Raw genomic sequence first — 53,127 nt, forward strand, 5'->3', positions numbered from 1 at the left:
ATATGTACATTGATATTTTAAATTATAGAATATGTTGTAATGTTTATTACTAATATATGACATTAGATAGCTCTGGTTGTTGCTTATTAAATGATAAATACATAATTCTTCCAATTTAGATCCTAGGGGTGTCACATTGATAACTCTCACCACTCCACCTACATATCCATGTTAAATTCGAAGTTGATACTTTAGTGATGTAACACTAACTCGCATAGTGATGTACGACCAGAATCTGTGTCGTATCCCACTGATGAATTCTTTGAGGAGAAAACAAGATCAAATAAAATTATTCGATGCTGTATACATGAATGGTCATGGTTTGAAGACATTAGTTTTTGGGATAAATTTGATGAAGTAATTAAATCTCGTTATCCCATGTATGCGGATGCAGCAACTCTTACTGATATGAGTTGGAAATTTTTATATCAAAGGTTCAGGGATTTTGATGATCATTTTGCTCCTACGAGTATTCTTAAGACACGAATTAGTGAAATCGGATGGAAACATGATGGTTATGTTGTGGTCAATGTTGAAAATCCAATAATTAATGTGCAACACTGTATTCTTTATACTATATGATATACTTTATTAGATGCATTTTTATCTGAAAAATATATAGAGCTAAATATTATAGATGATCAAAACAATAAGTTTTTGAATATAAAAGATTGACAATACATTCAAAAGAAGTTCATAAAGGACTTCATATGCTGTCCAACTTTAAGCCAACTCCAAGCGCGTATACGCATAGTACTGCCCCACATGCAATAATAATTTTTTCAGCTTTATTTCAACGCTTATCATATGTATTTCATGTTGTTTCTGAACTTATCATGTATTTTCATGAACTTATAACTATTTCTTTTGACACTTTTTCATTCCAAACTATATATAAATTATTTTAAAAAATAATAAAAATACATCCCAAATAATATCATAATACACTGAAGAGTTCATATTCCCTATTATTATTTAGACAAATGAAAAATCGTGGACCTTACAGTCTCTCTCATTTGCATAAAGAATTCAATTTTTAATTATTTTTTAATTAATTTTTTAGTAAAATAAATTTTAATAAATAATTATTTTAAAAAGTAGTACAAAAATCTTTTTAAAACAAAGTTATTAAATATTATGCACTTCATCTTATAAGATCCTCCAAAAAAATTTAAAATATTTATTTCTTAACATAACTTATTTTTCAACTTTTTTGTTCTCCAATAAAATTTATATTTTTAATATACTCAAATATAATTATTTCCTAACATAACTTATAAATATGAAATTTTATTTTAAAAAATATTATTTAAATAATAAAACTAATATCCTCTTTATATCTCCCTCTCCATACTTATATTATATTAATAGAAATTTTTAAAACAAATTAACCATTAACTATTATATAAATATAATAATAATATAAATTTATAATTTGCTAAATGATAAGATAAATACTAAATAAAATAACAAAATTTAAAAACAATTTCGCTTAATCAAAGGTAGTCAATGGAACTAGAAATTTTTTTATTATTTCCTGCAAATTCGCTTAATATTTCTCATCACTGATAATATTCCAATAATCAAATAAATCATATTACTGATATTTTCAACACCACTTGAACCAATGACAGGAAAATGCAAATAAAATGTAATGGGCGTTCGGGTTTGCATTTAAAATGAGGTGAAGTACATTTTATAAAGAAAATGCGATGGAGGTCTCATTTTAATTGAAAATGCAGTGCAGGTTCACGTTTTCAAAGAAAATGCAATGTACGATCGCGTTTTCTATAGAAAATGCATAATTGCTTTGCATTTTCTTTGAAAATGTAATTCATGTACACTGGTATGCTCCTTTAAAATTTATTTAATATCATGCTTCTTCTCTTAAATGTTTTTAAAGCACGATCCTTCACAAAATTTTGCCAGGAAGGAACATATAGGTCATATTTGAATGCATATTCTTCTCGGTTGTACTTCATGGTTCTTTAAATGGTTTTTTTAGCTTCTCTTAGGGTCCATCAAGGTTGTCCTCTTTCTCCTTATTTATTTTGCATTGTGATGGATTCTTAATCTAAGCTTTTAAAAGATAATGTGAATTTTGAGGGAGTTAATATTGGTGAGACTTCTATATCTAATCTTTTAGATATTGATGATGTTTTGATTTTTGAGAAAGCCTTTATTTTGAATGCTGAAAAGCTGAAGGGGATTTTAGATTATTTTTCTAGTTATTCTGGCCTATTTCTTAATCATACCAAGAATGCGGTTAATTTTATTAAAAATTATCGTTAGGCTGATGACATTTGTTAGAGTTTGGGTATTGATATATCTCATAATACTTCAAAATATTTGTGGTTGCTTATATCATGTAAGAGACTTCTTCTGATTTTCAACCTTTACTTGTTCCTATCACTAAGCTTCTTGCTAGTTGAAAATCTAAGATTCTCTCTTTTGTTGGACGGACTTAATTTTTAATAAAAATAACAATATTCTTTTTAATATTTCTCCCAATAGTTCTCTCTCTTTATTGGGATCCTTAGTGTGGGGAAAGAGCTCTTCATGGTCTAATTGGTTCTACTATGAATGGTTCTTTTAGTAGGGGCATAGTCGGCGATTAAATGATTTTTAGTTACTAAAATATAGCAGATCATATTCCTTCTGATGTTATTTCTACTGTTTATGTTATTCCTATATTAATTTAGAAGGTTTCTAATATCTCTTGGGTGGGGTGCCTCTTCGTCCTTCTTTTAACATGTTTCATACTGGTTTTTATGATAGCTTTATCAAGGTGGAGTGGTGCTTTTAAATTTGGCATAAGAGGTCTGCTATGAGAATTACTTGCTTTGCTTGGATGACTATTTTGAAAGGTCTAAAAACTACTAATAATCTTACGAAAAGGATTTTGAATGTTACTCTGACATGTATCCTTTCTTCTAATGCTGAAGAGAGTTATAATAATCTTTTCTTTAAATGTGATATATCGTTTTGCATTATTCCTAAATTAGTGCCTGGTTTGAATTATTTTTTACTTAGACCAGCCTTGATCCAGGTGTTCGAACTTATTATGACCTTTAATTTGGATACAAATTCCAAAAAAAAATTATGATTTCTTACTGCTCTATTTATTTTTAATGGAAAGAAATGAATAACAGGAGATTAACAAATAAGTATTATTGTTCTAATACAATTTGCAGGCTTATTAAGAATGTTATTTTTGTTGAAATTTCTAATTGGGATTCTTTTCATGATATTAAGCATTTGGTTAGATAATGTATTTGATGAGGTGTTTGGGTTTTCTGGTTGGTTTGGTTGGATTTGTTTTTTGTTTTGTTTATAGGACAATTATGTTTGGATCCTCTATTTTCTCCTCTTTGGATTGTTGGTTCAGCAACTAGGTCTCGACTTTAAAAGGCTGTCTCTAACAACCAAGGAATGGTTTTTGTATTTAGCCCTTTTTTGGGTGGCGGATAGTTTTTTTCAGTCTTTTTGACGGGCTGGTTTTATGGAGGTTTATCCAATCTGAGTACTTCGTGAGGGTTTTCTCAATTTTAGAATCAAAATTTTAATGTGCCTCCCCTAAATATATTATAAGCATGTAATCACATATATACAATCAGTAAATTAAAATAAAATAATAAAAGAATATAGTATGACTAATTACTTATTTAACAATATAGTAAATTTGTAAATAAAATAAATTCTTCCCATATAACAGCACTAAAAACTTAATAGGGATATAAAGAATTATGAAAAAGATTTAGGGCTCTATAAATCCCTAAATAATGCTTAGATTTTCTTTGATATAAAAATTATTAAAACCCTACGTAATATACGCAAGTATACATGCCGAATCAAGTAATATAATGATATAGTATAGTATTGATCCCACGAGTAAGAATATTTACTTACAAATACTAGCACTGTCTACTTTAACTATAACAATTATCCTACTCAATTAAAATAATTTTTTTAAAAAAATTCAAACACTAAATTTTTAAAATATATATATTTAAATGAAATACTATTTTGATAAATCATTTTGGATTGATGGAATGTAAATGCAATATGTTTCCTAATTATTCTTACTTAGATTGATGATATTCAAAGCATATACATCACTAACTGCTCAGTCAAGCTTGAAGAGACAAAAGTCGTATTAAACTCTTCTGACCTCAAAACTATTCTAAACTCACATAGTATATTACCCTATAAAAATCTTAGAATAGTAAGTAAAGTATGTACTATTAAAAACCTCTCATGATAATTTATCTCTAAAAATTTTATACATGATAAGCACTATGTATATGCTTGCATCATATCAATCCAACATACTAGTTGTACATACTTTCTTATTCCTAGGCTCCACATTACACTTGATATTAACTAAACATAGACCGCTATTTTCATAAAAGAAATATTTGGTATATTGAAAATATCATAAAATTATTGATAAAAAAAATTCATTAGTACTCCATATTTTATTTACATCATCAATCCAAAATTAGAGAATTTAGTCAGACATGAAGAATAAGCGAAGCATATTCACTTTCATTAATTGCACAAAAGAAATAAAATATAGAAGAAAAAAAATCAATGGATGTTCAATGATCTCCTCTATAATCCTCCTTGAGCTTATAGAATTACTTCCATAAATTAAAGCTAAGCATTCTAATGGAATGTATGTAGTACTTCTCTGGATTTCCTTAGTTGTCACTCATAAGAAAAAATCATAGAAGCATTATAAAGACTGAAATTAAATAAGTGACTAAACTCTTCTACTAACATTACAAACAGATAATTTATAGAAAAATACAGAAATAGATTTTGGTGCTGCGACGCTTGAGACACTTGCGTCGCATCACCCATAAAATGTATTAACGCCACAGTGTTGAAGGGTTTCCTTCGCTATGGCCCTTGATGATATGGACTATTTAATGAATCAATGCGACGCTTTGCTGGTAGATCGTAGCCTAAACAGTAACAAATGTTTAGTCACGATGTTGTTGGCGGTTAAGCGCTGTGACATCCATGTGACACTCTCTTGACTTAGTGGTGCTGGAATTTGGCATCATGGTGCTGTACAGACAAAGATTGGGTTGTACGGCACTGACTCATTCGATGTTGTGGCATTGGGATAGTTTGCTGGGATTTACAGTGCTAACTCATTCGATGCTGCGGTATTAGGATAGTTTGATGGGCTTTACGGCGCTGACTTATTTGATGTTGCGGCATTGGGATACTTTGCTGGACTTTGAGGCGCTAATTACTTCTCTAACGCTGCGACACTTCTAAACAGAGATTGGGTGCTGTCATGTCCTTTTTTGGCTGCTTCGGTAGTGTCAATGATGGTGTCATGGCAGTATTGTGTTTAACACTGTGGCGTTACACCATATTTGAAAGTTTTATCTAATTTGTGTATTTTTCTGCACAAACATAACTAAAATAACACATTTTTATTGAAAAACTAACACATAAAATATAACATTATTTACACTTATTAATTACACAAATGTATGATACAAGCATGTCATAACTACACGTAGTTAGGAATTAGTAGACATATTGCAGGCATCCTCACCCAACATATAAATATATTAAACGCATATATATTGTTGCATGCAAAATACACGTTGCAGTATGCAACGTGCATTATGCAAACACATCATGCAAGATGCAAATATATGTGTTAATATATATGCATACATGCAAATACAAAAACACATATGTTAGTATGTTAACATGTAGAAGAAAGTATAACTTTGTGTGTGAATATATAGATGTGACATATATAATTGTTGTATTGCATATACACCACCATCATATTAGCACATTATGCAAAATATATGCAAAAACATGTGCCCGCATAGGTCTCGATGAGTGTGTTGAAGGCGCACATATGACGTCGGAGGATGTTGCGCGGGTTAAGAAATGAACCTAAGTTTGAGCATGATCCTTCTATATGAATCGATAGGAGTCGAGGCTACTCGAACTATCGAACAAATATATGATTGCAGTATCGAGCAGGATATTTATTTTGTATGTTAATATTTGACCTTTAAGGTATATAACAAGAAAATTCACTAACAAAAGCATAACCAAGACAACGAGCCTGATCCTCTGTTGATAAATAAATAGAATAGACAATGTCCAACCAATAAAATAAAATTAGCTATAAGTACTTCGATGATGGTCATATTGACACAAAATCTCAACTAGAGGGGACCACAAATATTTAAAATACCTCCAAATTTCCATTAAATATGCTCAATGATATCAATATTTAAAATTAAAATAAATCATCAAAATAGTTAAAAAGAAAAATAACCATTCGCCCTCTGCAACAATTTGCCGAGGTAGAAAATTTTAAAAAACACTTTAGCTCACAAAGAGAGAATGTCTGGTTGAGAATATTACTAGGATTCATTCTCAAATCATCTATTGCCATTAAAGATGTGATACATGTCCTCTAACTAGTGGGTTTGAAGCCAAATGACATCATAAGTAATCGGTAATGAACAGGACCCTCTGGCCTGATGATTTTGCTGCTAAAAGACACCACTAAATTATGATAATTGTTTGAGTCTGTATGTTCCTCAACAACGCTAAATTATTGAGTAATGAATCAATAAGGTATAATCGATAAGGCACAAAGCCCTCTATTAGCTAAGACGAATTCAAATTTATCCCTTTAAACAAATATTCACCCCAGGTTTGTAAGGTACCATTGGACAAATCAACTCATAGCTGCTGACAATGATCATTCTGTCAAGTTGGGTCAACTAACTCCTCTGACTAAGTAGATTAAGAATCATAATGACCCGGGATGACAAAACTATGAAATCTTGATCGGGTCTATCATCTCACCACCCCACCATCCACTTTAAGTGCAAGGTGGTAAATTTCTAATTTTAAATGTTAAATTTTAAATACCTAAATATGTTGTTACTGTAAACCACATACTATGTATCTATTTGACGAATAGTCTTAATTGAAAGTTTTCTCTCGCTATCAGGAGGGATAATTAACTATAGCGGCTTGCGGCTACATAAAATATGAACTCATATCATAAAGTTCTCACAAAATAAGACCAAAATCTCTAGATAATGTCTAATTCCAAACCCAATATGCCTTCTAAAAGTTTGTCTCGAAACATTCTCATTAAAACTTTCATCGACAAGCCGAAAAAGATAAAGGGGAACGCAGAGGCCGGGGCACAAATTTTCGGAGCCCACAAAACTTTGTGGTGTCCTTCCTACAAAAATTATCCTTAGTGTTGCCTCAATTTATTTCTCTTCTTTCACAGATCTTCTACATACACCATCGAATAAAATTTTCTGTATATCAAATGCCTGAACTTCAATGACTAAAAAAATCAACCTTTTCATGAGTGATATATCCATGCATTGAGTTTCTCGATATCCACTATCAAAATTTTCATGTTATATTCTACTTTGAATAGTTACATCATTCAAGAGAGATAATCACCTTCTTATCTTCATCATCTCCAAGCATGTTTGCATCCGGCATGAAAGTAGTAGCAGCAATATGACTTAACATAGTAACAAACTACTACTTTGGATTCAATATTTTGCAATGCAATTCGCGTCTCATCTTTATGAATTAGCTTTAGCTGTAAATAAGCTTCCAGCTTGCAGAATTGTTGACAACTGAGTAAAATTAGATTTAAATGATGAATTTATTACTGCTGCTGGACCAATAAGAATGACTGTTCACAAATTAAGAATACAAAAAATAGTTTATTCTTTCAAAAAAATAATTTGTATAAATACGATCACACATGCACGCCACAATTAAACTGCCAAAAATGTCACTCAAAAACAAAGATGAAAAAAAAAAAGAAGAAAAACAAGAACGAACATCAAAACTCTGACAACCAAAGCAAAAGAAATTACATCATTCCTCAAAAGCATCCCAATTGCTTCTTTGGAGAATGACCAGTTGCACGGTATTTTGCAGCCATCTCTTCTACCTTGAGAATATCTTGACTGCGCCTGGCCTCCCCTATGGCTCTCTTCTCTTCTGCTTCCTTGTGAATTGTAGCAATCTTGTTCTTCATCTTTTCAGCATATTCTGCTTTCTTCTTTTCCAGGGCTTCCTGTTCAGTTCTTAAGTTTTTAAGTCGCTTGAGAATAACAGAAGAACATAACAGGTATTCATCATAACATTCTCATTTTGGCTCCAAGCAATATAATCTTAGACAAACTAGTACATATTTGTGTTCAAGCTAAGACACTAAATTCAGTTATACTTATAAGATAAGATCACCACATGAATGCTCGCATCAATCCAACCATGAAGATATCAAAAAGGCATTGAGATAACTCAACCATAATGAGACTTTAATGTCGGGTATTGTCATGTTCAAAGGCTTTTTCAGCTCTAAAATTAACTACAAAAATGGGAGTTTGTAGGAATGGGTTGTAAATCCAAATGATATCAGGTTCATTGTTGCAATTTTAAGATGTCAAAATTGCTTCTCTTTGCCAAACAATTATGTTGAAATGCCTTTATATCAGGTTCTATGCATGTTCTCTTGGGTGTATACCCTTTTTTCCTAGTCTTACAAGCTAATTCTATACTAAGTTTAACATGTAAATCTTTTATTAGTCTATCAACCACTTAATCTTTGATAGATGTTATTCTAAATGTCTCTCTAATATTCTTTCATCAAGTTAAGCTTTCTGATTTTATAAAACATCCGCCTCTATTATCAGTTCTGTTATACCCAATTTTATAATTGATGATTTTTTCTGAAACATAGCTATAACTTTAAAAAATTTAACTTTAAACTCCTTGAAATCCTTTTACTGCATAATGCCACCAAGGCCATAAATAGTTAACTGCCCAACCAAAACTTATGCAGATATACACTCATCTATATACTTCATATTTGGTATTATAGATCAAATATATTAAATTATGGTGTTCATTTTATGGAGTAATAAAATCTTTTCTTAGCGTTGTATGTTATAGAAAACAAAGGTTTCATTTTGAAATTCAATCTCGATAGATCTTGTATCTAAACTACATTGGAAGTAACAGCCTCAAGATGAGATGGGCTAGAAAAAGAAGGGATTCTCGCTTTTGGAAACGGTTACAATCATAGATTTTTGAACAAAAAATATGTTTTATGAACTGACCAATTGATTGAAGCCAGCTGCTTATACAAAAAATTTCTCAGACTACTTAAGATAGCTGCAGATTAAGAATGCTCAATAGTTAGTCAATGGAGGAGTGCGTTGAAAATCTGCTTTCGTAATTATATTGCAAAATAGGGCGCAGATAGTCAATTTTAAAGATGTATTATAAGCTCATCTCCATAAGAACAGTCCAGGTTTGCCTCAGGATCAGAAAGCATGGTGATTGCAGTCTTCTAGTAGTTTTCTTTGTAAACATGCTATACAAGTTTATTAAAGCAAGGAAACTGATCTCTCCTCCGCTAAGCAGTTATGGAGTGGCGGTGCACCGTTAGAACTCAAAGCTTTTGTACTGCTGCGTGCAAAAAGACTAGGGCTTTGTTTGGTTGGGCATAATTACGCCATTTCCGGTTACAATCGGAAAAAATGGTTGCTATTTTATGTTTGTTTAGACAACTTTTGTAAAAATCATTTTCTTAAAACTCTGTATATTTGTCGATCTGAGAAGGAAAAAGTTTCTGCTTACCCGTTCTTAAAACTTCCATTTAAGAAGGAAAAAAAGGCGCCGGGAATCAAACGAGGCCTAGGAAAACCTACTTGAAAGAGCGTGGGTAGTTTTGGTAGTTGTTATAACGGTCTTTGCAGCTGTCATTAGATTCGTGAAACCATAAATTTTATCAATTGAGGGCTAGCTAAAGAAGTTTGGAGGAGAACTGACTCCATGCCTTACTTCCTACAATGCTGATAATGCTTCAAGGAATGGCGATTCAAGATTTTTTAGAGGAAAAATGTCTTATTGGAACTCTTTTTATTGCTTTCTTGTATCATTACTATTGTCTAATTACTGAGAAATGTTGAGTAAAATATTGTTGAGTAAAATATTCTACTGCATACGATTCCCATGCTTCCCTGTTGTTGGATATATAATTTCTTGTCGAATGTTTCCTCAGTTATTCTCATTTATGTTTCACGTCTGTGTTAGACTTCAGGTTGTCTGTGAACATAAGTTGTGGCAATTCCTTTTTCTTATAGTTTTAAGTTTTACTGAGTGGCATTTTGTCAGAATTCAACAAACTGAATTAGTTCAAAATGCTCACAACTTCAGTATAATCACATCATTTTATCGTGAAAAAGACTAAACCAAGCAAGAGATATCTATTACCTCTATCTTTCTTAGTTCAGCTTCTACTGCTGCCTTCTTCGAGTTCTCCCATGCTAAGATATCAGCCATCTTCTTAATTGCTCTGTTTGACAAATAGAATGATTGTTTTTTGAGTTTAATCTAGGTGCTTTGGCATTCACAAAAAGAACAGCACAGATGCGCACATAAATGATGTGAAATATTATCTGAAAAATAAACAAAAACATTAATATATTGTCTGAGTACCGAGAAATTATAATATAAATAAGATAGAAAGGAAAGAAATAAAGGTTTAGTTGATAGCAAACCAATGCTTGGGGTGTTTGGTTAGGAGAAAGATCAGGACTCGCAAATCAATTGCAAACATAAATACTACAATAATTGGTATTCTGAGGGGCAAAAAAATGCAAGGAGAGTTCTTCTAAAAACAAATTTAATAATGGATGATAACAAGAGTTTGATCAAAAATTAAACGAACAAAGGAGAACAAATACAACAAAGAGCACAAATATAAGATAAAGTTTATGTGATTCAATGACACTCACTCACATCCACAGTCACATGGAAATTATATTTTCTATTAAGCTTTAAAAAAGAGATGCATTAAGAATTTCACTTGATAAAAAGTTAGAAATAATGATGCAAATACTACTATATATAACAATGTCTGAGAGCGAACAAAACTACCTAGTTCAAATAAGAGGACTGAAAATGAAGAAGATATAGTTCTTAATATCATTATTCTCTCCCTTATCTGTTGCAAGGTCCAAATGAGTATTTATCCCCACTTTGGCCAAAAACTTATTTAGACGGAACTAAATTAGCAGCATCTCCTTATTGAAAACACAAATATCCTTCCAATTACTCGAAAATCCCCACCCTTTGTTCTCTAAGTTGATCAACACCCCTTTCTCTCTCGCTTCTCTCCATTTTTTTGTAGCCTTGGGATGTCAAACCCTTCATTCTAAGACACCATTTATAGCGATAATAAGGAATGGGTTTGGGAATAGAATTTATTGCCAGAATCCACAGACATTTACAATATTTCTTAAGCTCAATAAATGATATCAAAAGATATCTTAAAGTCAATAAATGGTCATTTTAACATCTTTACATTAATAGAAGATCTACAAAATATATCCCATAACCTTAAAAAAGATGGAATAGTCTAAAGAGGATATTCATCAATATCATATGAAGATTTTATTAAGTGAAAATTTGACTCCAATTCCAACAAAAATGAATAATGATAATAGCTTAACTAGTACAGAATTCTGCTGTGAGATCTAGTTGGCCTTCGTCGAAAGGATGGCATGATACCATTTATGTCTATTATAGCTTGTCCTAAACATTTTCTAAGAGGCATGTCAGAGTTTTCATTTACTAGTTTATGATATATGTTCTAGATTATGTAGCAACCACTCACTTCAAAAACAACAACAGCAGCACCAAAGCATAAAGACAATATTGAAAACATAAAAGAGCCACCTTTTTATTTGACTAATTTTAATGCTAGGCCCAACATGCTTATATATTACAAGAGAAGAGAATAATAAAAGATAAACATAATAAATGTATATATATATATATATATATAATAATAATAAAGAAATATTATAATAATAACTACTACAAATTCCTACTATATATGTTTAGCACATATGACAATGTTGATAAAAAAATACTCCCAAAAACTCTACGTGACATGTGCAAATTATGTTTTTAACAGAGAGCTTGAAATCAAAAGTTGCGGATGATAGATAATCTTCTTGAAGCAATGAGCGGTGAGATTATAATGACATCATCAAAGATGCTATTCTTGTGTACACCAACAAAGTGTTCTCGATTGAAGGCCACAGGGGTGATTGGATTTTATTAATTAGTAATAGAAGAAGGACATGTATATTAACTAATGGTGATTACCAACTCCGTGGATAGAGGATGGTCAAACTACTTGTGAGGATTTGGAAACTAGTCCAAGAGAGAAAGAGAGGGTAAGAGAGGCGATCAGCTCTTGCTTAATGGTTAGAGATAGAGAAAGAGAGTGGGAGAGCAAGCTGAATGCAAACTTGGCTTGAATGAGTTGTGTGATGCTTGGCAAAGAAAACATGTATAGACAGATTGGAGTTTAAGACTATCAGAGAGAGGTGATGTGAGAGGTTAGTGGATTAGGAGATATTCTAGTAGGGTGTTGGTTTTACTCCTGAATAGGAGAAGGATGTTTGCATGTTGGCTGATTTCCAGAGAGAATGAGGGAGAGAATAAGGTTGGCTTTGAGGTTTCAACTATGAGAGAGAAAGGAGGCAGGTGTTGTGAGGTGACCAAGAGTGAGAACAAGCATGGGAAAGGAAGTGGGAGGGGACACTAGATCAAAGCTTAAAAAGGCTACATCTTTGATTATTTAATTCTAGTTCTCCTACAGATATTCTTATATATAAGCAAAAAATAAAGCAATAAAGGAGAATATCACCCAAAATGAAGATATAATGAATCAATAATCAATGCCAATTCCTTATATAAATTTTTACTCATGAGAACGTAGATATACTAATAAGAAAATCTCTATTTACTTTGTGCATGAGTTTCTGTGCGGGTTAGCTATTGGAGTGAGTGTAAAAATGTTTTTGGTTTAAGTTGTAGGAAGCAATAACCTAATTTTCAATTTGCACAAGAAACAGCTTGTAAGTAACTTCAAATCAAGTTAAACTGAACTCTATACAAATGACGTACTTGTTCTCAGCTTTGACCTTCTCACTATCTTCCCAGGCCTTGACAAGCGACATTTTCTTCTCATTCTCAACCCGTGCAAGAACAGCATCTGAAGGCACAAGAAGTAGGATATTTTCCCTTAAACATGACTAAAAGTATATTAAAAGAAATGCATTCTCTCGCTTCATTGCATTTACAACTAAAATTTTCAATGCTTGCCTCTATCAGCTGAACCTGAACCACCAGAGCTTTTCCCAGTTGATGGAAGATCTATAACCTCTGTTGGTGGAGAAAGTAGAGTATGATCATACACTCTCTCAAATAAAAACATTGAAACAAACATAATACTGATAGAATTAAAGAGTCCAAAATTATAATTCCTGGATACTTTATATGCAAACAACATAATTATTATGTATTTACATCTAACACATAAATTTTGATATTAACTAAGATAATCCCTATATCTTTAAATAACATAAAAAATATTACTAATATTAACTTCTGTAAAGTAAAAACACATTTTCTTTAATTTTCCTTTATAACAACTATTCAGTAGCTTCTCCTTAATGTTTCTAGAATTATGTTGTGATATTTGTAGTGCTTATGTTTGGAAGTAGGGTAACTAGCCTTCTACTACAATCTGTCTATGTTTTTTGCAGAATGGATAAGAATGTGATATGTTTAGCAATATTTTGACCTATAATCTATCAACTAATTGGATGATTCTTCTTCTTGTTTTTATTGTATAAGAATTCCAAAAAGACTTTGTGTTTAAATATAAGGGGCAAATTCATGAACAAATTTAATCAACAGTTTTAAATAAAATTCTATTTTAATGTGCTATTCTATATACTTTTGGAAGTGAACTGCTTGATTAAGTTTGTAAACTGAAGCTTTTCAAGAGTTGTCTCCATGATCAAAAACGAGGCCAGCTGTTGATGGATTATTTCCCTCTACTTTTCCTTTGTTCTAAAATTTGTTACTGGCTTGATCACACAATTTAGTTTACTCAAATTTAATAAATTTCAATTCATTATTTCTAGTAAAAGACCACTGAATTCTCATTGGAATTTATTTATTTTCATCAAAAGTAGCAAACAATTGTTAAAATTTTAAAAGTTTGTGGCCAATAAATTCAATATGTTTATTTTATGAAAGTTTGCATCTCATAATAGATTTACATTAAAGATCTTAAACACAAACACGTTCTTCATAAAATTAAAAGAAAAAAAAATCATGTAAAGCAGCACCAATGCTGTTTTTTCTTGGGAAGACACCGCACAACATAAACCACTAGAAATAGCTAGTTTATTATTATCATATCTCATAAATGAGCATTTCAAAATACTATGCCACCATTAAAGAGAGACTCAGAGCTTTCTTCATGCAGTTTAATAACTATTGCTGTACTAAACAAACAAAAACATGTAATTCCCTCAGTCACCCATCACAGACAGGTTGTGGGCTAGGAAACCCAGATTTGTAACTTATTTTCTTTGTTTCTGTTTATTTTGATCAAAAGTAAACAACTACCAGAGTGAAGATAAAAATAAGCAATTAATAATAATAAACATCAGAACAATGAAATTCATGAGCTTATCCTAGGCATGGAAATCGTTTTATAACATACATAAATATCAGTCATCTTATCAATCCAATACATGAGATGAACAAAAATTAATGTTATATTTCATTGTTAGCAAGAGTGAATGTGTGAAGCTCCTGATCGTAAGTTATGGTTAAGAATCCAGAAGCCACTATAAAAATTTTGTTAAAAATGATTCGTAAGGACATTTTGAAAGCAAAAATAATGTATTTACAGCACTAACAATTAGAGTACACAAGTTATTAAATCCGAAACAACTCGAAATCATTGACAGGAATATTACTCATAATCATTAAATGGAACTTTAATATTTCGAACGCTATGGTGTGATGCCTGTGAGAGGGATGAATAAGATTGATGAAATAGTCGTTAAAAAGACATCCAATGTGAAACTTTGCTATACAATTACCCTAGGAGTTGTATGCAATAAATCTGCTTTACACTGACTTGCTAGAGAGAGAAGAAGGGTAAAAGGTACTGTGAAGATAACTGGTTTTAAACGCGAATTCGTGACACCAAAAGCTTGATCATTGAGGAAAGAAATAGAAAAACAAAAATTCATAGAGCTTAATTGTGAAAATATTTTTTTTCAACAGGAAAAATAGTGAACTTGAATTTTCCAAGACTAAAGAAGGGAGCAACACAAAAACGATGTGGCAACGAAATCCTTAACTCTCTTAAACAGGGGCTGAATAAAGAAGTGGAGTTCTTACTCTCAACTATGGCTAGTGCATTCACCTCTTCGGGCTTCTTCTCCGGCGACGACGGAAGCATCGACTTCTCTTCCGCTTCTTCCTTCGGAGACTCCGACGGTGCCGACACTAGCGGGTCAACAGGGAGGGGCGCGGTAGCTTCTTCAGTGGATCCCCGGATCTCAACATTTTTAGCTTCTTCTTCTCCCATTCTCACTCGTTCTCGCTTGCCGTTTCCTCTCCCCCACTTTCAATCAAAAGCTTGCTGGTCATATATAGTACGAACAATTTTTTCATAAGGCATTTAAAAATCATAAAACTTTTGAAAAGTAGCTGTTTGTTAGATAAAGGGCTTTGTTTACCGCCAGCAGGAGTTGGATGCTTTCAGCAAAATAATAATAATAATAATAATAATAACTAGATATAATTTTTTTTTTGCAGATTGGTCTTCATAGGGTTAAAAATGAAATGCCAATATTGATGAGAACAACCTAATAGAATTGTTCAAATAAATTTTTGAAAAAAAATTAAAATTTTGTTAGATACATTATCATTTCTATATTTTTGCGGCAATTGCCAATTAAAATTGAATTATTTCTATAATGAAAGGGAGTAATATAAAGAGAAATTTAGATAAATAGGTCATGTCATCTCTAAAAAAAAATATATAATAAAATAAAATAAAGAGAAATTTAGATGCAAGACAAACAAATTAAAAATGGACTAAAATCTTTTTATTGCTTTGTATACCCATGGTGGTCTAAGTCAAGCTAATCAAATCATATTGATAACAAGAATTCAGTGATGAGTATTTAAAACTATTGGCGAAAAAGCCCTTAAGCTCTAAAAAAAAATATTCCTATAAAGTCTCCAATCTTTTCACTCTTGAAAATATAGATGTTGCCCAAAATTTGAATAAAAAATAAACCTTGTTCATAGAATTTGATAAAAGTCATCATCAAAGTTAGCTTGCGAACTCTAAATGAACTTACTAAGAGGGCTCATTAATGAAGTTTCTTTAAAAAATTCTTATTTTAGGTTAAAAGTTCAATTTATGGTTGTAAATAATTTGAACTAGAGCGACACTCCAAGAGAGGGGTAAATTGATGTTTTCAAAATTTTCTTTTCAAAAATTATGTTTTTGAAAGTTTAAACCAACTTCAAAACTTAAAATCAAAATCACATTTTCATAATGCGGAGGCGAATAATGAAATAAAAATTATTTTTTTCTCTAGATTTTTTTGTAAAAGTTAGGTATATATTTTATTTCTTTTTCTTTTCTGTTTTTTATTTATTTTTAACTAAAAAATAACCTAAATCAATCACAAGTCTTGGATCTCAAAAATCAAAACACAAACCAGACTGCATGTAAATAAAATATGCAAGAAAATATATCATAGAAAATAAAATACGAAAAAAAAAGAAAAACACATCAAAATTTTATAGTGATTAGATGAGCTTGATCTACGTCCACTCCCCGGAATCCCCTCTTGGTATAGCATTAAACTCCTTAAGGTCTCTCATTTTGCTCGCCCTGCAAGATGAAGAAGTCCTTACAAGAATATCTTCCACCAACCCGATGTGGCGAAGTAGTCGAATCCCTATCAACTATACAATAAATTAGTCGGTAGCCCTTTGACTCCAAGATAGAGGTTCTTTCCAAAGTTTTCCTCAATTAAAACTTTGACTCATGGAGGAAGAAGATAGATATTAGCTGGAGCAACCATGTGTAAACTCTCTCTCTCTCTCTCTCTCTCTCTCTCTCTCTCTCAATCTGCCTTGATCTCACAAGGCTATTCTCCCTCTCTGTCAACAACACATTTCTCTCCCTTACCCAAAGCCGTCTTTTCAAACTCTCTCACATAGATTACATAAGCCCCTTGACTGTCAAAAGACTCTCAAATAAAATTACAGTTATTTAAATAGTATGCTTCAATAAAAATCCTAATTTTCAATTTATCCATCACTACTCATATAGTATGATCTATTGATCATACATTATGATTAGTTCAATTCTCCTTTTGTAGTACGGTACGATGAATAGTCTACAGGAGAATCAGTCAAAGTCTATTCACTGATCATACTGTATGAATGAATAGTAGTATAGTACGATTAGAACAACTCAATACCTATATATATATATATAGTATAATCTATAATCAATTTGATTGATTGCATAATTAATTGATCTAATTAGGTATTGAACTGTAACCACCGGCCTCAACCCACAATCCCATGATAATGTAACCCACGCTAACCCCACGACACAAATTGTCATTCCTCGGGATGTCTAAACACCAAAATTGAATCTTTCAGACATTCAGTCGCAAAAGGAACACAGAGAGAAAACCTAAAGACCTTATTTAAGCTCTATTTCATTTCTCCACAGTCGAAGCTTTTCCCACTCTTACCCGCGATCAAACTGTCATCCATTTGTCTCCAGCAACCAAAACTCCCTGATCCTCCTGCTTGTGCCGAACTCGCCAATTATTGAACTTACGTTGTCGATTGACACCTTTGACGCCTAGTATTGTGCCCTATATGGCTGAAATATCTGAACCCACAGTGCCCTAGCCGTACTAACTGTCGACACTGCCTCCAACCAAAGTTTCGTCAACCACTGAACTCCAGCCTCCTGCTCCGCCGACTCAACTCCTGTCTTCTAAGCCTTAGCTGCAGTCTCCCTCGAAGTTCTTGGCCATCGATATGATCCGGCCGAGGGGTTGAAGACTTGAGGTCTCTTTTTGGGATTAATTTTCTCTCTCAATCTCCTTGCCATTGATTTGATTCGGCCAAGTCGAGCCAAAAGTAAAATTGCCCTCCCCAACCTCCCCTCACGGTGAGGAAGAATTATTACGTCCTTTAATCGGACGTAGAGCTACGTTCGGCCACCAATAACATGTCGCCACGTGCTCTTACTCTTTACCGCGTAGCCCGACGACTTAACCCAGACTAGAACCCGGGAATGTTATGTTCGTGTATTGCGAGGTATAACTCGGTATTTGCTCGGCATTGCTCGGTATTGCTAGGTATTGCTTGGCAATAACGAGAAATATTGCTCTATGAAGACCAATATCGAGTTGTACTGAGTTTTTCTAGAAAAAACTCGGTACAACTCGATATTGCTCGGTATTGCTCGGTATTTACTCGGTATTGCTCAGTATTTGCTCGATATTGGTTATTTCCGAGCAAAATCGACCAATACCTAGTAATACAGAGCAATACCTAGCAAAATCGAGAAATACCGAGCCATCCTGGGTCCGTTCTGGGTCAGGTTTTTGGGGGGCGCTGTAAATAGTGAGAACGCGTGGCGCGATTCTAGTCGCGGCCGAACGTAAAGCTACGTCCTGTGACCGGACCAAATAAAAGTTCCACGGGGAGGGGGCACTAGAAGGCTGTCGAATTTTTAGGTGAAATAAAAATATATTTAAATTTAATTAAAATTAAATTAAATTGCTTAAATCAGCAGACCGCACACATTAGAAAACTTGAAGATTCTTATTGGGATCGATTCGCTCTCCCAAACTCCTCGCCTTTGATTTAATCTGGTCGAGTCGAGCCAAATGGGTAAGTGCCCTCCCTAACCACCCCTAGCGAGGAGAGGATACTGAGAAATTACAAAAATTGAATTTAAACAAGATTGAACCCCCACTTTATTTAATAAAAATATATATAAATATAAATTTGAGGAATTTGAAGTCAATGTGCAAAGGCAGTTAAAAATATGATGACCCTAGAACAAATTAAGCCTTATATAATGAATTGTGACATTGAGATCTAGTTCGACATTAAACAGAACTTTACGACTAAATAAATCTCATTGCCTAAAAAAAATTTGATGAATTTAAGCATGTTTCTAGAAATGGTGACTCGTTGCAAATCTTGGAACTATCTAATTTTACTAATAAACAAGTTATTAATTTTAATAAAGAAATTGTTTGTGCTAGAGTCTTAGTTAATAGAACCAACATTTTGGAGGCATCTTTAATGTCAAATGATTCATTCATATTGATGTGTACTACTAATGTTTCTAAAAAGGAAATTCAACGGAAGTGAAGTAAAAAGAGGGTGGCATTTTAATACTTGAATTATTTATTTTGAAAGTTGTCATTTTGCAAAAGTAAAACAACTTGCAAAAACTAAACAAAGATAGGATGAAGATAAATTAGCTATCAAGTTAAATTTATTCATTAGCAACTTCAAATCTATGTAAAGGGCAGAATTACAACCTTAAATAAAATTGAGAAGATGCAATCCCTTAGATCAATGACTTCCTCAATAAAGGACTATTTGGGGTTGATATTTATAATGTAAAAGATATATTTTATGATGCACAAAAAGATATTCCATAATTCAAAAGATGGTGAAAATCAAGAAGATAAATGTTCCTATTCTATGGGTTCTACTTCCCTTAACATTTATGCCACAACCAATTATATTTGTACTCTACCATCTTATAGACCTTGTAAAAAAGGGAAAAATCATAAAAATAAGCATATAAATGGAGGAAATGATCGAGGTGTATGGAAAAATTATTTGTTGTTTAAGGTCTAAGTTAAGAGATCACTTCCTCAAAGATAATAATATGGAGTTTCTCCTATTTTTAGATAAATTTGACTAGAAACTACCTCCTTTTATCTAAGGCAAATTCAAGTTATTACTAGCAACTTTAATTCTTCTAATGAGATTGATGAAGGTATTTTTAGATTTGCGTATAAGGGTTAGTTAGTAAATGATATTGTAATAATCATGGAGCAGATTTCTTCATAGTCAAGTTAAGGTAAGCCACCAGATCCACAAAATACTTATACATGAGGAAAAAAGGTATTTGTAGGCCATTAAATGAAAATTTGGGCATTTCTTAATGAAATCGTTGGCACAATGGATCAAATTTAAATATTTTAAAATTCCCACTTTTTGTATTAAATATGATCCCACAAAACTAAAGTACAACACACCACTCATATGCTATGGTAAATATTTTAAAGCTACAAGCACAAATGTCTGAGAATGTTGCGTAGGGTCAAATGCTCACTAATATAAAGTTCTATTTCCAAACTAAATATAACCTTCATGTGCCATGATCATCACATATGATTCCTAAATCCAACGATATACAAATGCTAAGCTGATCAAATATTCAAGTTTCATCCTCCTCCTTAAAAGGATTGGAGTTAACATGACTTGAATCATCAAATACCTTCCAAATTCCTATAAAAATATAAGTGACTCTAATGTCACCCTGATGATGGTAGTGTTAACAAAAAATTTCAACCAGAGGGGTTAAATCTCAAATCAAATAAAAGCACAAATTCTTGAAATAAAATATATTACCTAAAAATCCAAAACTAAACACATCTACCTCCCGCAATCATTTGTCGGGGGTGATAAATTTGAAATTAATTTCAGCTCATAAAGAGCGAATGCATGTTAGGTGTATCATTAAGGTTCATCCTCAAATAGTCTCTTGTCATTAGGGATGTGACACATGCCCTCTGGTATGATGGTTTTGCTGCAAAATGACACCATTATATTATGATCATTGTCAAAGCCCATATGTTCCCTAATGACTTAAAACCCTTGAGCGATGAATCATAGGGTATATTTGATAGGCATAAAGACCTCTGTTAGCTAAGGTGGATTCTGATATATCCCCTTAGACAAACACCATCCCAGGTTTATAAGGTATTCTTGGATGAAGTAACCCATAGCTACTAATAAGATTCCTTCTATCAGGTTGGGTTGACTACCACCTCAGACTAAGTAGACCAGGGAACATGACAGCTCAGGATGATGGAACCATGAGATCTTTATCAGGCTCATCTTCTTTCCCACCATTACCTATTTTAAGTTTATGGTTATAAATTTTAAATCTCAAACTCCAAAATTCATATCCAAAATTCAAATCCTAAAGTTGTTGCTATTATACGCTAGATTTACAACCTATGCAACCTATTTAATGATTAGCCTTAATAAAAAAATCTCTCTTATTATCAGGAGGGGTAATTATCTATTGAGGCTTGTACCTATAGGAAACCATAACTCATATCAAAAAGTCCTTACAAAATGTATGCAAAATCTCTGTGTAATGTCTTATCTAAAACCCAATTTGCCTTCTTAAAATTCATGAAACTATAAAATACTCCCTTTATCATCCAACTGGGATGAGGTGCTAACATTCAGCTAGCTAATGCCATCATCAACACTGGAGACTCTAAAACCACCATCCGATTTGGTAGCTTAGAGTTTTTGTAGCTACTAGAAAGGCTGCTACCGTACCTATTTATGGCATGACTATTCAAGGTCATTCTGTGAGGCCTGATTCTACTGAAATTCATGCTTTATGTGCTTATTTGTGCAATAGCAATGAGCTGCTAAAACTGCTACTGCTAAAGCAGTTCAATAAAACAGGACCTTAGTCTTCGAAAGACTCTCACATCTTAAAGTTTTGACTACCAACCTTATAAAGAATCATCACACTACCAATGGAGCCCTTCGTACCTAGAAGTCATGATTATGAAGCTTCCTCATCTTGAGGATGATTATCTATAAGGAAGAGGAGAAAGTTGAATGTATAGCTACGAGCTCAATAACCACTACTTGTGCATCCGTCTATGCTGCCAGCATTGGTGCCAGTGGTTAACATTCTCACCCAAAACAAATATCCAAATATAAAATAGGTTAAAAGAAATAGCTTTATTTGCGAGTTAAAGCAGTCTTTCTTGGAACAACAATAACAAGCTCCTATTCCTTAGAATAAGAAACACGAAACTCTATCTGCCAAGATATACAAAGTTCGGAAAGTTATAAAGGAGAATGGCTTAATGAAGAAGAGATATCAAAGGACATTGGAAACTAAGACCTCGAGAATCCCACCAAAAGAGATACCATCTACCATGTCAACTCAAGAAAATTTAAAATTTGCTCCACGTGGTGAATATTGGAGCATGAAATCTAGACCTTGCATCCAGAAATTCACTATCAAAATATCACAGTTGAAGGGTAAGAAAATTTGAAGGATGAGAACTCCTAAAATAAGATTATTAAATAAGAAGGTTAATATGGGTGTGACATCTAGTGCAGCTCCCCAGAGATTTGCCTCTAATAAGAATGGTCAATAATGGGTATCTAAGAAAAAGGTACATAGTATAAATGCTTACAATAATAGACACTTAGGAGAATCTTCTAAGGAATCCTATTACTAGCCAACTTCATCTCCATAGAAGAAGATCAATGTTGACCAAACTCTTCCATTTGAAGAACTTTATGTACTGCATCCAGGGCCAAAAATTTATTGGAAGCATCGCTATGAGATTTGAGTACAAAAAAAAGATGAAGATGAATACACTATAGAGGTTGAGGTATTCTACATGGTTGGGCATGGTGATGAGCCACCTCAAATACGTGTCTACCAATAATGCAACAAATTAGGGCCCACTTCTTCCAAATAACAACATCTCAAGAAGATCAAGCTTAGTATGAGCAGTTAGAAGAAGAAGAAGTTCCCTCAAGAGATAGACAAATGATGATCAAGAAGAAGAAGTGCTTGCTGAGACATTAGCACAACCTCAAAGGCATTTGAAATTTCAGATGAAGGAGAAAGATAGGTAGATATCAGAACTAAAGAGCAAGATGATAGAAATGATGACACAAATGATTGTGATGATGTAGTTAATATAAAAGAACATTATTACTACTCATGTACTTGCTCAGCAGTTGATCATCAAATAACATATTAGCTAGTTAATAATCAGATATTAAGTAGTATTCCTACTAATATGCTAACCAACTTAATACCCTAGGTGTCTGGAATATGAACCACACTTAAAGATGGAAATGAGGCTGATCGATTTGCTCATTTTGAAACTCATCATTATGTCTTAAGTGCATCTGATCCAGTGATGACTCTATAGCTAGAATCAATCATCAATGAAAAGATAAAGTTTACATTGCCTCAGAGTAAGTAGAGAAAATTTTGAGCAAGGGTTCCCTGTATCCGGCCGAGTACGATCAGGTGTCATACCTTAAAGGCTATTCAGTGCCTAAGTTTAACACTTTGAATGTAAATGATTACAAATTAAGGACTTTCTACTTCCCCTCTTGACATTGCCAAAAAGAAAAACTATAACTAAATACTTAAATAACTAGGCACCACAAAGCAAAAATGCATAAAAATAAAGCTATAATAAATAATTTATGGGCTCTAAAAATTCCATGTTGCTCCCCGGCCCCTCCGCGCCATAGATCTATTTTATTTTCTTGTGTTTAATGTGACGGTGGAGAGTTTTAACGAATTTAGGTTATGGTTGAATTTTTAAAAGACATTAGGTTTTATATAAGACACTACCCAGGGATTTCGCCCTCATTTTGTGAGGACTTTATGATCTATGTTTTATTTTCCTATAGGCGTAAGCCCCTATAGTTTATTACCCATCTCGATAATAAAAGAGAACTTAATTAAGGCTAGTCATTAAAGAGGTCACATAGGTTATAAATCTAGCGTATAATAGCAACAATTTTAGGGTTTGAAATTGGGATACAAATTTTAGAGTTTAAGACTTAAAGTTTATCACCATAAACATAAAACTAGTGATGAGGAAATGAAGATGAGCCTGATCAAGATCCCATGGTTTTGTCATCTCGAGCTATCATGTTCCATGGTCTACTTAGTCAGAGGAAGTAGTCAACCCAACCTGATAGAAGGTACCTTATCGGTAGGCATAGGTTGCTTAATACCTTGAAGACTTGGGTTAATGTTTATCTAAGGGGATATATCTGAACCCACCTTAAGTAACGATGGCTTTATGCCTATCGAATATACTTTATGATTCATTACTCAAGGGTTTGAAGCTATTATGGAACATACGGCCTTTGGCCGTGATTGTAATATAATGGTGTTATTTTGCAGCTAAACCACATGATCAGAGGGAACGTGTCACGTCCCTACTAGAAATGAACCATTTGAGAATAAACCTTAGTGATACACCACAAAACTTTCGCTCTTTGTGAGCTAAGGTTAATTTCAAATTTATTTTCCATGACAAATAGTTGTGGGAGGTGGATGGGTTTTAGTTTTAGGTTTTTAGATGATAGATTTCATTTCAAAAATTTGAGCTTTTATTTGATTTTAGAATTGACCCATCTAGTTGAGAATTTCTGTCAATACAACCATTATCGGGTGACATTAAAGTCATTTATAATTTCATAAGAATTTGGGAGGCATTTTATGATTCAAGTCAGGTCGACTCCAGTTCTTTCAAGTAGGAGGAAGATGAGACTTGAGTATTGTTGCCCTCATTTTTATATGAGGTCACTAGGGACCCACCCAGACTCTAGATTAATCCTGACCCAGCTCAATATAGCTTCCAAACAAATCTAAACTCTAGGATCCTCCTAGAATTGAGGCCCTAGGATCTACTCTAGAACCTAGGATTCCTCTAGAAAAATCTAGACCTTAGGATCTATTCTAGGTCCTAGGATCCTTCTAGACTCTAGGCCTTAGGATTTACTCTAGACCCTAAGACTCTTATAGACTCTAGACCTTAGGATCTACCTAGACCTTAGATCAATCCTGACCTTAGGATCTAATCCAGACCCTATGATCAAATCCATACTTTCAAACCCAAAATCCAAGGCTAAAGGCTCCACCCTGAAAGCCTTTTCAAAGATTTTTCAAACACTTCAAAACCTAATTAAATCACCTCTGATTCAGAGTCTATCACTTGCAAAGTGATAAGATATGTCTCTAGAGGTAACCCTTCAAGTTTGAGCCCATTCTAAGGTCTCTAACCTCATAAACTAAATCAAATTCCAAAGGCTGTAAAACCTTCAAATATTTACATCCTATGCCACCAGACCTGCCACCCGGTGGATTTTGACTTTGGAGCTTTCTACAAAGCCTCCAACCACTTCCAGACCCTTAATTATGATCCATTGAACATTAAACTACATTTTGATTGACCCAGTTTGACCCCTAGCTGACCAGGGGTCAAATGACCAAAATACCCCTATGGGGCTCAAATAATAATTTCAAACCAAATGAACTCTAAATTGCTTGGAACCACTTCCAGTGAGTTTCAAATATCAAACCAAACCTGTTGGACCCGAACCCAGACCCTGTGTCAACCTGGTTAACCAAGTCAACCTAGGTTGACCAAATAGGCCCTTAAGGGTTCAAATAGTCATTTTCATTGATTTGACCTTCCCAAACTTTGGAACCACCTCCAATAGACTCAGAATATCAAAATAAATTAGTTGAGCCCAATTCCACCCTTTGGGTCAACCTAGTTGACTCAGTCAACCTAGGTTGACCCCAATACCCCTTAATATTTTAAATGGGTTATTTTAACTCATTTGATATTTCAAGCCTCTTTCAAGACTCAAATCAACTCCAAATCATGCTTCAAACCTTCGTGAATCAAATCCAAGTAGATTTGACCAAGTCAACTATTAGGACTTGGTCAAATAAACTTATACACTCACTAACTTGCTCAAACTCTAGCCCTTAAACTTAAAATCATTTCCAAGCCATTTCTTTAGTTCTCTAGGCCTCTTCACTGCCACCTCAGCTGCCACATGGCATGGGGACCAGTCAAATCAAGGGTTTAGAGGTGTTAAACTTGGTCAATACCCCTCTTAAACCTAATATATCTTAACCCAAACCATTCCAGCCGTCCAGAGAGATTCTAGAACCTTCCTTGAGCTCAACACAGCCTTTAGATCAAGATTTAATGGTTCACATTCAATTCCACATGGACAAAAGGCCAAAATAGGCTTCCCACCTCATGGTCCTTTATGTCCTTTGATTCCTCTGCTCCCACCTACCCCCAGGCCACTTGGCAACCATCTGGGAGTCCATCCAGCATATCCTATCCCTTCATTCAATATGGAGGGGATTGAATAGAGTAAAAGGCTCAAAATGAGCCTCATTCTAACATCTATACTCTCTCTCAATCCCAGCTATTTTAACTCCAAATATTATTTCGTTTGAGCTCTACAGAGGTACTTAAAGCTCTCCCGACCAGAAATCAGCCGGTCAAAGCTACCGCCGGCGAGCTTTCCGGCGAACAAAGGGCCAAATCCCTCTAAGGCTTGAAACTATCAATCAGAGGCATTTTAGGCAAGTGTTTCTTCTACAAAATGGAGCGTGGACAGTCTACAAATGCAACATGCCTTAAAATGGTTTAATCCGTCCAAAATCGAGGTGAAAAATTCAAACCCTAGGTTAGAATACCCTAGTCTAAATATCTTTTTAAAAAGCTCATTTTAAGCTGTAAATTTAAATCCTTGTTAATTCTATTCATTTCAAGCTGTAAATTTAAATCCTTGTTAATTCTATTCATTATTAAAATCTCCATTTAAATTTTCATTTAAATTCATTAAGTGTCCAAAGAGAACGAGCCGTTTTACTCGATCTGGGCTTCGGGTTCGGACGTGCATGATCTGCACGTTTTTTGGATCAATGACCCAGATCAAGCTATCCCACCGTATTTCCTAACAGGGCTTTCGATCTGATGGCTAGTTCTTTGGTTCGGTGGCATCTTGACCCTTGATCCATAACCACGGGATCAAATACCACCGTTCGATCTTCCTCTATGAAATCAGATAGTGGGATCTGATATGGGCCTTTGATTTTGAACTTCGAGTGATCCAACGGCTTGAAGGAGCTGCTTACATGGATAAGTGGATGCCGTGTGGGGCCCGCCGCTGTTTTGATCAAACGATAATGATTGTGTCGTGATTCAATCTTTGCCAATCATTGGCACGATTTTTCCAGACGAACCAGAGCATGCCACCTGTCCCGTTGACTGCTGCAAGTTTAATTAAAGGGTTTTAATTAAACTTAAAACCATTTAATTACCAAAAACTTCAAAAAAATATTAAAAATTAAATATTTTTCAAAAAATTAAGTATTATATATCAAACTGCTCAGTTTTTCAAAACCTTTAATTTAAAAATAAAATTACTTTAAAATATGCCATAAATTTTGAATAATTTTAAATATTGATTATTTGATTATTTTAATTATTATTTAATTAAAATAAATCCAAATATTTTTCAAAATTCTAATAAAAATATTTTAGTTTATTTTTAACTTCCAGAGCACATTTCTAGAATTATTTGAGTAAAATTTGATATTAATTTGAATTAACTTTAACTTAGTGACACTCTAAGCCCATAGAAAAATTTTAAGAAATTTTAAAAAGTCATTAAGCCCTTTAATTAACTTAATTAAGTTCAAACCCTTAATTAACCATTCAAACTTCTAGAAATTCTAATAAATCAAGTTTAAACCTAAAAAATACATATAAGACCTCTGATTGACCAAAATGCAATCCCTAATCAATGAAAATTGAAACTAACCTGATTTAATAGTAAATTGAAACTTAATTTAATTTTAATTGAAAACTAATATTTAATTAATTTAATTAATTAAAAAAATAATAATTTTAAAAAATTCTCAAACACTTGGGAATCTCTCCTTAGGTAATTCCTTACCTTTGGAGTTGATTTCAAGGAGTTTGGAATTCATTTGGAGCAAAATTAAGAAAACCCCTCTAATTAAGTAATTTTAAAAATTCAATAAATACCCGAAACTTTAAAAATTCATAACTAATTCAATAAAAATCCAAATCAGTCAAATTCACTTGCATTCAACTCAAAATTAAGTCTAATATTTTTTAAAATTTTCAAATCTTCCAAAATCAGTCAAAGTCAAAAAGTCAACAAACTGATAAACCTAAGTCAAAATCAAGTCAAATCTTCAAACATTCATAATAAAATGCATAAAAATCCAATTTTAGTGTACTTATAGTCTAATTGATTGTATTAAGGTCTAGTATTTTAATAAAATATTATTTTTCTAGAAAACGCTTTTAATTAAAAAGTCAATTTTGCCCCTTTAATTAAAATATTAAAATAATCCAGAAAATTCCTAAAACTCAAAAATTACTTCAAAACTCCAGAAATCTTTAATGAACTTTAAAAACCAGCAATCAACCAATGTTAATTAAAATTCATTAACTTTTAAACTTTAATCAACTTAAGTCACTTAATCTTATTAGGTATCACTAGGTAATCCAAGCCTACGAGGCTATTAGCTTAGCCCCAAAGAAGGTGAAATAAACTTCATGGTCTCAGTGAGAAACAAAGTTAGTATCCAAAAAAAAAATTTAAAATTTATTTTAAAATTAAATTTAAGTCATTAATATTTAAACTTAAACCAATATTTTTTCTTAAGTCTTTCAACCAATCGAACCTTAAACAACTTTAACAAATTGCCCTCCATAGGACATATCCAAACCACACGGCCTACCTCACACACTTTAAAAGATTTTCTAGTATAACCAACTCTAGTTTAGGCTAGGCAGGTGTTTACTTTTCCGTTGTGTGCCTTGTTTTTCATGGTTTTTACTGTATGTTGTTTGCTAGCTTAGAATTGATGTGTTTGTTTACTTAATTTTTTGCACTCTGTGTTATGAGTAATTGAGTATTTTAAATTTCAAATTTTAATTGCTTGAGATTGATTATAACTTCTTGGGATGTTAATTAACTACTGATTATTAGGATAACCCTACAGAATTGAGTCTAGATTTTTCAATTTTAATTAATATAAATTTTATTTGATTTGAGTTGTACTGTTAAGTGATTTGAGCATGGGATATTAAAACATCCTATTTGGGATCCAAAGAGGAAGGGACATCCCTTAAGGGAGAGTCCCTCTCCATTTGGAGCTCCAAATTTGGATGATTTTGAAAATATCCAAAGAGGAAAGATAACACCCCGTTCAAGGGGGAGTTTCTTTTCATTTGGATATCCGGACCCGACAATCCAATAAGTAGCAGAAGGATTAAGAAGTGGATAACGAGAAGACCCATTCTCAAAGTCACTTGAGTCTTAGGATTAGAAATCCGGGTTGTTGTTAGTGGTGCCCGACCACTTTACTTTTCTTCAAATTCTGGGATGTAATAATAAGTGGCACTTGCCATATGGACTTTCAATTTGAGCTATTAATTTAACTGATTTTTTTACTTGACTGTACACTAGAACTACCTACTTTTCTAGTCTTTTTACATGCATGCCAATTTTGATTTGACCTAGAATACGATTGTAGGCTCTTAAGGACTTATTAAATTTTTCTACTTAAACAAAATTAAAATATTTAAGCTCACATAGCAACTCTAACAAATTTTAGAAGTAAGCCCGGGATCGCTGGGAGTTTGCATGCATATTCGTTGAATTTTTCTTTTCTTTGTTATACACCTCCCCACCTGCAGGTTTTGGCAGACCACCTGGCCTATGAGGGTACAGTTCTGCCAAAGGGGATCTGTGCATCTTTTAGGGAAAAATATGTTTTTAAGCCTTTTTTTAAAACTTCTTCATCCTGATTTAAATATTCAATCGAGTCGACCAGCATGCATTGCATTATATACAAACTTAAAAGTGTCTAAATCTTTAAATGCATTAGCTTAAGCATATTACCCAACATGTGTTAAGGGGTCAATTAGGATATGCACTAGATGTCGGCCCCAACTCCTCAAACTTAATCTAATTAACATCCCTACCACTCTATATTAATTGACTGGATATATGTTTTTAAAGCGCCTAGGTGGTTTAGCTGGCTCCCCAATTAAGGTCAGGGTAAGTCCAAATTTGCACTATATTAGCAAGGTTCGGGTTACTTTTCAATACCCAATTTAGACTTAGGTTCTGAGGCAAGCTCAGGTTATAAGACCTCAACCTCTGGGAATTAAATCCCAACTTTTTAATAAAATTGACCATTTAACTTAAATCTCCTTCAACCAAATTCAAGCCCAACACTTAGGATAGGCTGGGGTGTTTTTGAAGTGATTCAGAATCTTAAAATACCTCATACTTTTCTTGCTTTAACTCCAGAAATAAGTGTTCAACCTTAAACCGACCCCACTTGAAATTTCTAACACTTATCTCCTTTGACATCGAACTTTGAAATCTTAAATAAAATTTTTATTGCTATTTTAATCGAGAGTATTCGTAGGAAACTTATATTTCCTACGATGTAATTAACTAAGATGGTTTACGCTCGGGAGATTTAGAAACTCAGACTTGATTGTTAAAAATTAAACTTTTCAAAACCTTCAATTAATTATCTTTGGGAAACTTAAATTTTATGATCATCATATCGTTTTCAATTGATTAATAATAAGCGATATCCACTGTCCCCGGAAAGATATGTCTTTCTATTATTATTCTGACTACAAAATTAATGATCCCCTATCCCAATCAATATAGTTAAACATTTGATCAAACATCATTTTGATCCTTTGGGATCATATGTTGTCTCCTCTTGAGTTTGATTATAGTAATTGGGATGAATTTAAAACTTTGAGATTTAAACCCATTAGAGAACGATATATTTTCCTTTTGAGGTGATATATCATTCATAATGAGAGTTTAATTTTAAAATTTAAAATCCCAGAAATTCAATTCTCCCAAAGTAAATTAATCCTTTTTCAAAAACAAATATTTTTAAATCAAACAAGTATTTGACTCACATAGCATTCTCGGACCATTGGATTTAGGAATCATATGTAACTATCAGAGCATATACATGTTATATTTAATTTGAAAATGAATTATTATATTTGTAGGAATTTGACCCTACGCAACATTCTCAGACATTTATGTTCCTAATGCATTTGTCAGTGCACATGCATATTTTATTTAGTTTAAAAATACATAGAATGTATATTAGTGAGCATTTGATCCTACGCAACATTCTCAGATATTTGTATTTATAACTTCAACATATTTGTTGGAGCACATATACGGGGTTTTTTTACATTAGTTTAAGAGATCATATTTAATACATAAGGGGCGTTATAAAATATTTAAATATGATCCATTTTCACAAGTGATTTTATTTAAAAAAATGCTCGAGATTTCATTTAACGGCCAACAAACGCCTTATCTCTGCTTCTATACATGTTTTGGATCTAGTGGCATTGATTTAGGATTTCTATAACAACAAGATCTTTCCCTTTCTCACATATTTGTAATATACCTCTTTCTAATAGGACACTGGGTAACCATCATGGGAGAGTGTTAGAAAGAAAACAACTGAGACTTCTATTAAAATGCCAATAGTACAAGAATAGTCTAGTGCATTTGAGTCAAAATGAGACATCTCCTGGTGTCATCATCACTCTTTAAATGGATTTCTTTAAGACTACTGGTTGCAAAATATCGTGTAGATCTTATGGATAATTTTCATGAATAAGCAAGTTTAATATCCTAATCAAATTGTGTAGAATAATGAGTAATTGGTAGGGTTTCATGTAGTTTATAATTGCATATCAGAGGTAGAAAAAAAGGCATTGATTCATCCATATTTGGCACATGGATTTAATGGGAGTTTTAATGTAATTTTAAGGAAAAGTCCTTAATTTGTGTAAAGAATATAATAGAAGATAATTATAAAAATAAAACACATGGGATTAGTAATAAAAGGTAAGTTACACACCAAAGTAGAAAGATAAGATTGCCCTGAAGCAATTTTCATTATATGGGAATTGACCACCTAGCCATATTCCTTGAGTAAAACACTCACAATTTCTTCAAATACATATCAATCCATTCATGCTCCAATAAAAAAAACTTTGTTAAGAGTCCTACATCCATTTGAAATTTAAAATGAGAGAGAGAGAGAGAGAGAGAGAGAGAGAGAGAGAGAGAGAGAGAGAGAGAGAGAGAATAAGTTTGTGAATGAGAAGAGAGTGGTTAATTATTTGTAACCACCCATTAAAACCAGTCCTAATGAATAATGGTTGATTGGATATTAATTTTGGATATTAAGAAAACATATTTTGCTACCTTTTAATGTAAGATAATCTAAATGATCATCGTCATAATCTATTTAATAACCTTTAAGATTAGTATTAGGTTCTTGCTGCACTTGCATTAAACTAAATGAATATGTTATAGTATTATCATTAAAAAATTGCAATATAATATAGTAATCATTAAATAAACTCTCAATGTCAACATGAAAAGGAAAAATGACATTCATAGTAGAGTAATATTAGTTTCTTCCTCTTCATTTTTCATGTCATCAATGGAAACAAGATCAATATAAATTAAGATATAATAAAAGATTAAACTTTTAAAATGGTGGAATATAATAAATGCCATCAATGTAATGTAAAGTATGAGAGACGTCAGATACCCATAGCTAGATACACTGTGTAAATTATATAGCTGAAAGAAAATTTGGTACATCACTAAACATCATCTTGATATGTAGAACATCCACGCAATATTGTATCAAACCCTATGATATAATAGGGATTAGAATAATTAGCATGGTACCTACTAAAAAAGTTGTGCAACATGATCAAAGATGTGGCAAACTAATAATTAGTTATAATAAATGTTGAGATGAACTATATTGATAAAAATATTCTAAGTGACATTTTGTGAAACTTCATAAAAAAATGAATCTAATCAGTACTACATTGCCACTCAAGCTAACCATTAAACATAATACACCTATTATTTGTATGTCCAAATAATTTTTGATAATAATAATAAGATGGGTCATTGATCTTGTTGATTTCATCTTTTTTGTGGGAGTTTCATACCTAATTACATAGCTATTTTTAAGAGCTTCTGAATGGCAATTTAGTTAAGAAAATAAGAATGATCAATTCTTACCAATGAATTCAGTTGGAGTTTTTAGTAGAGGGAAGGATTGAATTTGCTAGCTCTATCGTAGTTATATCCATTTTTCATCTAATTTTTCAAGTAGTGGTTGAAACAATAGTAGTTTTCCAAAATTTGTTGAATTGGAGGCTTAAGAAAAATTATCCTTGACTTTCACATAGATACAATACACTTTTAATATTCTCACATTAAATGATAGCTTCTTTTGTAACTAACTTAAGAAATACGAATGAAAGATAACTTTAACAACATAGAAATAGTCGTTGTGATTTGTCCCATTAAAATGGTAACTGCACTATTCTCTTTTATATGTGGTTTACATGTAATAGTTAAGTTTCACCACCTTAAAATATAATCAACCAAAGTCTTAAAAGAATTCTATTGAGTCTTCCTTAGTCCATGCAAGATAAATTTTCAAAGTGAACCATTGAATCTTCTAATAATTACTTTCTTAAATTCTTATATAAAATGCCACAAATACATAAAGTAGCGAAGCATTATGATTGCTAGTGTTACAATATAATGGTTAAAGTTCGACCAATTTCTGGTGAGAGTTGTAAGTACCATCAAATTAAATAAGTACTTAAAAAATCATGGATAAGAGATATATTCATAATCCTCAAGATAAGATCTTCCTTTCTTAATGAATGATTCCGTCTATTGAACTACTATTGCAACCTTTATTTCATCTCAAACATTGATCATAAATGAGTTTCAAAAAGTGATATAGCAAAAACTACTATTAAATATAGGGGAATTAATTTAATTAGGAGTAGTATCAACTACATGTTATTCAACAATAACAAGAATAAGTTATATGGGAGCAAACCTAAATGTTATATTTCTTCTTAGTTGGGCATATGGGGTCATCCACACACTTGGCATTTGAGCCCTTAGAGGTTCTCAATGGCATTTGAGCCCTTATATATCTTCTTCTTCTTTTCCTCCTCCTTCTCTTTTCCATCTTCCAACTTTTATTCATCCTTAGATAGTAAGATTATTCCTTTTCTCTTTCCTTATGTTGGCTTGGGCTTGGGCTTGGGCATTAATGCCTTCTTAGTCCTCTTCCTTGCTAAGTCCATATCAATAACATATTTCCAACTTGATGCTACTATTAGGGCTATAACGGTTTGCATGGGTCGAGTGACTTCTCATCTTTTACAAACACGAGCTCTCTCAACCTCTTTTGATATTTTCCTCGGGCTTGTATGTCTAGTGATGGAGTAGTAGGGATGGAAAGGAACTGTAGGTTTCTAAGGGTGTGTAGAGGAAACCAATTGTGCTTTGTAATTCTATTATGCCTCTATCCTACCTCTCCCTTCCTAAAACTTTTCATTGATGCATAAAGCTCCTCTTCTAAGGCCTAGACTCATTTTGGCAAAGCTACCAAGTAAGATGGCATAGGTTTGGGGACTCTTCACTCATCTATGGGATTCACCAACATAGACATGTCAATGACACACATCCCTTAGGACTCACCCGAGGATCTCAAGATTGCTATCCTAACTTTCATTGGAGACAGAGGGGCACAAGTGTATCTTTCACTAGAGCCTATCTATTTGTGTTAGCCTATATTTGTCATATCATATATTATTTCTTTATATTTTTTAAAGTCTAGCTTTTCCCAAACCCCTTTTAGTCCTATAAATAAGAAATGAAAAGACATTTATTAAGGAAAAAAGAGAGAGACATTCTTTAAAACTTCATACTGTTTCTTAATGTTCATAGAGACCATTTAGCCCCTCTTCTATTTTTCATACTTCACTCTTTTCTCTCACTCTTTCTATCTAAACCTTTTAATCGAGTCAAGTTTTGCCAATGTTAGCCAAATTTCCAAAAAAAAAAAAAGTTAGCCAAATTTCTTTCTTAAATGTAAGCATTTATTGTACAGCTAAGATGGTGATACAGAATTGCTGCGATGGAATTGAATAAATATTAGTCAATTCAAATGCATAAAAACTACGTGTCTTAGAGAAAACAACTAATTGATCCTCTTTTAAAAATTCTTCCATGACCTGTCTCTTCCATCGACAGACAGGAGAGCGTGCCGTCCTGCATCATAAACCTGTATTCCACTCCTTTTACTCATTAAGACTGCAAATTAATCGGATATGAACGCACTGCAATCTTTTTTTATTCACTATTTTGATTATTAGTCGTATACAGACAATCTCATATTTCTAAATATGCTAAAAGATTTAATAACATAAAATATAGCCTTACAAGTACAATGACATCGAAATTAAAAGCTCTTTTGTTGGAACTTTTATTATGTTCGGTGCAAGGACGTAGAGGAACGTCCGGTCGGAAGCAATTTCCCATCAAAAAACTAGGTATTTGCTCGGTACAACTAGGTATTATTTGATAATAATGAAGAATACCGTTCTATGAAGACCAATACCGAGTTATACCGAGCTGTATCGAGAAATACCGAGTTGTACCGAGTTTTTCTGGGAAAAACTCGGTACAACTTTTGGTATAACTCGGTATTTGCTCGGTAAAGCCTGGTATAACTCGGTATTGGGTCTTCAAATGATGATATTCTTCGTTATTGTTTGGTATTGCTCGGTATTTGCTCGGTACAACTCGTTTTTTGGCGGGAATTTGGCTCAGACCGGACGTTCCTCTACGTCCGGTCGGAGGACGTAATAATTGTTCCTTTTGTTGACCTGGTTTCTTTTTGCTATTTCGCTCTTTGATTTTATTCTAATTATGCTTTGTTTGGGACAGTTTTAGACTATTTTTTTCCGGCTTCTAAGAAATTTTATACTAAAATCTATTTTTACGAGCCGTACAATGTTTAGGGACAGCTTTCTTACTACTTTTTAAAACAACTTTTTAGTACAAAATTTTTTGAACTAAGATTTTTTTAAATTTGAAAGCTCTTTTAGAAAGCAATACAAAAGCTATCCTTAATGAAGCCTTAGGATGGCTTTTTATTGCTTCTTAATACAGTTTTAAGAAGCAGTAAGAAAGCTGTTCCAAACAAAGCCATAGGTTTCGTTTGGGACGGCTTTCTTATTGCTTCTTAAAGTAGATTTTTAGTTAAAAATTTTTAATTTTTGTACTAAAAAGCTGCTTCAAGATTCGTTTGGGACGGCTTTCTTCTTACTTTTTCAAACAGCTTTTCAGTACAAAAATTTTTTGAATTTAAAATTTTTGTACTTAAAAGTCATTTTAAAAAGCAGTATGAAAGCTGTCACAAATAAAACCTTAGTCTCCAAAACTAATTAGATGTAAATTAAGGTTACTTAAACTGGCCAATTCCAAATCAGATTTTTGTTTTCCCTGAGGGTTAAGCAAACAGGGAATTAGCTGTGCCAATGGACGTGGCAATTGCCTGTAATAATAGCAGATTGGGGAATTAGCTGTGATCCAGCGTAAGCTGCTAGCTGTCAAGAGAGTTTTACCAATCATTACATAATATTTTATGGAAACTATATATTTCGTTAAGTATTTAATTTTATATTGGTTGTTACAAAGTTTTTTATCATACTGCTGGTATTGCAATATTTTAAGAAATAAAAATAATAACCAATTTATAATAATTATTCTATTATAGCCACAAACCATGGCCTCTTTATCCTAATTAGCTTGATTGCTTTATTTTATTTAATATAAAAATTATTAAGAAATGCTCCGAATAATTAGCCCCATAGACTTTAAATTAATTTGGGGCTCCAAAAGTTAAAAGTTTTCATTGAAAGTTTTGTAGTTCGTGCAAAAAGTCATCGAAGCAATTATGGAGCACAAAAATTTTTTTTTTTGGGGGAAAATTTGGGCAAAGCCCTTATATTTATAGAAACGGTTACATATCAACAAAGAAGAGACTATGGCCAAAAAGGCTGGCTTGAAGAAGCCCAAAAAGGAGAAAATAGAAAATATTACAAGTAAATGGCTAAATGACATAATTAAAGTATAAAAAAGCCATCAAAATTGTAAATCCAAAAAGAAAAGTTTCCAGCAACTAAGTCCACAAAGCTGAAGCCTGGAGAAGAAGCCGAAGATATCAGCTTCAAAAACTTGAGATAGAGCTGAAGATAAAGAGCTGCGTTCGAATTCATCCAGCAACAATCTGCACAAAAAGATATTCCAAAGATCAAGTACAGGTAGTCAGCAAAGAACAAAGCTCCCGATGCTAACTGCCTGGACTCAGATTTTATCAGAAAAATAAGAAAACATATCCCTGGTTGCCAATTGACCTTCCAAGGGATAGTGCAAGGGAGCATCATCATCGTCCAGGTAGTCCCAAAACGCAAATTCCCGAGGGACCCGAAAGGCACAAGAACCGCATAAACGTTTTGCCGCACAAAAATGGATTCCCCAGTACCACAGATCAAATCCAAAATGCTTAGCCAACATCCAAGCAGATTCAGCTCAGATACAAACCAACAGTTACAACATAGCCAACTCCTCCAAAACAGCCAAAAACCTCTCATGAAACCTGCTACCAGCCAACTCAAATATGATCTAGCAAAAGTGTCGAATTTTTCCATTTTGCAACCTTGCCCAAAATAACTTTTTTGATGGAATAGATCAAAGAAGAAGAACTTTGAATATCATTACCAAATCTCCTTCTATTACGCTCCCTCCAGAGATAATAAATAATCCCACAAACCATAAGCATAAAGAACTCTTTGTAAAGAAGGGCACCAGAAAATTCAGATTCCAGCCATTCCATAAGATGCAGCACAATTGGTCTAAGCAAAAAATTTTTAGTGATAGGGAGAAGAGAGTTAAGAATATAGAATGTGAAATTACATTCAAAGAAGATATGGTTCACAGTTTCCGGGGCAACAGAACAAAAAGAACACATTACAGGAACATTAATATTCCTAATTCTCAAGGCATCCTGTGTTTTAAGACCTCCAACCAGTGCAAGCCAAACAAAAACAGAGTGCTTCAAAACATTTTTTCGGTGCCAGACAAAGTTGTGCCAAGAGAAAGAAGGCAAAGAGCAGTAAAACTCCTCAATGAAATCCTTAAATTTAACATTAACACAATCCTTCAAAATTAAGCAAGGACTAGCAGTGCTAGAAATCGGTAAATTGCAAATTTTGTCCCTTATCTGCTGAGGAACAGCAGCAGCAAAATTCCAAGCAGAATTAGCAATATAATGTCTCTGTAATGGAATTGAGAAAAATTCCATCGGAATGTTGCCCACAAAGTCTTGAAGAGTGTTATTATAACACCAATGATCCCAAAACAGAGAAATGGGAGCATTAGGTGTAATAACAAACTTAAAATAAGGTTTAACAGAGGATGCCGTGTGACAGACAGAAATCCAGAATTTACTCGCTTTATGGTTTGGAGGCCTCCATGGTGATGTATATTGAGAAGTTAGCCAAACAGACAATGGAGAAATGCAATTATACATTCTATGAATAACAGAACAGTTAAATGCAAATTGAATGGCATGCAGGCTAGGAATACCCAAACCACCTTTCTCTTTAGGCTTACAAACATTCTCCCAAGAAACCATATGTAGCTTGTTAATAGAAGTGATATCACCAAAGAATAAGAATCTAGAGCAAGTTTTCTCAAAAAACTTAAAAACAGTTTTAGGCAATATAGAGCCCCTGATCCAATATGCAATAGTATCCTGAATAGTGAATTTAAGATACTGCAATCTACCAGCTAGAGAAAGAAGATTAGCTTTCCATCCCGTGAATTTTTTGTGCAAGCTATCCATCAAAGGCAAGAAATCAGCAACTTTCAGCCTATTAAAAGAGATGGGAATACCAAGATAGGAGATCTTGGAGCAAATATTATGAATAGACAATGCATCGCACAAAATATCCTGATTCCTTTGGTTTTTAGAGAACATAACAGAGCACTTGTCATAATTCACATGCAGACCCGAGGCATTTCCAAAGTCTTTAAGGATAGAAGAAAGAAGTCTGCAATTTTCTAATGAAGCTTCACCAAAAATTAACACGTCATCAGCATATAAAAGATGAGAAAGGTTAAAATTTTCAGTAGAAAAACCCTTGAAACCACGAGCATCTAAAAGATTAGAGAAAGAGTCCATCACTAAGCAAAAGAGGTAAGGACTTAGCGGACAGCCTTGCCTAAGGCCCGCAGAAGATGGGAAGAAACCTTCCAAAGCTCCATCAATGACCACCGAGAAGTTCACATTGGAAATACAAGCTTTAATCCAAGAAATGAAAGTTCTAGGGAAACCTTTTTGAAGCAATCTCGCAAGCAAAAACTCCCTAGAAACAGAGTCAAAAGCCTTCCTTATATCAATTTTAGCACAAAACATATTCCCCGTACCTCTTTTATTGACAAAAGAGAGAATATCGTTAGCAAGAAGAATGCTATCAGTGGAAATCCTGGATTTCACAAAACCAGCTTGAGTGTCTTTGACAATAAGAGGCAAAATAGGTTTAAGCCTGTCTGCAATCACTTTAGCAATGATTTTATATATAGTATTGCATAATGAAATAGGTCTATAATCAGAGATAGATGAAGCATTACGGTGTTTAGGAATGATAGCCAAAGCAGTGGCCTTCATCCCACTTGGTATGAATCCTTTAGAAAAAAAGGATTTAATAGCCTTGCATACTAAAGGCCCTATAATATGCCAACCAGTTTTGTAGAAATAGAAATTAAAACCATCCGGACCCGGTGAAGAATTAGAGGAACCTTTAAAGATAGCAGCTTTAATTTCATCATTCATAATAGGAGCAGTGAGTAACCCAGCATAAAAATCCGAAACAGCCGAGCCAATGGGAAAAATTTCTATATTGTTGCAAGAAGGAGGTGGAGGGTTAAACAGTTTTTAAAAATACTCAATAATCGAGTGTATTACCTCCTCTCTAGTTGTGTCAGGATTGCAAGAAAATAAATTAACAACAGATTTTGTGCTCCCCTGTCTACTTCTAATCTTTGCATATAAGAATTTGAGGTTATCCTCACCATGATGCAACCATTTAGATTTTGCTCTTTGAATGATCCAGCTAGAAAGCATAGAAGTGGCATTCGCAATCTCAAGGTTGGATTCTCTGAGAGAAGAGATAAGAGGAACATCCAACGGATTATCCTGAATAAGCTCCAGGATGTTCAGTTGTTTCGCTTGAAGAACATCCAAATGAGTATTAAGAAAATGAGAGTTTGCCCAATGTAGATTTTTAATGGTCCCTTTAAACTGCTTTAGGACATTTGAAAGATGAGATAGCGGATTACCATTCAAAGGCAAAGAAAAAGCATTTAAAAGATAACACCAGTAGCTATCTTGCTTGGTCCAGAAGTTCTTAAACATGAATCTGTGATGAGAATTAGAAGGCAAACCCGGATGAAGAATAGCTGGAGAATGGTCAGAACAAGAAGAACTTTGGAAGGAGTAGAAAGTAGAGGGGAACTGCCTCTTCCACTGGTCATTAACAAGGACCCGGTCTAATTTGATAAAAATAGGATTCACAGATTGCTGGTTATACCAAGTATAAAAACTACCAACCGAGTGCAGATCCAACAAACCATTATCAAAAATCATAGAATTAATATCTACCAAATTATAATGATGAAGGGGAGAACCTCCAGATTTTTTCGTGCCAAATCTACAGCAGTTAAAATCCCCTAAGATAGACCAGGGGATATTGGACGGAGGGGCAGCCGAACCAATCGAAAGCCAAAGAGCCTTTCTATCAAAAACATTATTTGCTGCATAGACAATAGTCAACTGAAACAAGAAACAGTTTCCTACCAAAACATTCCCGTTAATCATTTGCTTCGTGATTACATTAGGAGTAAAACAGAGTTTACTTGAGTCCCATTTAATCCAGATTCTACCAGAAGAAGTCAGATGAAAATTATGACAGCTCTCCTCATTAGGGAAGAGAGAATGAGATATTTTGAAAAAAGGATCATCAAGAGAAGGGGAGTGAATTCGAGTCTCCAAAAGACAAAGCATGTCAAGCTTAAAAGATTTAATAAGACTTTTGCAGTTGAGAACTTTCTCAGCGTGATTAAAACCTCGAACATTCCACGAACCAATGGTAGGGAAGAACATCAGGAAATATGAAGGGATTGGGATTTTTTACTATGCTTTCCCTTAGCAGATTTCTTAGAGATGTCTGACGTAGCTTGTTTTTTCCCCTTTCCTGGCTGCTTGAGAGCATTCCCAACAATATCAGAAGAGGAGGCCATATGTTCATTCATATCAATATCAGTTTGGGAATTGAGAATTTCGAATTTGTTGGGAGAATTAATATCATTCGATGGCTTCTGAGGCGAAACCAAATGCGAGGTAGAGGAAGCAGAGAGCTCTGCAGTGGGAATGTTTAAATTTGGGATATTAACCACATTGTTGTCTGCCGAAACATCCACAGCAACCGGATTCACAACAGGGGTCGGGGGATCTTCCTTGCTGGGAACAGTCCGAGAGGAAGGCGATTTAGAAGTGGGGGGAGGAGAATGAGGTTGATAATTTAAAGGCATCCCAATGGAGTTGGTATGCAAAGGTAATATAGGTAAAGAAGCTGCAGCAGCAGGGGTTGAAGTAGAGACTTCAGTAGGTTTAGGCTCAAACCGAGGAGGTCTGGAAGGAGGACGGGAATGAAACCTGTTACCCGGTTTTTTGCTGAAGCTTCTTCCACGAGGATTAGACAGAGATTTCCCTTGAGCATTATTTGTAGGAGTAGGATTCAACTGACAAGAAGAGGAGTAATGTACCAATGACTTACAGTGGTCACAAGGAGAAGGCCTCCATTCGTATTAAACCTTAAGCCCAACCACATCACCATCCAGCGAAACCTTGATTTCATCTGGATATGAGGCATCACAATCAACCAGAACACAGATACGAGCATAGGTCAGTCTTGTCTTTTGTTCGGTTAGGTGATCTGCAGCCAGGGGAACTCCAATCTTACTAGCTATCCTCGAAATGCCCTCAGAGTTCCAGCAAGCCAGGGGAAGGTCGTGGATTTTGACCCAAATCGGAACCGAAGAGAAATTTTCCCTCTTCGGTTTGAACTTAGGATGCCATTTTTGGAGCACAAAAGGTTTTCCAAGCAGGAACCAAACGCCTTTAGACCAGGCCATGTCGTAATCTTCCACACAAGAAAATCGCAGAAGAAAAAAACCATCGCTGAGCGAAAGAAGTTTGAGAGAACCTTTCAAAGTCCACATTTTGTTTAAAGCATTCAAAAGCGCTTCATAGAAGGGTCTGCGTCCTATGGAGTATCCAACCAAACACAAACTTCCCTGAGCAAGCTTCTCACCGAAAAAAGGAATAACATCCGGTTCATTAGGGTGATGCGAAAAACTGAAGACTTTAGGGGCAGAAGAAGACGCGTCGGGAGCAAAAATCTGACTCCAGTTCCGCATGGAGGCGGGAGGAGCAACAGTAGCTGAGCAGAGAGGCGGAAAATCCGCTGCATGCAGAGTCGAATCCATGGAGAGAAGCCTCTGGCCAAGCCGGAGGGGAGGCGGAAAAGAAGAGGCTCAGCAGGGGAAGGAAACCCTAGCAGAGCGAAAAAAATCTCTCGCGCCTCGCTTCATGTACATTATCATAGAACAAAAATTATGGCTGTCATTAGCTCTTTACTTCAGCCATGGTTTTTAAAACATTGCTTAGTTTTATCAATAAGTTCTTTTAGGGTTTGGGATATCTGTAGCATTTTATAAATTTGTTTGTGGAGTTTTTGTAAAGAAAATATTTTGACTATTCTCGTTATAAAAAGCAGTTTTTCATAACAAAATTTTTTTAAAAAATATTGAGAGAGATGTTTGAGAACAATAAAACATCAACAACAACATCATGTTTTTATCCCACTACATTAAGTCGGGTATATAAATCATTTTTCTTCATTACATCCTAGAAAATAGTAGACAAGCAAAAGTGTGATTGTTATATTAAAAGCAAAATAAAGATAAAGTTTTCCAACACAGACCTTAAATCTATTTCTTATTGCTCATTATCGAAAAGTTGTTTAAAATTTCAACTCATTTTATATCCATCTTAATAGTAAGTTTTTTAGATTTTTCCTTCAAGTGGTAGCCAAAGTCTGATTTCCTTTTAATTTAATTATTTCAAAAGGAAAAGACCCATTTGTTGAATGCAAATTTGTCCATAGATGACACCCAACCGTAATAGCAGGAAAGCCCTTAGAGAAGTGATTTAGAACCTACATAAGAATAGAGAGAAAGAATATATGCTAGAGAAAAGCTAGACAAAAGAGCTCAAAAGCTTAGTGTAAAGATCGACATAAAGATCTCCATTTATAAGAGATTCAAAAAGATAAGAAGACGAAAAATGTAGCTTATCACTACTTATTATTATTATTATTCTAAATGCTACATGAAAGAATATACCTAAGAAAACTAAGAAAAAGTACAACACTCATAGACTATACCAGACACATGGCACCTCTTGGTTTGCAGGGAAAGAGAGGGGGAAATAGAGATCTAATGATCTATTTATGAGCGAGCTCAGTAGTGTTGAGTATGCCATAATCTAGCATTATAATGTGGGTGAACATGGTAATGTCTAGTAGGTCTGGGCAATTTTACAACCGAGTTACGAGTAAGGTATGTGTAATTATTGAGTGATGACTAGGAGCTGCTGAAAACCTATATTGACCCTTGAATCATCTAAAAGAGAGGGCGAATGAACTAAGGTTATAAATAATATGAACTAAGTAGTTGGCTTATTAGAGTAGGGCCAGTTAATTGCCCTTTGGATATGTGCTTTCCTACAACTAGACTTTAATGTGTGGGGACAAAGGAAACCACCCAAACCCAGAGCGAGTTGTTGTGATGGTTGTGTCCTTTTCATGTAATGAGTTTCAAGTTACATGGTTGACAAGGTCCTAATTTCCTCTAAGAAAGGCATCCATCCTTCATAGACCTAGATGAGTGGGGCATGATATTTCTTGAGTGAGTTTCTCTGTGGGCAACATTATATGTGAGACCATTCTTTGTAACCTATCCAATACCTACTAAATACCTATAATGGCATATATGTGTATATTCCATTGCTTTCAAATTCATACTTCTTATACTTGGTGGTTGACCTAATTTTTTCTTGCATGAACAAATGTTAAAATTTTTTGAGTGAGTTTATCACATTAAAATTAATTTTTAATATCTTAAACAAATTTTAAATTATATTAACTATTTTTTGATAAAATATTCATGTCAAATAAATAATTTCTCCATTGATTTCCTTAAGATATATATATTTATGAATGTTAAATGGCTTCGAGGGATACATGAAAGGATACACAAAAAAGTCAAAGGTACAATGCTTCACACTACCCTAGAAACAAGTCACCTTTTAATTTGTTGAACGTGGGTATAGTCAAAAGGATTCAATGAATTTTCTCTTGATTATATATATGATGTCAAGTAGATAACATCAAGTGTTCTCAAGAAAGTTTGTAGGAGAGTATTGAGATGAAAAAGGGGGCTAGTGATTGGTGAGTTGGTTGATGTAGCTAGTGACTTATATGGAAGCACTATGATCACCTTGAGATGAGAAGGGAAACTGTCATGCTATTATGGGAAGAGAGAGTACTGACTTGGATGGTTAAGGCAATTCAAATTGATGGTCCCTTAGATAGCCACCTTCATGACTCTGAGTTTGGTGAGAGCAATCACCATTGAAGATAATTGTTGACCTCTTTTATTTTCTGAAGTCAAAACTACAAATAAATGCTTTAGTCTTGATTTTCAATTCCATAAACTCCACTTGATTAAATCAAGATTTACCACTTTTCTCTAGCATGGTGATTCAATCATTGAACCCTAAATTATTTGATATTTACCTTTGATGGTCATTTGATCAACCACTCTATCATTGACAACCCAATAATTGTTAATGATCTCGGCATTTTAAAATCCTAAACCTTCAATAAACCATAAAGCCCAACCTAAATTAAATCCAAAATCAAATAGTGCTTAAGACTCCAAACCCATAATTTCAGTTTTTAAATCAAAATCATAAAGCCTTTGAACTTCTCTTTATTTCAAGAGAATTTTCAATTGACTCAAAACCTTGGGTGAAGGTTATGAAATGGTGTTTGATCATTCACATATAAAATATGAATGTCCCTTGAGTCTACCTAAACATTTTGGAGGCTTTCATGTCTTGTTAAACCCTAAAACACAAAGAATTTTCCAAGGCTATAAAACATTCAAATATTTATAGCCCATGTCATTAGACATGTCATCTTGTTGCTAACTACCTTCGAAGCTTTTGAAACCCATCAAATATATTCATAATCATTTTCATATTGGTTTGAACTCCCTTAAACCTTTGGTAGATTATGGTTGACCAAGAAATCCATAAACTCTAAAATTGACCTTTCGAACAAATCCTTCATGGATCATCCATGCCATTACCAAAGACCACTTCAAAAAAACTCTTAATCACATTTGGAGTAGATTGAACCTAGACCCACACTCTAGTTAAGCTGAGTTGACAAAGTTAACCCAAATTGACCAAATGGGCCCCTTTAACCCAAGAAATTGCATTTCTTACATGTAGACCTCACCATGGCATAAAACCTCTTCCAACAAGTTCTAAATGTCATTTGGAATGAGTTGGTCCCAACCCCAACCCCAACCCCTAGTAAAACTTTGTTGACCAAGTCAATCATGGTTAACCAGACTAGCCTTAATGTTGTTAATATTTAAATTGATACATTTAGATCAAACAAAAGTACCCAAACCCATAGTGATTTTTGATAGGGTCCCTAAGGTTCAATAAAAAAAAGATTTAGCCCATAAGCTCACTTGGGCTAGCCGTATGACATAACCCAAGTTAACCCAAAGAGATTTTCTTGAGCCAAATCCTAAAGCTTGTAAAATTAAATTGAATATACACTTATATTAAGTGTCCATGAAACCTTTGCTCCAAACACAGTAAGCCCATCCCATTTGTTGACCTTGGTAAACAATTTGGATTGACCCAAACCATTAAAAACTAAAATTCTTGGTTTCATTCATTTCCAACCCCAAATTAAACTTCATAAATGTGGACCTCCAAAAGAGCACCGCGCGAACGGGTCAATTGGAAGGACAGATTGGATCGTGCATACGACTAACCATTAAGGATAGAGGATGTCGCCAACACACCTCGATGGGTAGTAATATACATGACCTAATCACAGGTTTCCCCCACTCAATACAACAGTTCGAATGGGGTTTAGTAGATGTGGGACTGAGTTTCCTACGGGCGGAAGCCCCCGTGGTTAATTATATCTCAGGACAGAGCCTGAGAAAACTCTCGATTAAGGATCATACATTATCCCCTCCTAAAATGGGATCGACACGAGGGTATAGACTAAGAAATCCTACTCAAAGGGAAGAAAGGTCCGAAGGGTTCAATCAACATGCATGGCTCATACCAGCATTCGGAGGCTCTAGGGCACTAGAGGGAAACTGGGAAAAAAAAATTAATCACTCAATCATATGCGTGAGAGAAGAGATGGAGGTGGCGTCATCCTGTGACACAGATAAGTAGGATTTATGGTCCCTGAAAGGAAGGGACCTACCTACTATTTAAGGTATACTATGAGACCGAGTGTAGTAGCCTCGAATCCTAAATCTAGATTGGTCTTAGTGTTCTACGAAACACTAAGACCCGTGTCCTAGCTAATGCAGTGAAAAACCTGGACTTACCCCAGCCTAGATTGGGGAGCCAGCTAACCACCTAATCTCTTTAAGACCATACTATCAAGTCAGTTATGAAAGATGGTTGGGTGGTACAGTTCTTTGGAAATAGAACTGATATCTAGAGAATTTCTTAAGTGGTCCTAGACTTATGTGGGTCAGATGCTCCTAACTAATGCAATTAAATTTTATTTAGCTGGTTACTAATGCAATGCATGCTAGTTGAAATGTCAGCTCATGAATGCTATAGAATTTTAAAAAATAGGCTTATAGAAAATAATTTTTTGAAAAGACTGGGTCTCCTTAGGTCCAGCACTTCATCCTCATAGGCCAGATTATCCGGACTCTACCCGTAGGCAGGGAGATGTGTTATAACAAGGAAAGAAGGATGCAGTAATATGCATGCGTCCCCGGACAATTCCGGCAATTCCCTAGATTCGTTAGATTTCTATGTTATTTAAATTTAAAATTTTAAAGATTAGTTATGAGTAGAAAAAATTTTATAGTCCTTAAGGAGCCTAATGAAAATCCAGGCGAAAATAAAATCAACATGCAAGAAAAGAAACATAGGAAAAAATATGCAATTTCTACTGCGCAATCAAGTAAACACATCAATATAAATCCAAAAATAATCAACTAAATGACTATAGACAAATTACCCTTATTACAACCCAGATATGCAGAAAATAAAGTGGCCGGGCACCACTGCCAACAACCCGGATTTCTAAGCCTATGACAGATGCAAATGACTTTGAGTGGGATATTGGTCTTTAGGTCTTCAGTCTTCTTTGGATCACTTCTCCTTGGACTCCTTGGATCTGCCTCCTTGGACTCCTTGGATCTCTCATCCCTGGACTCCTTGGAAATCTCCTCCTTGGACTCATTGGATCCGTCGTGGCTTGAATATCCAAATGAAGAGACAATTCCCCCTTGGTAGGGGGTATTGCCTTTTCTCTTTGGGTATCTAAAGCCATCCCACTCGATCTCCTAAAATGAAGAAGACTCTCCCCTATGAGAATGCCTTCTTCTTTTGGGATTCAAGTGGGATAAGAGTATCCACACTCAAAGATCATTTTCATAACTCTTAACAATTATTACAAATATTACATCCATTTGAAAAAAGAAAATTCTAGACTCCCTGCATGGTTATCTTAATAAAAAACATAAGCAGTTTATATATGAAAATAAAGCTTAACCCATTGAAGCTGTGCCAAGCCATGCTCTTAATTATGAGGGCTAAGCAGTCCACCTGTAGCAGTTATAATTATTTTAGCCCTCATTTATTTAGGGGGGCTGAGTAAGCACCTGCATAAGACAGTATTAGAAATCATAACGGTGCCCCCCTTTTGTTAGCTTGAGCATGGCCACCTGCATGGAAGAACAGTATATATATAGCGCTCCTAACCTATGGGTAAGTCTAACGCTCATCACATCACAGAGTACAGAAAAAGTAAGCAAACACACCAACAATTTCAAACAGCATGCAATGAAAACCACGGAAAGCTCCGGCACACAGCAGAAAAATAAAACCCAGCGGCCTAACCTAGATCTAGAAGTGGTGCCCAATAACAATATAATGATAATCATATTAAAATAATAACTTAAATAATAGTAAAAATAGGTATTTTCACTATTTTATTAATATTTAAAAATATTTATAATATTTTTAATTAGAAATAATTTTAAAATAACGGGGCCGCGAATACGAATAATTCGAGGTATTGCGCGTATTTTTTGGCCCTAAAAATTATTTTTAATGATTATTTAAATGTTTTTGTATTTAAAATAATTTAAAACAAATTTTATTTAAATGAAAACGGCGGTTGGAGACTGATTGGGCCACGTGGCGGCGGCGATCAAGCGGCAGGACACGCGGAGGCCCGGGATTGGATCCCGGGACCGCGGGCAATGATTGCACCGTCAGCGCAATCATTGTCGTGTGATTGCGGCGGCGTTCACGCCTTAACCACGTCAGCAAAGTCATCCCGGCCGTCCGATCTACGCGGCGCGCGATTAATGGCTGAGATCGCGTCACGTCTGCCTTCAGACCGCGGAGGCTAATCCCGCGGAGCGGACTAATCGTGGCCGTCGATCGAGAGATCAACGGCCATGATCTCCCCAGGCGTACGCACGAGCAGACCGAACCCTAGGGGTGTTTTTCGCCTCGTTCTCTCAAACGGATGAACCAACTCGCATAAAATTTTAGACACTTGTTCTATGGATGAAGAGCATCTATGGAGGTGTGTTTTTGTGATTTTATATGCAGTGAATCAAAAGTTATTTAGATCTAAGTGTCCTAGCTAGGGTTTGGGATATACCTCAATCCACTCAGTGGATTCGGTCGTTCTTGGGCTCGTTGGACGCGTGGACTCCCCATAAACAAATTCCTAGTTGATGTCAAGATCCGAAGCTCCTCCGAACAACCAGAATTCATCTTGGAACGGAAAAAAGTCTCGGGTTCGCCGGAAGATCACCGCCGGCGTAGCCTTGACGTTGGGATTTGATTGGAAAAGGTGGGGAAGGGTCGTGGGATCACTTTCACCAAATCTCAGGGCCTGACGAGCTCTAGAGATCAAGCAAGAGAAAAAAAAATCCAAAAATAGATTTGATTTTTAATATTTAAAGCCCCTAGATCTAAGGTGGACGGCCTAGATCTAATCCTCAGCTAATTGGGAGGGAAATAAGTTTAATTAGGCCGTGGTTTTGAATTCAAAACAAAGGGGGGCTTTAATTGCAATTAATGGGCCCTTAAATTCCTCCCAAATAGGTGTTTGTGACCTATTTAGTGTTATGGTTGACCAAGTCCACATTTGACTTGGTCAAACCAGTCAAGGGGGAGGAGTTATTGGGCCATGCAAGGTTTAGAATGATTAGGAATCAAATTGGGCTCTTAATGGGCCTAATGGGTCAATTTTGACTCATTAGGACTTGGGTTGACCAAGTTAAAGGTTGACTTGGTCGACCCAGTCCACTATGCCCATGTCTGGGCGAAATCAAGGTCAACAATAAATTATTCCATTACACTATAGAATGTTCATTATATATGTCATAGTTAGCTCCATCCATGTGGAAGGTTGATGTGGAAAGATTCTTCAAGATACCCCATATGAAACCATTGTTTCAGTTATAACTTCCTGAAAAATTGACCACATGGATTGCAAAAATTTTGGATGAGTTATTTACCTTGTAATTAATAGTCCCCAACTAAATTGGCGGCTGAGCATTTGCTAAGATGGAAAGAAATTTGTGTTATTCTTTTATTTTCTCTCTCCTATAATACCCCTTTTTTATGAAGAAAGAATTAGATGCTTTGATTGTATTACCTCCCTAGAACGCCCCACAATCTCTCTAAACTTTCTCAAGCTTGGATGTTGAGTCCAAAGGTGGCTAAGGGTTAAGAACCTTCAAAGCTAGAGAACTCTTCATAGAAAGCTCCGATAGTCTTGAGGTCTTCAAGGAAGATTAAGAAAAGCTTATAAGGAGTCCAACAATAGTTAAATCAAGCCAATTCATCAACTATTTAGAGATAAAGGTCAAACAATATATCAAGATCTACATTTTAAATTACTTTAATATCTTATGATATAGAGCCCCCAAACATAATAGAATAGGGTATTAAATAGCCAATAATTCATACACAAAATTTCATTGAATTTGGTCAATTAATTAAAAATTTAAAGCCTTTTTCCATATAGTTCAAATTTGAACTAAATGAATAGGTTGAATTTTGAGCCATCCAATCCCGCATGTATCTGATTTGATAGCCTATATCCAGTTTGACTGTGCAATCAATCCAACTGCATCAAGTGGCATGATGGACCACATGTCTGTCTAACGCAATCATATCCATCCACATAAAATAGCGTACGATCCAATGGCATCGATCGTGTGGCAGCAGCTATGGCATGGCAGCGAAAGAAGTGAGTGGTTTGACCGCCACCAATCATGTGGAAACACATGGCATTTGAGGATTACGTGGTGGTGGAAGCATGGCATCCGGATTGGTGATGAAAATTTTGATTTAAACTATTTATTTAATTTATGAATTAATAGAAACTTAAAAAATTAATAATAAATTATACACTAAACCAAAAATTACATTCAATAACTTTATGGAACCAGAATTAGTAGGGCTTCAATCTAAAAATAAATTAAGACAAATTGATAAGTATATTATGAGTAATTTGTATATGAATACTTACTAATTGTTTGCAAATACTCAATGTATGCTTATATAATTGTTCTCAAACTTGGCTAGGTAATATTTTGGAATGTCCTTGAGCTATCAAAAATTTCCTAGGCTTATTTGATGAGTAAAATTTCATTGTCTAATTTGCAAAGTTATAGGTCATTTGTTGACCTAGTTCATATAAATTTCTAAGTCACACTAAATAGAGAACTGGTTCATGAGTATTTGCGGTATGTTATCTTAGTGTCCCAGGGGTTAGTTTGCCATTGATTTCAACCTAATCTAATGCATAGATTGTCCAAATAAAATTATCAAATAATAATTTAAATTTACATAGGGAATTGATTAAAACATCTAGGAAAACTTTGCTGGCTTGAAATTTTTAGGGTTTTGACCTTGGGTTTTGGTTAACCCATGGTTTAGGTTTCAAGAAGTTTCGACATTATTTGGCCTGTCAATTAATGAACTTAAATTCATCTTGCATAATTAGCCTAAGATTTTCAAAACATTTAGAGATTAATCAATTAAATAAAAAATAAAATTTTGTTTAACCTAATTAATAAAGAAAAATAAATAATAAAAAATTAATTAAATCCTTAAGATTAAGAGCTTATTCAATTCAATAAATTTTGATAAAGGAATAAATATTAAAACTAAAATTCATTTAAAAATTCACAAACATAAATATAATTTAAATTAAAGAAAAAAATATTTTCAATAAAGAAGATAAATAAATCAAAAGACTCTATGCATTGAAATTAATATCTTGGGGGAGATCAAACACATTTAAAAAATGAGCCTAGAACTTGCTGATCAATGAATCATACAACTTAAGAGTTAATCAGTGCTATGTTCTTTAAAATGTAAAATAATTTTAAGATTTAAAATATAACTTTAAAATAAATTCTAAATTATAAAGTACTAAAATTTAAATTCAAATAAATCCACTTTAACCTAAAATAAATTAAAAATTAAAATGATTTACAACCTTAAATAATTGTAATCTACGATCTATCTAAACCACACACCCTGTTACACACATTTTAGATAGTTTGATTGGGCAATTGACTCTTGTGTAGGTTAGGCTAATGGTGTTTTATTTTGTTTAGAGTACCTTGCCTAGAGTGTATTCATTCTTATTGTGTTTACTTTTTGTACTCTGGTGATCATGTTTATATTCCTATTGGTGCACCTTAGGCTCTCTAGGATTGTATTAGACTCTTAGGCCATGTTATATTTTATGCACATACACTTTCCTTGCATTACATTTTTTTATTTTATTACATCACTTTTATATTCTGGTAGAAAATAGAATGTATTGAGGTGATGATGTAAATATAAATTTTTTAGGGCATAACTAGATTGAGATGTACAATGTTAAGAGTTATAAACATATTAAAGATGATTGTTTATACATAAAAAATTTCAAAAGAAAATAGTTCTTCTTCCTTTATAGATCATTTATTGTTTGGAATCAGAAAGAAATTCTTGGAGTTTTAAAATAAAGACTAAAGTAAGCAAACTTATTTAAATCTACATTATATATGGGATAGAAATTTAGGCTTATTGTGGTGGTGTTTAGCTTTAGAACCTAAGATCTTAGTGGATGTTCTCACAAGACATTTGCAGGAGGTTATACCTTTGTGTATGGATTTTGCTGATGACATTCTTCTTGTTGATAAGACTAGAGAGCAAGTTTAGGGTAACTTGAATTATGGAGGTCTACCTTAGAGTCTAAAGGATTTTGCTTGAGTATATCTAAAAAAATGAATATATGGAGTGTAATTTTAGTAATAATTGAACTAGTGGGGGGATTGTGACTTTGGGTGATCAAGTCATTAATAAGAGCACACATTTTAGATATCATGGGTCTATAGTTCAGAGGTATTATGAAATAGATTAGGAGGATTTTATTATTAGAATTCAAGTTGGATGGTTGAGTGGAGGAATGCATCGAACGTGTTGTCTGATAGAAAGTCCCTCTCAAACTTAAGTGAAAATTTTATGAGATTGTGGTGAAGCCAGCAATGTTGTATGGTGCAATATATTGGTCATTAAAAGAGAAGCATAATATTAAGTTAAGAGTTGTAGAGATGAGGATGCTCGAGTTGATGAGTGGCTTTAATCTTAGACACAAAATAAGAAATGAGAATATACGTGAAAATGTTGGAGTAGCTCTAGTAAGATTTTCTAGAATTAGATGGGGGCATTTAAAGAATATTAACAAAAATATTTTTGAGAATAAGATTTTAGATCGTAAGATTTTGTCTGTGCATGAGGATGGTAATGTTATGTGGGAAAAAGTGGCTAGT

The 53,127-nt window shown here is 33.9% G+C and overlaps 2 protein-coding genes across 2 annotated transcripts; both read right to left on the reverse strand.

The window, feature by feature from the left end:
- Positions 1 to 7,756: 7,756 nt before the first annotated feature.
- LOC110102127 (remorin) lies at positions 7,757 to 15,564 on the reverse strand. Its single transcript, XM_020830310.2, has 5 exons — positions 15,331 to 15,564; positions 13,228 to 13,287; positions 13,030 to 13,117; positions 10,321 to 10,402; positions 7,757 to 8,116 (listed from the first exon to the last, which is right to left on the reverse strand). Exons 1-5 carry the CDS (start codon positions 15,518 to 15,520, stop codon positions 7,922 to 7,924), a joined length of 615 nt encoding a protein of 204 aa, XP_020685969.1. The 5' UTR covers positions 15,521 to 15,564; the 3' UTR covers positions 7,757 to 7,921.
- A 21,505-nt stretch (positions 15,565 to 37,069) lies between these two features.
- LOC110102125 lies at positions 37,070 to 41,020 on the reverse strand. Its single transcript, XM_020830308.2, has 3 exons — positions 39,931 to 41,020; positions 37,628 to 39,543; positions 37,070 to 37,084 (listed from the first exon to the last, which is right to left on the reverse strand). The coding sequence occupies exons 1-3, from the start codon at positions 41,018 to 41,020 to the stop codon at positions 37,070 to 37,072; spliced, it is 3,021 nt and encodes a 1,006-aa protein (XP_020685967.1).
- Between the last annotated feature and the right edge of the window lie 12,107 nt (positions 41,021 to 53,127).

Source organism: Dendrobium catenatum, unplaced genomic scaffold (assembly GCF_001605985.2).
Source record: "Dendrobium catenatum unplaced genomic scaffold, ASM160598v2 fragScaff_scaffold_488, whole genome shotgun sequence".
Lineage (NCBI taxonomy): Eukaryota > Viridiplantae > Streptophyta > Magnoliopsida > Asparagales > Orchidaceae > Dendrobium > Dendrobium catenatum.

Excerpts from the sequence above, each read along its gene's own strand:
- LOC110102127 (XM_020830310.2), bottom strand. The coding sequence starts at position 15,520 with ATGGGAGAAGAAGAAGCTAAAAATGTTGAGATCCGGGGATCCACTGAA. Across the intron at positions 13,288-15,330 it reads TGCACTAGCCATAGTTGAGA|AGGTTATAGATCTTCCATCA; the intron begins GTAAGAACTCCA and ends CTCCACCAACAG. Across the intron at positions 8,117-10,320 it reads CTGAACTAAGAAAGATAGAG|GAAGCCCTGGAAAAGAAGAA; the intron begins GTAATAGATATC and ends AGAACTGAACAG.
- LOC110102125 (XM_020830308.2), bottom strand. The coding sequence starts at position 41,020 with ATGTTCTTCCCTACCATTGGTTCGTGGAATGTTCGAGGTTTTAATCAC. Across the intron at positions 39,544-39,930 it reads ATCTAAATGGTTGCATCATG|GATTCATACCAAGTGGGATG; the intron begins GTGAGGATAACC and ends TTTTTTCTAAAG.